Here is a 72,089-nt window from a genome sequence, read left to right as displayed (position 1 = left end):
TGGCAGAATGATATCAACGATCTGCATGACAATAAAAAAGCAAATATTTTGTTCACATCTAACAGATGAAACATGAGTCATATTGCCTGGAGTGGCAGGAGTAGAAAATGCGATTAAAAACATAAAAGTGAAAGGGAAAGAGAACAGCAAGAGTAGATTCTAGTTTACAGCTATTAAAGTGCATGAATATTACTAGAGTTACTGCACTTCAGAAAGTCTGGTTTGTGCCTCTGAGATTCCAAAGCCCTCAAACAGCAGTAAACTCAATATTGGATATAAAAACAAATGCATAATATTCCCACCCCAAACAGAACAAGCAAGAGAAAATTTTCATAATACCTGGGAGAAATTATATTTAAAAACTTGGTACTTACCTACTTCAACAAAAAAATATAAAAGTTGTGTGTTTGTGTTTGTTTGGGGCTTTTTTTCTTGCTTTTGTGAATAGCAAAACAAGCTAACGGCTCCTAAAATTATGATCTATCTGTTTTTTAGATAGTGGTGAGTTCAGCCTTGCATAGATCAATGGTTTGATGCATTACAAGAGCGCAGTCTTTCTGGGGAACATAGATACATGTTTGAATTTCCAAATGGACAGAAAAAATCAGAATTATTCAATTTATGTACTTGTCTAATTGCAAATATCACCAAGGCTAGCTGATTCCCCTGTGTCAATATTCTTATTTTACCTAGAAATATACCTACATTTATCTCCACCCTTTCTTTCTCTTTCAGCAAATGAATCTCCCAAAACCTCTTATTTGCCATTTCTGCTCAGCAAAAGAGGACAAAATTCTCTTGCTATCTCCTGCTGGTGAAGAGTCAGTAGCAGCTCATTAACATCTGTCTTAGTTTAAAGCAGAGCCCAGGCTGCAGGAATGTGTTCAAGTAAACCACCAGTACGATGACCCCCAGATGACCACGTAGACAGAGACAAGTGCTGTATGGCGCAGTATATACAAGGCAAGATGTTTTCCTTAGATATACTAACAGAAGACCAGAGTTCCTTCACAGACAGCTTGAAAATTGCCTTCTGTATTACAAATATTACCTTTCCCTGAAAGGAAAATACATCAATTTTATGCAGCTGGAAAAGCAGTTAAGTAAACCAAGGAATCTAGTAAAAAAAATATTGGGTTTAGGTCCTTGTTTCTTACTCCCTCTTTCCTCTCCAGTACTAAAGCTTTTTTTTTTTTTCTTTTTTTTTTTTTGCTATAGTCCACAATAATATGTGTTTGTCAAATAGTCATTAAATGCAATTAAGCAATTAAGCAATTCAAATCTTATAAAAATTCATTATTGCTACTGATCTGATGACTCAGCTAAAATTACTGTAACACTCTGTGGTTTGCTCTGAAAACATATTATTGATTGGATGCTTATCTTGCTATTTAGGTACAAAACCCCACCACAGTCAATATCCCAGACTCAGTGAGGTCAGTTTGTAGACTCATTGTCTTGTCAAGGAAGAGAAATATGAGTTAAATGCAGTCCTCTGTGCTGTGGGCCACTTAAATAACAGTATGGGACTGCAACCCAAGAAACGTTAGTTCTTTCCAAAAATAAAAATATGTTGTCCCTGACCAGTGTTTTTGACCTTGGGAAGGCACACCCATACCCATGATGTTCCTATATAAGACAAAATAACACTTTTTCAAATATTTTAAGATCTACTCATGAGCAAGGAAAATACAGGACTTCAGGAAGAAAAACCCAAACCCGAGTATTCTGATAGTATTACTGCTGCAGCATGATGTGAAGTGTGAGTTGCAGCAATCTAAGTGTACTACCTGTAAGCTGGGCAGTGGTGACCCTCCGTGGGTAGGTTTCCAGCCAGCTCCAAATTTGAGATTAAATTTGATTTTTTTACATGGCTGCAAAAGCTGATTTGTGGATACCTTGTCTACTTGACATATCCTAGCTGCTAGTAAAAGCAATTTGGCTTATTCTGCACATTGTCTGCAAAGTTTTGATTAAAGGTAGATGATTTTTTTAAACCAAATATTTTTTACTCTTTTAATACCACAAGCTTACATATGTGGCTATAGCAAACGCAGGTGTTTTGTTGCTATGAGGAGTTATTTACTTTCATAAAGAAGATCTACTCTGCTTTAATAAAAAGACAGTACCAGTTGCACTAAACAAAGCAGGGACATTATCTGTTAAATACATTACTATACATGAATGCTTCTCAAATTTTGCTTATTAAAAAAAACAACAAAAAAACAGACCCAGAAAAAAAATATTCTCCGCTTCTCATTAAGCATCATAAACAATATTGAGGGGGGACGATGTCCCCACCCTTGCTGTTTTCAGGCAGAGTAAGTCAGAAACTATTATTTGGTTAGTGTAATTTTTCATACTCCATTGAACAACTTACATGACCTTTAGTGTAGGTTCTAAAGCTCAGTTGCCTATTCATTAGGTTGACAAACTTGTCAAAACCCTGCAGAACTATGTCAATTATGTCAAAAATACTTATAAGTGCCACAATATGTGTCAGCACTCAAATGACTCCTGTCAGCCATTGCTGAAATTACAAGAAACCGTTCTGGGGACAAAAGGAAGTAGAGGGAAAGGAGAGAATCCCATTTATTTTATTGACACTGGTCATTCTTTCACAATAGGGGGGGTTGTTGCAATTCCTTCTTTATTTGCAGCATTGCTCTTTAATGAAATGAGTAATTGGTTGCCTCTCAGAAAAGAACCTCAGGGTGGTGATCAACAGCTACTTGAACATGAACAGCAGTGTGCCCAGATGGCCAAGAAGGCAAATGGCATCCTGACCTGTATCAGCAAGAGTGTGGCCAGCAGGAGCAGGGCAGTGATTGCTCCCCTGTACTCAGCACTGCTGAGGCTGCACCTTGAATCCTGTGTCCAACTCTGGGCCCCTCACTACAAGAAGGACATTGAGGTGCTGGAGCAAGTCCAGAGAAAGGCAATGGAGCTGGGGAAGGGTCTGGAGCACAAGTCTGATGAGGAGCAGCTAAGGGAGCTGGGGGTGTTTAGCCTGGAAAGAAAGAGGTTCAGGGGAGATCACATCACTCTCTACCATAACCTGAAAGGAGATTGTAGTGAGGTGAGGGACAGTCTCCTCTCCCTGGTAACAAGCGATAGAGTGAGAGGAATTGGCCTCAAGTAGTTCCAGGGGAGGTTCAGATTGGAAATTAGGAAAATATTCTGCACTGAAAAGGTGGCCAAGCATTGAAACAGGCTGCCAGGGAAGTGGTAGGATCACTACCCTTGGAAGTGTTCAGGAAGTGTGTGAATATGACACTCGGAGACATGGATTAATGAGGAAAATGACAGTGCTTGATTAAGTTAAACTCACTTTCCAGTCTTCACAATTCTATGTCAAGAAACTAATATTTCATGATTTTTTTACTGTAGCTTTCTGAGCATTGTATTAAAAAAACCAAAACCAAAACCAAAAACAAAACAAAACAACAAACCAACCAACCAACCAAAACAAATCTGTGGCTAAGATAAAAATTGATTAAAAGTACTAATATAAGTAGAAATTTTCTTAAAAACTCTTTTCCTGCTTTGTAGCAAGTAGCATTCTTCAGTGTTCCCGAAAATCATCAAATACATCTATATTTCCATGTTGATAGGAATCTGCAAACTGTAAAAGTTCCTCTCTGCTCTCATTCATTTGCTGATTAGTTGTTTCTCTCCATTTAAACCATCCATAAAGAATGCAGGGAAATAAACAGTATCTCAAGGAGAGAGAGCAGATGCAAACAAAACAGTTTATATTGGACAGTAGGTAGCAGTAGTAATTCTCCTTGCCTATTTAGATTGCCCTGAACTACTACCTAACTAAACATTCCTGTTTCCTTTCTCCGTAAAACCTTTCCAGTAAATGACAGAGCATGCTTTAAGAGGCCAATCTGGTGACAGCAGAGAGTTTATAATGTCACTGGCAGAAGAAAGCAACTAGATGAATTGCCCTAGATATTTTAGATTAAATAAAAACCAGAAGCTGCTATGTATTAACCTTTTTTTCTTTTTCCTTCCTATAACCTTCTCTCCAGAAGGTGGCTTGTTCCTCTCTATCTCATTTGGCTCACTAGAACACCTAGTAGGGATGAGGGCTCCACTGGGCTTGATATACAATGAATATGATACACAACATTGAGCAGCAAAGTATATTCAGAGACTTAAGACTTAAAAACTAATTATATAGCAGGGACAAGAAGAGATAGGGAGCACAGCAGGAAACAAGCAGTTTGCCAAAGTTTCCTTGGCATGCTGTTCCTTTCCATCTTTTACAACAGGAAAAAAAAAAGGGAAAAAAAAGAAAAAAAAAATTCAGCATACTGTTAGCATTTTTCACCCACGAGGAGCTTTTACAGGCCTCATTGCTATTCCCAGCTTTTGTATGTTGGGAAAAGAAAGTACGTGTCTTGTCTGAGAGCTCACAGTGACGTGATGGCAGACACAGGAGCACTGAATATGGCACCAAGTATCCTTCATATTGCTTTTCCTTTGTTGTGTTTTGGTGGTTTAGGTGCTTTTCATAAATAAGAAACTGTTACTTTCACCTTCTCTCACTCAGCTGTTGCCATTACTCTGAGGAGCAGAGCAAAGGACAGTAGATCCTACCCCCAGTTCTACTGCAAAAAGGGGCTCTAAACTTATAATAAGCACACAAGAGAGACTCCTTCCACATAGCAGTGCTATAAATATACATGGACCTGTCTGTATCTCTCTGCTCTTGAGAAAAGGAGCTGGCTTATGTCCTAAATTTCCTCATGAGGGCCAAGTACTATTGTCACAATAAGTTCATAGATCAGACTAGTAGCTTTTCATGGAAAAGATAAGAAAACTGTGCCTGGAAAGCCTAGCAGCTATACACACTTCTGGATCCCACATGCAACTAGATTAACATCATACTTAAGCAGAGCTGCAAGCACCCTGTAAAATACTTCCCATTCACCTCAGTATAGGACTTTGAATATAAAAATAAAAGCCAACTGGGTTCAGAGGGAGATGTCTTACAGCTCCAGTTTTTAAAGAGAAAATGGATTGGCTCCACATATTTGCAAAAGGAATCTCAAGAAGGGCTCTTAATCTAGTCTCTCCCCAGTTTTTGAAATATTTGTAGCAGAGTTTTGATTCATTTATATCTACATAGTGTAAAATACAGAGATATGAATGTGCAGCACTTATAAATTTATCACTAACTGAAGCAGGAACCTCATATACACTGGGTGCCCTGAGGTTTTACCCCTCTGATCATGCAAAGGCATACAAAGGCAGGCAAGAAGCCACCCTTTCAAAGTATCAGAGCTGGGCATTTACAGGAACACGAGCGTCTGCAGTAGCACTGTGTGCACTGCAAATGACAAATGCTGACAGTTCAATGAATGGCATCGGGAACAAGGAGCTAAATGATGCACTCGGCAGCTGAAGGGTAGTCATGACAGTCATTAAAAATGAAAAATTACTACCTTAATACCTTGTGTCTTCACAAGCAAGTACTTGCCTTTGTCTCTGTTGAGACTTAAAAAATCTGCTGAAACAAACAGCTAAGAGTAGAAGGCACACAACACTGAGCAGTGGTATCTTGTTAGGTTCAATCATAACTGAGCAGTGATGCATGCCCAAATGAGTGACTAAAAACTAGACAGAGATTTATTTTTTTTTTTACTAGGAAGTCTTCCATCTCATTTTCGCAAAAAAGTTTACTTGGAGCTCGCCAACTCCATATTTTGATTTTCAGTCACAATGGGGTTTGTGTGGAGGATCACTCCATTCCTGCAGCAACCCCACAACACCCTGTACTTCAAATATCTTATAGTAACTGCTTGGACTGAAGAAGCAATGAATTCCAAAACTTCCTACTGACTCTTCTTCATGTGTATACATCTTTCTTCTGAATAGTTGGAACTCTCAGATGTGTTGGTATGGGTCTTTCTCAATCCTACAGTTCTTGCTTTGAGCAAGTTTAAAGGATTATGTCAAACACAACAGCTAACCGAAAGACTGAACAAGCTATAGGTCAGAGCACTCATGGGGCTGATGACTGGAGCACTTTGTTCTGCTCCAGATATTTTTGGGATACAGTTTCACTCATCAGTTCAGATGCAAGGAACATACAGATTATAGCAGAATAATAGTAGTTGGTGAAATAAAGGAAAGTAGACACATGTATGTTCCATATTATCAAATCTTCTGACCACTCAGAAGCAAAATTCTATGTTACTGTGAAATCAAACTGTAGATAGATAGTTTGAAAGCTTAATTTTTCATGTCTCCAAGTATGTCAGAGAACAAACAAGGATTCAAAGAATTTAAATGTGTGGATTTAGGCTGTACTGATAAGTACATTTTGGAGGATATGTGGTACCAAAGTCCTTTTATGTATCTAACCTTATTTCTTCTGTAGTGCTATTGATTTACCTAGACATACCTCTGAGTAAAAGTGCTACTTGGGTAAGATTATTATAATTTGACCTTTAAAGACAATTTCAGAACATCCTAGTTAATTCAATTTTATAAGTGACTTTAACACCTATCACATATTACAAATGCTCTTAGAAAATATTAAAATGAACAGTAGATCTGTAAAAAGAGGCAACAGAGCACCTAATGCACCTTAAAATGTAACTACCTCACAAAAATGTCTTCAGTCATATTAACATCCATAAAAGAAAAAAACAGTGCTATGAAGTCCTTTTCTTCTAATGCATATGCTTCCCATACTGTTGTGAGGGAAGGCCTGGGAGCAGATCCTCTTAAGGTTCTTGGCAGGTTTTGTAGACCAGTAAAACAAATGTGTTCCAGAAACCAGTGCCTTCCTATGTCCATCTGTAGGGCAAAGTCCAGATAGGAATAAAAGGTCAGCAGAGGCCTCCCTTTCTTGTTAGTCTTTATAAAGCCCAATCAAAACACAAAATATTTTGTCCTTTACAAATGAGGCTCCAATGAATTTATGAATTTCACCTGTAATATGAAGCCCGGTTAACAAGCCTATTTGAAACTCACATGAAGAAAGCAAGGAAGCAGAGTTGCAGGTAATCCAAGTTTTAGGGAATCAAAGTTTTTACAAAGTAATATAAAAAATTCTGAATCTCAGACACAACACACAGCATTTTCAATACAATAGTGCCAGTTCTGGGCAGATCTCCTAAAAGGTAGTATTTTCATTTGAAGTTTTCCAAGTTCATCTGCTTCCGATAAGATCTATGTTTGACTCTTGCTATCTGCTTATCAGGTTTCAGAGTTTCTTTATTAAAACTTGTATATACGTACTGCCAAACTTTGCCTCTTGAGTTAGAATTTTTCCATGTTTTATCACATTTGAAAATATTAGTATGGACTCACTGTACACATTTATTTGAAAGTAAAAACTTTTAGATGTTTTTATTATAAGAATCAGAGGAGGAAGGAAACAAACATTTTCAGGAACAATAATCTAATCCAAATAAAAGGCTAACATGTCTTCACCTGAGCTTGACAAATGTATTTTAAGACCACAGTCTCCTACAAATTATAGACAAATTTTAGAAAACAATTGTCTTAGTTCCTTCCTTCCAAGGTGCAACAACTAGAAAGTGTTGTTTCACTAGCAATAAGTATTGTTGCACTAGCAGTGAATTTTTTTTTTCCAATATAAATGATTAAATAAGTCTTCATTTGAAGTCAGCTTTGTCAGGTCATTTCTGTAAGACAAATGAGAAGAAATTCAGTATACCTTAATGTTAATTCAGAATTTGGGTCCTCTTCCAAAGCTCACCCAAACATATGCAAATTCATTTCTTTGGTGAACCATCAGATAGATGTGAGAGAGATCATGCTGATGTGTCATTACAACTGCAGATGGGTTTTCTCTTCTTTTCTTTCTTTCACCTCCTCTTCATCATCAGTTCTGAATGATGCTAAATTAAGTTCAACCTGGATATATGGATATGCAACCCTTCTACATTCAAACAAGCTGTGTATGGATGAAAAATAATTGATTTGAGCCATGGCTGTTCTGGCTTATCACATTCTTTTATAATAGCGCTTACCACCATTAACCTGCCATTAATATATTTTCATTACAAGTTTCTCATTTCTCTTACTCTGTAACCAATGTCATTATTTCCTTTGCTTTCTAGGCAAATGCACTGTATTCAGAAGTCTGACACTCTTGCATATGTTTGGAGGTTTCTCTCCCCCCACAAACAATCACCAACCTTGTAGTTCTTACACACATTTCCTGTGATTTGTTTTATTTTGTCAAACTTCTTTCAAGCAGTAAGCACTCTTTTAAATTCAGTTATTCTTATCAAATTTGCATCAGGGACAATCTACTAGCCCTTTGACTACCTTTATATACTACTCGCTACAGATTTAAGATTTGAGAAATTCACCTTTACTTCTCTGCCTGGAAGAAAGTCCATATGTGTTCCAGGAGATGTGAGGTAAATGCTACCCTACCTGTCTCTTGATTCTGGACTGTCAGGGACTGATTATTTCATCCTTACAAAAGAATACTCTGTGGGAGTTTGTGCCGCTTAAGCGCAGCAGGAGGAGACCTATAAAGACATAATGACAGAGAAGAATATTTGTCCTTTGCATTATCAATCCCACTGTGTGACAAAGGCAGGTAGATCCCTCTACCTCAGGGATAAGAAGAAGGCATGGCAAAAGATGACCATTTTCTTCTTTTGCTTGTAGTTATCCTTTCACTGTATGGCTCTCCTACCTACTGAGATTTTTATCTTCCCTCACATTCAAAGTTTGTTCGGTCCAAGTATTTATGCACTTTTCCATTCCACAAAATCTTCTTTGTCCACATTTGGAAAAAGCACACACGAGAGGACTAAGCTTGCAAAATGCAAAGCAAGAGTTCCACTCAGCAAACTTCTTTGTTTTTCACTAAAATTAACTTCCCTTAAGAAAATGTATTGTTCTTTATAGACAAGGTGAATACATGCTTTCTTATCAAGATTGAAATAAATACACCAGAGAAGCTGATAAAAAAAATTTCAACTTTGTAACAGGAAATATTGCAGCAATATGAAACAACTTTCAAAAACTTCATGTGACTTTAGGAAAAAGGAAATTAGAAAAATAGGACAGAATTTACAAAACATAGTGTAAATATATTTTTTTTAAGTGGTAAAAAGGCTCAAATATTGGAAAAATATTTTCACAGAAACTTTTAAAAATTCTAGTTTTGACTAATCCAGAAGAAAAGAAAACTCCAAGCAGAATGGAATGTCACTTAGAAGAGAATCAACCAGTCCCATTAGTTACAAAAAAAAAGGAAGTGAAATCCTTTGGAATTCTATCAACACTTTAAATGGCTCTCATGTGATGATCAAATTCACTAGTACACATCTTTCATTGAATCTGAGAGAATGGTGATGACAGAATTGCTGATGTTCAAAAGCAGAGGATTTAACCCCAAATATATTTGCATTAGAGTCCCATTATGAATATGACAGTAATGTTTTAACAACAAATGGGGTTTTTTAATTGAGAAAGTTCTATATTTTTTACCACAACAGAGGTTCTCTGGGAGGCTATATACAGTAATTAAATGTCACAGAGAAGGGTAATCCATTCTGCCTCTGTTGGCAGTGAAATGGTCTACCAATGCCACAATATAATTTGCATCACTATCATTATTGCTTGTAAGCAAGTTCTGTGATCTTGAGATATAATTAATGTAGATGGAGTTGCATACACATAAAACAAGATTAGTTCTTTTCAAGATGTCTTTGATCCTACTCATAATTAAACCCCACACACCCAAATATAGGATAGAGCAGGTTTTCAGGAACATTTACATAAAGGTCTGTAACTCTGCTGTACATTTCCCCCACAGCCTCCAGAAGACTAACTGTCTTGTTTCTCACATTTTGAAATCAATGATTTTTGTGAACAGGTTATGCTAAAATCTTGGGCATTGCTTCACAAAGCAAATTAGAATAGTAAAATAAGATTTCATATTCATTTTAGGTCACTGCAGTGATTTTTCACTCATTTCAGCATCTCACACATCTGTGGTAGCTCTTAGTCAATCTTCAGTGTAATTTTTTGACAGTTTGCTGCAAATGTTTCATTCTGACTCCTTTGTTGTCTGCTTTCACCCTCACCGATTGCTCGGCTGTGACAGCAATGACTACCGATCGTGTCTGATATGGGTGAGAGTGGCTGAAATGTGTCTCAAGTCATTGCTAGGGAAGCTTTCACATGTGCCTAAAAGTTTCTTCATTTTTCTTGAAAAGCATATGTTTTTATCATATTTTGATATCCCTGATCTTGTTAAACTCTTTTCATTATGCTACAGAATGGAAAGAAGTCATGTAGGTAAAAGTACTTCACTTACAAATTAATAACATATCCCATTGCTACAATACACATGTTCTTAATGGAAAATAACTAGGTGATGTTCCTAGGGTGACCTGGAGAGTCAAAAACCTACACAATGAAGAGGGTATGACCACATAGGCAGCTTTTGAGAGCTGCTTTGCCTGTACATTAGTAGGTGTAATTCACCTGAGATGGGCTTCCTTGAAATGTAAATCTGGAATTACAGCAAAAGAGATGCTCATTATTACAAATAATATGCACAAAATCTGTGCCTACCAGAGCATTCTGACATTAACATCCCCCACACAGGCAGAAACAGCATTTTTCGTTGTTTGGGGGTTTTTTTGTGGATTAAATGCAGTCCATAGAGATACTATGACTGTATCTGCATCTCATATCTAGCACAGAGCCTCAAATATGGGCTTATGTGGGCTTAAAAAATGTGGCAGCCTTTTGCTAGTCTATTTAGGAAGAATATACCCTCTGCTATGGAACAATACTTTATTTTCATAGGCATTTCTATTAACTTTTATTATAGATGTTATCAAAGTTACCAAATTAAAGAGCCTTGCTACAGCTGTCGCTTTAGCCCTATTCTGCCTGGTGATTCATCAGAAGGATCTTTACACTCTCAGGTAACCTTTGTTTGTTGTCTTATTGCTCATATTGCAAAGTGCACAGGTTCCTCTGTGCCAGACTAAACGGTCCTTGCTTGATAACTTGAGTGAGCATAAACCACCAGGAGCACATAGCACTTGACAGATGCACAGAACAAACTGCTGGGTCTGACACAGTGTAGTTATCCAGCTTGCTGGCAGGAAGTGTTCCTTTGCAAATATAAGAGAGCTGATCACAGCTCTGGTAGCGTGGGGGTCACTTCGTGTTGTGCCACAGCCTTTTGTCACTTCTGGCACTGCGGCAAGAAATGCCACTGAGACAAGAACAGTTATGCTAAAGCCAGTTGTTGCTGTTAGCTAATTAGATCCTCATTCTGCCTGTTAAATTCCAGTAATGCTTCTGTTTGTTTTCATTAAATTAGATATTTTCTTCTGTACAGCATTCACTAAATTATATAGAAGTGTTTATGCACCCACAGAGGAGGATCAGAACACATCATCTGCTCTGAATAAGAAGGCAGCAAGGTGGGTGGAACTGACTGGTCCCTCCCTCTCCCACATCTACAGTCCTACTAAAACCACAGCAATGTCCCACATATGACAGGTCAATACAGCTGTAGCCCTCAATATTCCCTCTACTCCAGAACAGACTGAGATCTATCAGCCACCAATTTATTCCTCTCTCATCCTACAGCCTGGCCATAAAATGCAACTGACAGTAATACAATATCTGCAGCCTTCTCTTGGCAAAATTATTTTATTCTGGCTTTGATACAAGTTTTAAGATTTAGTGTGTTTTACCATTATAACAGAGTTTTGAGAATTCCTAACATATGTTAGATATTGTCTAATAAATTGTCTGAAAAATCATAGAACTGAATCCATATTTAAAACCTACAGCAAATTAGATTCAGAGAAATGCATGCAAATAATTCATGTAGATTTCTAGTGGTGTTATAATACAACAACGCTTATTTATTCAAACAATTACATTTTCTGGACACTGTGATTAATGTAGGTGATTTCAAACTATACAACTTTAATTTTCAACAAATAAAAAACCATGGAAAAACCCCAAAACAAAGCAATCAACAACTACCAATTAAGGACAGATTTTAAAACTGCATAAAAGAAATAGAAAGTGAGAGAAAGTCTTTTGATTTCTTAGGATTATTCAACTTTAAGGTACCTTATGCTCAAAACCAACAAACTATTTTTCCTTTGAAAGTGAAAAAGTTACTGGTCATTTTGTCTCTATTTTACCTTGTCAGGAGGTACAATCTGATTATTGTCATGCCCTAGTTTGAGTCAATAACTGTGCTGACAGTAAAGTCTTTAGAAACAGCAGAGTTACAAGGGGGCACACTCAGTACTATTTTTACTGACTAAGAACAACCCTGAAGAAGCTTTCAGAAAGGGAAAACTGTTGGGGAGAACTTCAGTTTATTTTTTAATTCTGTAAAATTCACTGTGACTTTTGTATTAATTACACAAAGAATTTCTAATCTAAGTAAAAGAAATGCAATAGAATTCATAGAAGCTTTAAACCAAGGAGTACACTTAAAACCATGTATATTTGTTTGTATAATGAAAAATGTTTTTCACTGGAGGCAGTGGCTGAAAAAAACCTAGAAACTGGTTTCTTGTGGTGCCTGTGGAGTCTGACAATTCTCATATAATTTTTAAAATTATAGATCATGATACCTGCTAAGAGAGAGGTTTCCAAATGCATCTTCCTACTCCTATTTTTAAACTTAAAACTTTTTTTAAGTAATTACCAGTTTGACTGCATGAAAAATTAACATAAATGGCAATTATTAGTATTTTCAAATTACTCATTGTTGTCTGCACAGTGTATTATATAAACAGTTTTAGTTATCTCATGTTTTCCTGTGTTTCTGCACTCTTTCCTCTATGGCTTTATCCTCTAAGTAGGTGACAGATGGATTTTCACCAAAACAAGACAAGAAGCAGCCATCAGAGACAGCTTATCTTAAGCAAACTGCAAGAAAATCTGCTGCTGTAGGACTGAGAGATGCACAGCTGCTGTGACAGAAGAGCCATACTGCTTCACATGACTGAGCTCTGAGGGTGAATCCTGACTCTCTACTGCTTGGTGTCTTGCTCTGCTATTAAAAAATGTCCGCAGTAGTGCAAACGATGCAAAGTGCCACCTGCTCTGGAAAACCCCCCTCAAGGCTGGGGTTGACCACGGCCACCTTAAAAATAGTGCTTAACACCATAACAATCTGCTTTGCGTAGATAGGCACGGCACTACTGTAAAGAGGTATCACAGGGGAGGGTACGGCAACCCATGAATATGCCAAACTCTTTCTCCTAGCATCTCAGATGTATGGTAGCTTCTGTTTTCCTAAACAATACTGCTGGTTAGGTTGCAAGAAGCGATAATAAAAGGGTTTGCATTTTCTTTGTGATTTTATGTATTTATTTGTATAATTTTGGACATTGCTTTTTCTCCATATGTCACTAGTTTAATTTAAGAGTACAGTACCTATTCCACTGGAATCTGCTGAGATAAAGCAATTATGTAATGTGGAAGTTCTGCAAACCTGATCCATATATTGCAGATCCATAATTTGTGCTCTGCTTGCCTGAGTTGGTTTTCACACTCCAAGATCCAGCTCATTTTATTTGGCTTCTGGTTAACACATTTAACAGGGATAACTGAAAGCTAGAAGTGCATGCATTTCAACTTCTTTCAAGTTTCATGAACATAAAAATAGGAATATGCCCAAAAGAGCTGCATATATCACTTTTATGTCACAACAGTGCTGTTTTCAAAGCAAATTTGCTCTTTAGTAAAATGTGAACGTGATGACATAGAATTAGACTGCTGTAAATGCTTCACAAATATACTGGGTCACCAGAAATAAATATGACCACTTTTTTATAAATTGCTCAGCTGAATACAGGCTGCTCAGATTTTTCACCCTGCAAAGTGGCTTATTTTCAGATATTTCACCTCTGAGCCAAACCCAGACAGGAAGGGAGGAGGTCCAGAAGAACCAAGATTGTGAGATCTATCCATCTCCAAAGGAGAGGATCAAGAGCAGATCGCTTTGCAACTGGAAGGAGAAAGGATGCTGTAAGCTGGGTTTGGATACACAATGTTGTGACAGCTTAAAGATGCGGAGGGAGGTGAGCAAGGCAACTGTGGGCAACCAGAAATAGATACCAGCTAAAAGAATAACTGGCTTGAGACAAAATAGCTGCAGAAATAGATCTTCTGGCTAATCAGTCAAGGCAAAACACTAGTCTTCATCAGTATGGGATGTCATATAGTAGTCATGGAGGAAGTACTGGGAGCTCTGTGAACTCCAAAATTCTGCTGATGGCTTGACAATCTGTCACTCCTATAAACAAACTACTCCAGCTGAAGATACACTGTGACTGCCATCTCTTATAATATTAAAAGTGCTTTTCACTTCCAGTTTAAGGAAGATCTTGATTGATGTTATTACCAAAGCCCTGAAATAATAGCCGTGCAAAACCTAGGGAAATTTCACAATCAACTCTTGATGTTTCCAATATGCTGTTTTCTTAACTTCATCTGAACGATTCCTGAAATTATAGCTGAAAATTTACAGATTTCCCTAGTTATCCTAAATGTTGTCCTGCTGCACTGATCAGCAAAGAGATATTTGGACTGAACATTTTATAAATATTGCATTAAATTATACATCTTTACATTTCACCAACAGAGGAAAGTACCTTTTAAAGCAATATATTTTTCATGCACCAAAACTGCATTTAATAGTTTTCTGCTGTATTGTTTTTGGTTCATTAACATTCATACTGTTGTCTACCACCTCATTTGTTTCAGTGTTTGCTTTAAATTTGCCTTGCTGAAATGGTTTCACACTGTGCTTGCTCCGCTCATCTGTTCTTTTTATCTGACTAATGTTTTTACTGCATGATCATATTTTATATATTTATGTAGATTCTGTTCTGACTTATGCACACCTCTACACATAGTTATCACTTGGGGCAAAATCACACAGCCCAAATTCATTCTTGTGGGTGGTCTTTCACAAGAATAACAGTTGAGTATTCTTTTGTCACAAGAACTGCTTGTTAATAATATGTTATTCTTCTTTCCCAGAAGTAAGTTTAATTGCTTAGTTCTAAACTTCCCATGCAGAGCTTGATGCAAAGCTAAAATTGGATTCATCCTTCACTTCAGTGCCTATCAGAGGAGTTCTGGAGATTCAGGCCCTTGAGATACAAAGATCTGATTTCCAAGAAATTTTTTTTGAGACTTACACAAAGCAGAGTATTTGAACTTGTTTAGCCCAAATGGAACAGTCACTGGACTGCACAGTTTCAATCAGATGTTATCTTGCAATGTCCAGCAATGCCATAGATAAAAACTTATGCTGTATACACCTGAAATACATGCTCATTTCTCTAGCAAAAGATGTTTACTTTGCACAGTTCAGAGGTATCAGGATATTCTTACCACTTCACTGATACTCTTTCTTGCTCTTCATGGATCAAAGTGTTGAAAGAAAGAAAGAGATAAAACTCTCCTAATTTATACAAAAACCTAGATCCTTCCATTTATTTACAGCTGGTTTGTGTTGCTTTGCAGGAAAAATGTGGAAGAGAAAAAGGCTTATGTGATGAATATTCTCCAAGCTCATAGAAATCCCTCAGTAGGACTGGCAGAGTATATTGGCTTCTTCATCACCCTTTGGCTACCTATTTGTGCAATGACAGAAGGGTATTGATGATGCAAGAGTCTAGATCGAGACATGAGATTCAATTCCTTTAGCTCAGACTCTTAAATAACAAGCAAGAACTTAAATTTCCAGTCTTCACAATAAGAGTTTTTATATCAACTGGGGAAAACAATCATAAAATCTTTCAGATAGTCAGCCTTGATAGAACAAATGTATTGAAAATTTAAAAAGTAGTCTGTCCGTCTGCATCCCACTGTTCTGAACTGGTTCAAAGGAAAGCATTGGATGAGAGTCTAAGTCTCCAGAAGGACATTTAAGATAGCTATCAGTTACTGCTAGTAAGGAAATTAGTCAAATGTTAATTTAGCCTAAAGGAAGAACTAACATTAGGAATCGTTGAGCAAATCAGTTATTTCCAAATAAACTGAATTCTGTCCTAGAATACTTTGAGCATAATAATTTCAGGACATTTCATAGTGTCCTGCCCTCCCTTGCCCAGGCTTTCCCTGGGGCTCAGTCATGCCCTGTGCTAGGGCTGCTGGAGCTGTCAGGAACCAGCACCTGCCTCAACACAGAGGCATGAAATAAGTTCTAAAACTGTGATGGATAACAAGGGAACAGGTGATAGCCAACATGCATTTATCAAGGATGTATCACATCAAACAAATCTCATTTTGTTATATAATGGACAACTATGCTTGCAAATAAAGGAGAAGCAGTAAGTGTCATTTGTTGTCATCATTTAGGCTTTTGACATAACCTTCTGTGACATCCCCAGAGCCAGAAAACATGGGAGACTTACTGGATAAAGCCTATTTGAACAGCTGTTGGAGAACCCTAGTTGCTAGGGAATTGTCAAAATGCAAGGATATATCTGGCAGGATGGAGAAGGAGGTCTACCCTTATTCTGGTTCTGGTTCAGCCAGCATGAGGGAATAGAGAGAATGCCTGTTTCACTTACAGGTGACACAAGCCCAGCAGGAGCAGTGAGTGTAGTAGAGATCAAAATTATAATTCTAAATTATTGTCCTAAACTTAAGAGATTACCTTAAAAAAGAAAAGTTTAAACTAAGTGGGGGAACCACCACAGAAATACAAGGTGGAGAAAAGATAGCTGGGAATTTTTCCTACCAATAATTATTCAGGGATTGCAGGGGACCATGCCAGTCAAAAAGTCCTTGCAGAACAAGAACCTTTCCTGCAACCAAAGTGCAGGTTAGTATAATTTTCTAGTATATGGATATTTACCTAACCCTGTAGTCCTTTCATTCACTTCAGTCAATAAACTCTGTCCTCTCTGGGACTATGCAGCTAGAAAGAGGCAGATTATTCAAAAAACAGTCAAGAAGATTGAAACAATAACAGTCTAGAAAGCATTACTGAAGGTAGGCTGAAAGAATTGACACTGTGAGGCAAAAGAAAACAAATTGAAAGTCTTATACGGATGAGAAGATAAGCAGAAGACATCAGAATAGGCTTCAACTGTGCAAAAGCCAAAAGCAAAGAGGAAAGGTATCAATTGCTTTTTATGTTTATTGCTGGCATAAGAGCTACAAAGCCTGAAGAGCAATAAGGAAGAGGTTTTTGATCCACTGGAAGAACCAATAGGACAAAGAAGGAATAGCATGCCCGTGAGAGCTAAGGAACATCCATCACTGTAGAACTTTGTAAGCCACTTCCACAATCACTCCCTGCAAAAGACATAGTTATAGCTGATTTCAGTCTAAAGTAAACAAATAGACTACATATGACATTCTGGAAGCTACCATTTGTTTGTTTGTTTGTTTGTTTCATTAAGATCAACTGGTAGTAGATCAACTATCTACTTTACTCCTTCTCTTCTTCTAATAAATAGACAAGAAAAGACATTAAAGGCTCTGCTGCACCACTGAGTATGCAGTACCTTTTATCCAGTGTTCACACTAACAACCTGCAAAATGAGGCAAGAATAAAGAAGTGCTTTCTGAGTTGAATCGAATAATGAATTAAAGAGTCGGGAACTGAAAGAGCAGCAAACATAATCATATAGGAGAATCCTGATCCTACATTTTGGTCTGCTTTCAAGCACATGTCTTCTCTTTCAGCTGAATTTTTTTAAGAACTTGGTTCACCTAAACATCACAGAATTACAGAATAAGCAGAGTTAGAAGGGACCCACAAGGATCATTGAACCCAACTCCCAGCCTGCACAGGACCATTCCCAGGAGTCACAACATGTGTCTGAGAGCATTGTGCAAACACTTCTTGAATTCCGTCAGGCTGGTGCCATGGCCACTTCTCTGGGGAGCTTGTAAAACTAAGACAATCCAAATCTTTTATGCCATTTTCTGTAATGAAATCCTCTCACAATAAGAAATGAAAGAAACAGATAACAGTGATAAGCAGTCTACTTAATCTAGGCCAGTTTTTTATGTAGTTGGAAGCAAATCCTGACAAAATCCTCCTCTGAACCAATGGGGTAAGGTGGACTTCACTCTTCTGAGCACAAGAAATACAAAGGGGCATATAGAAAAATTAATTGGAATCTCTAATTAAACAGCAGAAACTAAGAGATAATTTTGTGTCATCCAGAAACATTCTTAGGAAGTGGCATTGTCTCAAATAAAAGTCCAGATGTCGATTCATTGAAATTCAGACAACCTTGAAACTAAACAGAAAGTGACCTGGAGGTGTGAAGTTTCTGCAAAATGTCCCTGTAGGATTAAAAGGGTAAAATGTTTTGAATTAAGATAAGTAGGACAAGAATTTTGCCACATCACATGTTTTCCCATCTAGGAACTGGCAGGACAAACCACAAGCAGTGGCCTTCAGCATTACTTTATATTCAAGGTGTGAAATTAAGTAAGGAAAAGGAAGTACAAGGAGAGACATAGTTTAATGGTGGAAATTATCTAGGCTATCTGAGGTGAGTCAATACATCAGACAGAAAACTAGGAACACTGGGGTAGAAAGCTGGGTATCAAACTGTATTTTCTCTTTTATTAAACAAAAGGAATATTAAGGTAAAAGCTTTAAATTTTACTTTATGTTCAACATATAGCAATTTCACGATTATAAGCCGCACCATTTTGACTAAAATTTTGGTCCAAACCCAAAGTGCGGCTTATAATCAGGTGTGGCTTATATACGGACAAAGAACAAAAAGTTACTGTTTTAGTTTGGAGGACAGGTGTCTGCTGAGAAAGGCAGGAACTTCTCTTTGAAATGGAGAATGTAAACCCCCTCTCTCCAAATTATTATAATTTGGAAATCAAGGGGCTTTCAGGAAAAAATATGGAAATTAGGAATAACAGTTCTTTTCTAGGGAAATCAAAATAGAAATACAGTATTACAAAGAAACAAACTCCAAATCCTGACAGAGTCAGAGTACAACCTGACACCCCGTCAGGCAGGGTGTTGGTAACAGTCCCATTAAATGGTGGCTGCATCCTCCTGCAGTGACAGATGTGGCTCAGTTGGAGCAGTGCTCCTGTAGAAGGTGCAGTTTCCCTCTAAAGGTCCAGTGGTGATGTGGAGAAGTCCGGTTTTCCTCTGGAGTCCAGTGGAGAAAGGGGCTCCCTTAGTGTCCCAAAACCTCTGTTTTTATCTTGGTAAGAAATGTTGGGCTCTTCCCCCTGGCTGGAGCAACTCCCAATGGGATGCAGTAATTTTATCAGTCACACAGTGGGACTCAATGGGCCATTAGCAGAAAATGACTCGCTGGAGGTGTGAAAAGATAAAGAACAATGCCCAACCTGGTTTTAATGGATGACCCATTAGCAGATTATCTGCCATTGAGATAAGGATCACTGTCCCCACCCTCAACAGATGGTGATAGAATAGATACCTTTTATCACACTCTGTATTGTAATGTGCGTCTTATAATCAGGTGCGGCTTATGTATGGACAAAAAAACAAAAAGTTGCTGAAACCCAGAAGTGTGGCTTATACTCAGTGTGGCTTATAATCGTGAAATTACTGTAATCAAGATCAGAGATATTGGATACTTTCTGTGAAGGTTTATGCTCAGAAACAGTATGTTTGAGCAAAAGAATTGTCATGCTTAGTTATATCATTGTTCCATGTAATTTGGTACCTTTTCTTCAAGACTTAGTAGTACCTCAAAATGTGTAACAACAAAGAATGAGCAGCATCGTATAAGATTACTCTGCCCTTAGGGGCCATGTTTTACCAACCCCTGTTATTTAATAGGTGGTTTATGTCCTGAATCATGAGAGTTTATACCCCACATAAATTACCTATATAGCCTAATATTACTGTTCTCCTTATTCACAGAAATGTTTATTTCTGATACTGTATCTTGTGGTAATGATTTAACTATGCCAGTTAGACACTGTACTAAAGGGAAAATCATTTTATTGGTTTTAAATTTGTTTCCTACAAAATTCATTGAATGTCCTTTTTTCGTCTATGATATAATGACACAGCATGTGTTAAAATTAGTTATTATTTCGTGAATATCATCAGCAGTCTTTTGAATGTCATTTCATGAAACTCTCTTCTATGTCTCGTGTGAAAATAAAAAATCATGGATTCCAGCTTTAAAAGGCATACTTTTAACTTGTACCCATGTTTTTACACATATGAACCTTTCGTTCCAAATAAATAGACCCTCTGTTCCTCAAGCAAATTAGGATTCCTGGTTACTTGTAATTAAAAAAAAAATTTAAAGTTGTATATTTTATTTCTCGTGCACCTAGAATTGGGACACAAGTATAAAGATTGTGTTGTAAATGTGGATATTTCATTCAGGTAAAATTCACTTGAAAAGGGAATTTGTTTTCATGGCATGCATTTTCATTTGGCCTTTTCACAATTTATTAAGTAATTGTACTGCATTCTATAGACTTAGAGCGTGAATAGGGAAAGATGTGCACTAGATTTACCTGTGTGTGCACCACTGGTAGCATTCATCACAGACAAACAATGTAATAGAAATTGCAAAAATGGACAAATGTTCACAAAGAAGTACGGGGAAAAGGAAACTAAGTCAGATAGCAGCTGTTTGGGTTGAGTATTGGGAAATTAAGGATGTCCTGGGTATAGCTAGCTATCTTGAAAAAAAAAAAAGCTAGAAAGGTATGGGAACAGACAGTAAAGCTAACCAAAACAGAAAAACCCTGGGAAAACAACTGCAATGGAGGTATGTTGTCACAGAGCCTAAACACTGACAGCAGGACCAAAAACCACAGGGTAAACACATTGAAAAAATTTGAAAGTTCTTATGAACCTCGATGCTCCCTAGAAGTAGTCGTCAACCCTGGGACTTTGGGCATGTCTAATGCAAATTTTGATATCTCAACAGGAAAACACGAGAGAGATCATATTATTATAGGGTATTCCCAATCACCATGCCTCAAGCCACACTAATAGGGGCAGAGCTGGGTTGACACTCCAGAGTGCTGACTAGCAACCTCTGCCTTCTGCCTTTAGGAGCAGCATTAATGCTAGTGGTCAAGTCTTGCATTTTGATCGGTGTCTCCTGAAGACATACAGTGGATAGGCCTCATTTTGGTACATTCAGGGCAAAAAAGTTGTAAAATATGTAGTGATGTATGACTCCTAGATGAACTTATTGTCAAATGTTTCTCATTCTTAAAATGCTATAATTAAATAGTAGTAAAATAACCCACATAGTGATCTGACCAATTACTGATTAAATATACAGCAAATAGTCACTTTGTCCTTACCCTTCACTATAAAATCTGTCTGATTTAGAAAACTTTTATGATTGTCCAGCTGTTTGGAGTCACCTCCCTTGCATGCTGATGCAACAGTAGGTCAAACTACTCCCTTCAGACAATATTCAGCTGTTTCTAGTACATTTGCTTCAGAAAAAATGCATCACGAGGACCTGATTTTAGTTTGTACCATGCCCTTCTACTGTCCTCTGTAAGAGCAAGGTACCCTGAGACTGGACCTTGACTTTATTCACATCAACTACATAGTCTGGTTACAAAATCTGATTAACATCAATAGGCCATAATGTCAATGGAAGCCAGGTCCAGCAACATAAGCCCTATATTTTGCTTAGTCCTTGATTTCAAATTCAAAAAAAAGAATCCAATGTTCTGTGTAAAAGCTGAATCAAAATGAAATTATTATTTAAAGGAGTGAAGCAGCTTTGCAGGCAAAGGAAATTGAACATGTGGAAATCAAGTTTACTTGATCAAATGGCAAGCAGAAAAAAAATCAAGTTATGCACTCTACTAAAACATTCTTTTAATAACAACAGAATAAATCCAAACCTTCCAAGTTTCCCATGGGTTTTATTAAAGTGACATATTCAGCAGCTAGTTTCCCAGACCCAGGAAGAAGCTAGACATGTACTTTCCTGTGCCTTGCTTTTCAGTTGTAATGGATTGGTAATTGAAGCAAGAAAAGTGTCTAAAAGGGGGTTGAAATTATCAAGAGTTTTGTGATTTGATTATGGATGACCAGATTATTCCATCTGAAGGTCAAGGAGGCCACTAAGGCTTTAATTCACCAATTCACCACGTTTGGCATAAGACTAAGCCCATGATTATGTTCTACAGCTTCATTAATATGCAGTTGCTAAAATTCTTCCTAAAGTTGAAGGCACAAGGTCTTCATTCTTTCACAGTTGGTATAAAATACATCATGTGTCTCACTCTATTTCCTATTGCATACAGCCCTGCAACCAAAAATGACCATCAAAATGGATAAGCCATGGTGTTGTTATCGTATTGGGCAATGATTAGATTACACAGAACAGTTTGCTAGACCTTTAACACCAACTTAGAGTTCAGCACTGACAGAAGAAGAGATTATATCAGACATTCAAAAATACATAAACAAAAAGAAGTGTGGATTGAAAATGACACCTTGCTCAGACTCCAGAAAAAAAAATAGTCTTTACCACTTCAGTTAAATTTAGAGGGAAGTTATGAACTGAGAATTGATTAGATAATCTAGATCCTGTCAATTTGTGTCAGTTATGATTTTCATGTATAGAATACCTTCAAAATACCTAATCTGATTCTCTGCTTCCCATAAACAATTAAAAAATCAGTGAGGTTTGGTCTTCAAATCTTATGTAGCACTTTATGTGTGGAAAAAAAAGAATATTAATCATGTTAAAAGGACTATATATAACAACATATATATGGTTTCTCACTCTAGGTAAATGAGAGCTAAGAGGGACTTGAATGTTATCCTTTGGTGACATGGAAATCTTTTCTGCTAAAAACATATGGGTTTAGAACAATTTAACAATCAATGCATTAGGAACCAAGGTTTAAATTAAGAAAGAACCAGTTATTTCGTGTAACTTTAAAAAGGCCATTTATCCTGCTAAATTTTCAGATTTTTCACAGTTCTCATTTACCATATTTAAGACACATTGTACATTGTCACTTTATCTATCATATAATATTGCAGATAAAGTTACACATGGCTTCTAATGCATAAAGCTTCTGTGCTGTCACCAGTCTTCGAAAGCACCTCCAGAAGCAGAAAAAATGTGCAAGGAAATGACTGAAAAGGATAATACAGAAGCAGAGGAAAGAAGAAGAAATGAGAACACAGGGGGGCTTCAAGCAGTTTACTTCTCCTTAATGAGATTAATCCTTGTGTTTGTTTCTGATTTGCCGTGTTTCCTTTTGTTAATATATTGTGAGGTAGATTTGGAGGGTTCTTGGGGTTAGGGGGGGCAGGGAGTTGTTTTGGGGTTTTTTGTTTGTTTGTTTGAGGTTGTTTTGTTTGCTTGCTTTTTGTTTTTTTAATCAATCTACATAATCCTTCTATTATTTCTTTTTCTGTTGCAGTGCTGGAAACATCACTGTGTTATTTCACTGGTGGTTGGATAAAGTGGCAAAAGTTGCAGCCTGTTCCAGTGCCCTTTTTATGCACCAATCCTGATGGGACACAACCACTTATATTCAGTTTTCTTGACACAGACTGCACTTCTATTGTCTTTGGAGGGAATATATCTACCCCAAGAACTTTTAAGTTTCTTTAAATTAAGTTCAAGATTGAAATCAAGTTGACAAGAACAAGTGCTACTTTATCCACTTATCTGATTACTGCAAGATGAAAACTCTCACAAGACTGTTTTCCCACTATTCTGGGTAGATATATGGGCTCCAGCAACTTCTAAAAGCCATTATGCCATATTTTATATTTTATAAGCAAAACAGATACAAGGATTGTTTTTTAGGCTGCAGGAATTTTTTTTTTTTTTTTTTTTTTTTATTAAGGCCAAATGATCCTTTGGGAGTCATATATATTCATAATTAACTGGGAACCATTTCAATGTAAACATTATCTTATTTAGCAGGAGTAAAGTTTCTGCACAAAGCAGTCTTCTGTGCAATTGATATTTCTCCAACACACTGTTCCCCGAGGAACACAGTTCAAGAAAGTGGCTTGGAGGAAATAAAAAGGTAAAAAAAAAATTATTTCTCTGCCAGTGATAAGTTGGCATAATGAATGCAATAATAATTTAAAAAAAAAAGGTGTTCTAGACTTTCAAGGCATCATTTCAGTTATTGATGTGCTGTGAACAATAGCTGCTAATGGATGAAGATGTTTCAGAGTTCTTATGCACCTGCTTATTCTTCTGTTAATTAAATTCTGTGATTGCCTGAGTAATTTTTGCATTGCATATATAAGCAGCTTCAGAAGTAAGTGACACATTTGCAAAGAAATATGCAAACTAAAAACCTTCAAAACCTTCATTCATAGAAACATACTTATTTTTGGGTTTCTAGGTGAACAGAGCACTTATAAGGATGTCACTTGAATTAAGACCAGTTTTCAAGCTTTAACCAGTTGAATGATGTGCAATGCAAACACTCTAGAATTAGGATTCTATTTTGCTTCCGAACCAGTGAGACTTTTGTATTGAATACAAAACATTGGAAAAACAAACTGAAATTCATATTAGTTCAGGCTTTGCCCTCTCCTCTTGGGCTTCGACCAAAAGGAACCATTAATACAAGAATGTACAAGGAGCAGAATTCCAAGTGCAGAGAAAACTATATAAGAGTTTGGTCTAGAAACGCCATGAAGATTTTGAGAGACTTTCAACTGAATTCAGAGGATTCTGCAGAAAATTTCTCTGTGTTTCCTTCAGAGGAATAAAAGCCGTAGGATTTATTTTGAAGAGGATGTATGTGGATTGTAAGGTATCTGAACCAGAAGGGAAGCTGAAACTGGAGAAATGTAGTAAATCATAATCTGTTCAAGGATGTGAGCAGTATACACAAAACCAAGGCTGTGGGATACAGGAAACGCCCCTCAGACATTCAAGCAAAGTCCAAAGCTTTTATGACTAAATTACATCTATTTGGTAGACACAAACAAGACTTATGTCATGAAAAACATTACAGTCAGTGGTATCTAACAACTCTAAAGCTTTTCTTTTTCAAAAAATAGGAGATCACCATATGCCATGTGCTGGCAAGAACTGACACTTACTACAATGTGTGGCAGACAACAACTTTTTATTTAACTCTGTTGGAACAGACCTCTTAGATTTCTTAGACTCATAGATTCAGGACCCTGTTCCTGAATGCAACTTTGTCAACTAATCCATTTCATAAACTGTAGATTAAAGTGCTTTGCATACACTCATTAATTAAGCCCCACAGTAACAGCTGTCAGATAATATCACTGAATAATTTATTTGACAAAATTCACATTTTACGATAAATTATTCAATGTTCTTAATTCTTATTATTTTCTCCACAATTTATACAGCTGGGCAAGCAATTTGTAAATTATGTGCATTCATTCAAGAGCCTACCAGGTATATTCTAAAAAGATTAAGAAAAAAAACAGCTAAATAAAAATGAAGGGCAAGTTACATCTTCACCCCTGATTTTTCCCAGCTTTAGTTGCTATCCTTTATTTTAGTGATGGGATTACACTTCTATAAGAATCCCTGCAGTAATATCCAAGACACAAGTGAATGTCCATACCCAAACAAATTATTTCCTTACCTTCTGTCTAACAAAATTAAGAATCATGAAAAAAACTCACAAAATGTACATACATTGTGCCTTGAAAATTGCTGCATTTGGGTCACCAGATGAGAGAGAAAGTGTGAACTCCATTGAAATGCGGCGAATTCAATTACATTGAATTCAACTCCATTGAAATGTTGTTTGCCTGCCTGCAAGAGCAGGTATTTGATCCTGTTGCTCAAGGAACAGCCAGAGACTGCAATAATTTCACATAATGCCATCCAAATAGCTCTTTGATGAAAGCCATAAAAATCGTTTAAAAAGCAAAGATAAGAAAATGCATACATGGCATGACACATCAATCTGAAGCAAATTTTAAAAACTGGTTTTGAGTGTTCTGGGACCTGCAGGAATCACACAGTTCAAAAATCTGAAAGTAGTGAGCTAACATTTTTATAAAGTGAAATTAATGAATGAATGAATGAAAATTGCAGACTACAAGTTTCAGTTTTTCCTTGAAACTACAAGAGGGGAGAAAATCTAGTGTACTCCAATGTCAAAATGTCTTGACAGTCTTAACCAACTTCAGCCTCTCTGAATTCCCAACAATTTTTCAAGAGAGAGTTTCTTTGCAGTCTAGTGTAAATGAGAAAAAATACAAAAAGTCCTTTTTACAGGTTGTGCTTGTAAAGATAGCATAGATTAAGACAAACCTTGGCTTTGCCTTATTACCTCTGTATGTCCAGGTGAAAAATCCAAACTGCAATACATGCCTTTCCTTGTGAATCAACAGTCTGTCTCCTTGACCCTTACTGCTCTCGGATACATTTGTTTGAGGTCCATTAGTGCACGTGTGCTGCCATCCTAACAGTCTGCACAGGAAGACATGAAGTGACAGGAAATCTCAGACCAGGTCTATCCAGACCTTGTCCCATCTCACCTGGGGACCAGAGGAACAAGAGATATCCAGAAATTGTTCCTCTGGCCAACTGATGATCAGGCATAGGTAGTCTCAGCAAGGGAACAGTGAAAGCCTTAGCTAATTGAATTTATCACAGTTGGATAAGAAAACAAAATGCACAGATATAAGTGTTTCTTGTAAAGAGCACTGCATGATATATGTCAGTCTAAGAAAGCAAGGTATGGATTAATTGCCAGGGAATTGACTAAACATTTCAGAGATGAAGTCCAAGACTTACAGTACATCCTTTTATTTTTCAGGAAAACCTAAGTAAATTGGCCTAATCAGTCAAATTAAGGAGCTCTTCCCCCTGCACACTGAATCTTCTTCAATGCTAGTGAATTTTTCTAAGGAAAAATTAATAAAAATGTCTTATCATAGATCAATAGTTGAAAGTGATGGACTTACAGTAGTGAATTTAAATGAGCCTGTGACTCTAGGATCAAACATTCCTTTCTGGTCTGGGGAGATGCTTGATTTTTTTTCTGTTATCTCTAGTGATTATTTAAAAGTATTACGTTTAAGTTCATTAACATCCAAAATTATCTTTAAAGTGAAGGAGGGTAAATGGCACATGCTGCTAGGGTGTTTCAGAATTTAATAGGCTGTTTTGATGCTCCGTTTCTGAGATAGTCCTATGTCTTTCTTAGGAATAGAAAAAGTGGAGAGGAGTAAGAGACGGATTTTGAGTCAAGAATGGGTTTAAATTTATGTGGTCTCCTGAAGTTACATTCTGTTACATTCTGTTAATACAGAAAAGGATATGAGATGTCCTAAATTTCCACAAAAACAAATGTAAGAGACAATAGAAGCATTTCACAGAAGATTCTTGATTCTACCTGCTGTAGGCACCTCAATGGAGAGTGGTGCTCCAGCCTCCATCAGAGGTGCTCATGTGAGACATGGCACACCACCAAGGTTTGGTCCTTCCACAAGTCCCATTTGTGAAAACAGACATTTAAACAGTTCCTCTGTCTCTTTCTTCTCTTCTAACACGTTTTTTAAAGAAAAAATGTCAAGATAAGAAATTCTTCAGCACTCAAAATTCTTTCTGGAGACCTCCTTGGCCTCTTCTGTATACTCCCTATATCTTTGTATATCATGAAAACCTATAACTACCGTAATCTCTGAAAATTATTTAGACCTGTAGATGCAAGAACATGCAAGTGACTGATTTCATTAAAGTGATTTGGTTTAGCTATATATCCTCCATAGGTCTAAATCAGTACAGCTTTACTGACTTCATCTGCTCTTCGTCATTTTTCATCCAGCTGAGCTCATAGCTCTTAATTTCTTGCCATGGGCAGCAACCTTTTATTCACCAGGACTAACATTAAGAAATAAAGGGAAAGTATCTACTTTACACAAATATCTACTTTACACATGAGAAAGGCTACTCTCCAATTGATTTGTGGTAATTACTCCTAGTAACAATCTTTTCACTGCCAGTCACCCGCTTGTAAGGTTTCCATCTGCACAATTTTTTCAGTTACTGGCCAAAGTATTTTTTTCATCACAACAGAAATTAAAGTGGCTAACAGTTAACCCCTTCAAAAATATATTTACAATTTTTAAAACAATATTTACATTATGAATATTTACTTAGTGTACTCTGGTAGACATCCAGATGTAGGTCTTGTCTTGCAGGACCATTTGAAATATTAATACATTTAGTGCAGCTGCCCTGAAATGTAAAATGATAGGTTGCCTTATGCAAACCCTTGCCCACTAGCTCTGCACTAGACAGCATATTTCCTAATGTTCTAAAATTCTGAGCAGCTCTGAAGAACCATCAGTCTCTGTACAGCCTTCCAAAGAAATACGTATTGTGTCTTGAACATACAATTGCTAGTAAATTAGCAGAGGGTTCAGGAAAGAAAACAGGTTTCACAGACTGGCTTCCCATTTTTAGCAAGCAAAAAATGAGCTTTATAGTACTAGGAAAGGGAAACTCAAATTTCTCCAATGGATTGTTTTCTTTCCTTCAAAATATGACAATTTCAGAGTCATATGCTGCAGGACAGTAGTTTCTGTAAAAGGAAAAGATCATCCCTTGAAGAGAAATATAATCTGTTTCTGCTCCTGCACCAGGAGGAAAAAAAAAAAAGACAAGAAAAGAAAAAAAATAAAAAGAGAAAATAAGCAAAGGATTGGTAAAAGTCTTGGAGAGATGAAAGAAGGAACGAAAACCATACTGTTTTAGTTTTAATAGATACATCTGTGCAATGCTACCACTTCTGAATACAAATCATAGAGGGTTAAATGACAACAATTACATTTAGAAATAAAATAAAATTTATTGCGCTCTGTGGCACTTTAATTAATTTATACCTTTATTCATAGACTGTGTTTTCAGCTTCCAAGATAACAATGGAATGCCATAATCTGCGCAGTAGTCACCCTTCTCCACTGGATAAAACTCCTACAAAAAGTGTTGAGCTTGACTGAAAAAAATTAAACACATTCCCTGACTTATATTTTCAGCACTACTCCCTTTTGATTCAAGAGCAAATATGGGCAGAGCAGAAACTATTTAAAACATTTTACCAATAGCAGTGGAAAAAAGCAACCATGAGAAATAGCAAGAAAGAAGTGAATGTTCAGGTATGCTATCAATGATTAAAACCCTACACAAACACTGGCACAGTGCAACCAGACATCAGGAACACTGTTTGCAATGACAAAAGTTGTCCTTAAAGGGCACATGGCTAATGTATTCAGGAGTTGTGGGAATGAAAAGTAGCATGGGCATCAGATTTTTTGAACCCAGCATTTGAAGTGTCAGCATTTCTGTCCCCCTCTTGGATTTTTCAGATGAGTTTTATTCTGCCCTGACTGGAATAAAAAGGAGATTCTAACTGAAGAAATATGCTGAAACACTTTCATTGTAAGTGTCCCAATGCCTTGCTGATGCAACCAGTAGAATGTGGCAAAATGACGTCTCAGCATCAGCATTCCCGAACAATAAATAAATAATTTATTTTTAAAAACATTTGGAGGCTAATGGTTAGTTCTCCTCTCTACCCATGTCTATATTATTTGCCTCCTACAAGGTATTTCCCAACACTTTCACTCCTATCACAAGGTTTTTTTAAATGTTACTAATTTCAAACTTTCGATGAACACCAGCCTGTTCCAGGTTTGTGTTCCCAAAGTCAGTACAGTTCAAACTCGCAGAAGAATTCGCAGTTCACAAGTTCCTATCTCCCAGGTTTCCTTATGAATATTCTTACCATGTACTGAAAGGGGATTTTTGCAAGCCAGCCCACTCAAAGCTCTGTGATTGCGTTTTATTTCAGTCTTTCATTGGTGTGTGAGCATTGTAGGCAAGGGTTCACATGCTATCAGTATTTTTAGAAATTCACTTAAAGTAGAATTAACCATAAAGACACTATTAATAAATTCTAGGTATCGCACACAGGAAATTAGCATGGACTTTTTGTGATATATCTTGTACACTGGACCATGTTTTCTACACTAACATGTTGCATTCATCATCTGTGTCTATTCAAGAATGAAAGCATTTGAAACTTTTTGACAGAGACTTGAAGAGTACAGAGCTTACAGGCTCCTCAATGAGAAAAAAAGAAGACGGGGATCTTCTTTGGTGTTGTAACCCCAGAAGAAACAAAGGGGTTTTTTTAGGTTTGTTTGTTTGTGTTTGGTTTTAGTTGGTTTTTTTACATAAAGCTAATATGTTAATGATGTTTTCATACCAGAGTCCTTATTAACAGATGAAAGTCCTAAAAGTGCCTCTAACTATAATGTTGATAGGAAAGCTTTTAGATTATATTGATAAATGAGCAGTAGCAAATTACAGAGAGATATTTGCTCAGGATTTCTAAAGAACATGGTTAATATCTGAAATTGATGAACTACTAAGAGTAGCGTGGGATCAGCTTTGGTATCACAGGAATGAAATATGCCAAACATAGCACCATCTCGTTATGTAATCTCAGAGGATCCAGTTTTGGCTTTCATTCAGGACAAACTGATAGAGTGGGAAAAACACTCCAAACAAGAAACAACCAAACAACAAATAACAGTATTTATGAACTGAAGAAAAGATGAAATATTGGAGAACTATAAAATGAGAAAAGATACAGAGAAGATGAGTTGAAACCCTCTGCATCTCTTAATATCAAAGTGGCTTCAGTTGGAAGGGACATTAAGATCATCTAGTTCCAACACTGTGCCATGGGCAGACACCTTCCACTAGACCCGGTTGCTCAAAGCCCCACCCAGCCTGGCCTGGAACACCTCCAGGGATGGGGCATCCACAAGTACCCTGGGCAACCTGTTCCACTACCCCCACAGTAAAGAATTGCTTCCTAATATCTTAGTCTAAACATACCCTCTTTCAGTTTAAAACCATTCCCCCTTTTCCATTATTACATGAGCTTGTAAAAGGAGATTCTTCAGCTTTCTTGCAGGTCCCCTTTATGTACTGAAAGGTAGTAATAAAGTCACCCCAGAGCCTGCTCTTCACAGGCTGCTAGGCTGAACAATACCAGTTCTCTCAACCTTTCCTCATAAGAGGTGCTCCAGCCCTCTAATAAAATCTAATATCTGTTATCAAGCTAGTTCTTACTACAAAAAAAGTATTGCAAATAATTCGTCCAAATGTTTATCCTTGAAATTTTATGAAATTTGTTTCTTCACAACTTTATTAATCTATGGAGAAAAAAAACCCAACAAAATCAAATCAACTAATGGGAGGGAAAAAAAAAATCCTACTCACAGCTCCTAGGAAAAATAGACATGGTTTACCTCTTAGTGTCTCTTCTGCCTCTGTCCCCATTCCCACTTCCTTCCATGACACAGCATCCCCTACAGCTCTGTGCTTACCAAGATGTGGAGATGTCTGCCTTCTCCACAAAACCAAAGCTTTACAAAACTGCAAGGTAGTCAAGGCACAAGGTGTAACATGGATAACTGCTGTGAATTGATACAGGAGGAGAGAGCTGACTTAAGTCTCACCTCACTCACCACACTTGTATCACTGCAGTGATTGGCCATTGAGCTGAACAGAGAGCTAAATCCAATGGCTTATTCTCTTCTTAGCATTCACCAGACTTCAGATTTCCTCTGAGATCCTGTTTATTGCTGAGAGTGGCTTGTATTGTGGGTATTGTCAGCCCTGTCAGCCTGATTTACTTGTGAAACCAGACAAAAATAACTAAGCCACTTGTGAAAATGTTGAATACTATATTGTTTGCAATGGTTTCCAGTCCATTACCTGGAAGCCACACTACTGAAAGATTGGTGTTTGAGAGCTGCTTGATGTTAGCTCTAAAATATTATATAGGAAATGAAAAAAAATAGAGCAGGATCATTGTAAATGTAACATCTATCCCAAATTAGGATCTCATTCCTAGAACTACTGATAGAATAGTGTTATTTGTCCAACAGATTTGTCCCACAATCATAGTTTCTTTGTGGTCCAGAGTCATTACCTTTTCTTTGTATAAATCAACTCCTCATCCATGCTAGCTCATTCCTTCAGCCAAATCAGCAGTGTCATTAGACAGAGCTTCTCCAACTCTGTGCTCTGACCACTGCATTATCTGCTCACCTAAATGGGCACCTCCTTATGGAGGTCTTTTCCTTAGGCTATGGGACTCCTTGTGAAAGAGACCCTTAAGTTCAAACAGATATTACAAGGCTCTACTGCAGAATTTTCCAAGAAAATTACATGAATTATGCTAACATGTGGCTGTCAAGACTGTCCCTTGTAGAATTACTGTATATCCAGACACCAATTTACATGCCCTATATATTATATAAAATACCTTAAATGGGTAACATGCATAATTTGATAATTAATACATTCAGATGTACTCACATGTGGCCATATTTCCAAGACACAAATGTACATAGAAATTAATAATAATGATGATAGAGTAACCTTTTTTCAGAAAAGTAAAGACCTTGAAGTTCTAGATTTCATAAACTGTTGCTATCACTTGGAAGGAATTAATGGGGTTACTAGAGAATTGCCAAGGTCTTTAGTTAAGGAATCATGTCCTTAGCATAATCAAAATAAGGTCTTTACCTGCTATTCATTTTCTTTTTGGCTACAAAAGCTAGCATTTCTCCGAATCAGTATTGAAAAGAAACCGTTAGAAGTTCTTTACAAAGAAAAGGACAAGGACAAGGTCTCGGTGAAAAGAAGCATATTTAATACTATCATAAAATTGTTATATTTTGAGCACAGGCTTACTGCCTAATTCAGAAGTACATTGATACAGGCATCTGGTGGCTTCTCATTTGGAATAGCACTGCTGTTCCCAAATATTTTAAGAACATGAGTTTTCTTATTCCTGAAGCCTCAAGAGAGTTCACTTTCAGCTTATCTCTGCAGCTTTTGGGACTAGAAACTCTCTTTTTTTTTTTTTTCTTAGTTAAAACTGAAGGTCAAAATGAACCTATGACTTTGAACTCCAAGACTTTAACTCCAAAAGATGAAGAGATGAGCAGGAAGACAGAACAAGACAGAAATGCCAGGAAACTACAACAGAAGTCTAACAGAAAACACTGTAAATGACCCCCACAACTTTCATTTTTCTTTTGTACAAGTCACCTGATGTTCTCCTAATTATAGGTTTACCACACTTCGTTTTGAGCAGAGGTCAGCACTAAAATGATGCATTTGAAAGAAAAAGAGAGAGGTGTCAATTTTCTACCAATGTAAAATGACACTGCTTCATTGGACCAAACCGTTGCTCTGCAATTCTCAGTTTTTGCAGAAGAAACATGCTGACTCTTGTACTCTCTAAGAGCACACACCATTCCTGCACACAGCCACAGCTCATGGCCCTGCAGCAGAGACAGCCCTTCAGATGGAAGGAGCACTCAAACTTCATTAGTTGCTCTTGGCTTTGCAAAGAAGAGATTTTTCAAGGTGTCCTCAACCCATGCACACAAACTGCGTGAGACAACACACTGCAGCTGGGGTACCCCATGATCTTGGTCCTCTGCCACAGGGATGGACAACTCGAGATTCTCATAGGGCCAGTTGGCTAAAGACTTAAGTAAACAGTATTTTATATGTGTGTGTCTGTGTTTGTCATGGCCACTTAGTTTGTCCACTGTACTATTTCGAGTCAATGGGGTTTTCCCTGTTGCTGTGAGGGTTCGGCGATATATTTGAGCGAGGAAGGGAACAAAATGCCCCAAACTCTGCTCTTCTTAACTGACAAACTTGTGAGTTTCTATATGCATCCTGACCTTTTGGGAATATAAGTTTCTGCTTGAAGAAACCTAAGTGTTTAAATTCTGTTTAAGTTTGCAGTGTGGTTTGGTCAATTTTAATCTAATATATTTCCTGTTTCCAGCAGGAATTTCACAAAGTACCAAGCAGGAAAAAATATGGTCCGATAATCTGAATCCATTTTTTATTGTGGTAATTACTGAATTTACTTAATGTGCTAAGTGAATTTAGTGATTTCACAAAGATGCCAACTTCACATCGCACAACTTTGATCCTTTTGCATGATATTTTTAACCATGGAATAAGCTTCCAGACTTTTCTATTCAATATAAATTATAATTCTTCCAATAGTCTCCAATTAAACTCCCTCAAATATATAGTGGTAAAAATCCCCTTTGTTAACCTTACTATTGTCAATGACCAAATGAGACATAATAAATAGTTCAACATGTAATAATAACTCAGAAGAAGTTCTTCCACAGATGACAGTAGCCTCCCAACCTTTTTATTTTACTGGTTAGAACTGAACTTAACCTTTCCCTTCCCTGGAGTGGCCTCTTCACAGTCATGGTTCCCGACCTACTTCTTAGCTGTTTCCCTAAAGAAGATAAAATCCCCTCCTGAATTTTGAAAGTGGTGAAAAAACTAATGTCGATAATGTTTAATAAATAACCTTTGTTAAAACAGTCTAAATCTATGTAGAGTAAGCCCCAACAGCCCTCTCACATCCCACAGCTGATTTGCATATTGGGTCATGGAAAGTGTTGTAAGATATTTGACTGTAGACCTCACTGAAATATTCATCAGACTGTGTTCCAAGTAACATTCAGTGTAAATTGTCATTAGACAATGACTACTCATTGTGAATATACAAAACACTTCTGAATTTGTACTTTTTAAAAGCCAAATCTGAAATATGTTTACTACTTGAGATCAACTTTTAGTAGTCGTAATTATATTAAACACAAATTTCCCAAAGGAGTTGTGCAGCCCTGCACACATCCATGCACACGCTGCTTAATGGAGAGAGGCCATAGACACCAACCTGGAACAGCAAACTCTGCCGTCTGCAGGGGAAAAGAGCACAGGAAGTGTGTATTCTGACACAGCGCAGAAAGGGTATGTGCTACAAAAAACATGGTTTGCAAACCTCCTGACTGCTGACAATCCTGTTTTATGTGTGTGTGTTACGGAGAGCATCTTAACTGAACCAATAACACTTTCAGAAATTATCAATGCAATGAAATGCAAATATAATTCAGTTCTATAGTGTGATGACTCACTTACGACATTTGAGTTTTATCTGTTGTCTGTGTTGTTTCCAAGATGTCAATCTCTCATCTTTCTATCTTTAAAGATAAGGCCTTGCACAAGTATTTTCAGTTTCTTTGTATTAGGAAGATTAAAAATACCACATTTTACAAGAGTCTTAAGTGCTATAATATATTATTTTACAGGAGATAGTGAAATTTAATGGCCTTTGAGCTCAGTAAACCATTTTATTTCATTTTATTTTGTTTGTTTGTTTCTAAAAAGCATTCTTATAATCTGAGGTCTCAACACAATGGGACCAACAGAAAGCATAGGAAGTTTCTACTTATGAAACAAGCATCTCCAACTCCAATGTTTTCATAGTTTACTGGACATTACTCCTGGTTCAGTGCTAGGCAACAGACTAAGACACAATTTTGTGAGGGAGCATTCCACTTAGAAGAATAAATGCAAAATATTTGTAGATGATGATTCCTTTTTATTAAAGGCATTTGCCATCAGTGCTCAAAGGTTAGAAGAAGACCTGGTGGAAATGTAGAAGTCACAAAGAGAGGAGAAAAATATTTCCATCCCCATATATTTGCTTCAAAGCTCTTCTGGTTTTCACTGTTCAGAAAGTCTGGTCCCAGCTCCATCCAATGCAATAAGGATCATGTAGAAAGCTTCCCCATGAGAAATCTCCACTGAAAATGGCTGAGTCAGGAAGAACCTCTGCAGAAGTTCCTGCTGTTCAGCTTCCCTGCTTCAGAGATGGAGAATGAGTAATACTTTCACAAACTTGAGTTTAAGATAGCTCTGTAACACGAGTGGAAAAACCACAATCTCATTAAGCAAATTATTTCATGCAGTTTAGGTAAAAGCTTTATGTCTTGCCAGAGCACATTTCTGTGCAATGAAAGACCACACATCACAGGCACATTCTTGTAGCAAGAAATTGTGAAAGCTGAGAAATGTTATTGGGACTGCATGTTATACACTGCTCACAAAGAAACAGGTTTCTCTTAACACTCTAAGTCCCATTGTAAAAACCTCAGGAGAGATGAAAGTTTATGCATTTTGGAAAGGTCTACCAATTATCAGAAATAATCTTTCCATATTGAGTAATACTTCAGGATTAACATTAATGTCACAGGACATATCATGTCTAGAAACAGAAGCCTTTTGCTATTGGGCAGTGGAAAAAGTAGTCTTTGCAGCTTTCTAACAGCATGAAGCACCTGCCTCTAATACTGATGAGTATACTGATACCTTAATCCTTTTACTAATATGGAAAAATTTCCAGAATACCAACACTTTCAACACAAAACCAAGTGAAACTTGGCAACTCCAGTGAACATCACTTTGGAGACTTTAAATAAACCGAAGTCCAGAATGCAAAACAAAACTCAACAAATGTGAAGCCATGCAAATCAAACCACTCAACCAAAACCCTTCCCATGAGTCACAAGGAAAGGAAGCTCTGTTAATGCAGGGAGCTTGCTCAACATCAGCAGCTAGCTGGCTGTCAGGAAAATCCCGAGTGGCAGTGAGAGAAACCACAGTTTGCATTTTGTGCATCAGGTCCATTTTATCTTTCCTTTACGCTCTAAGTATAATGCTAAAAGCCCTCCAGGGGTCTGAACTTGCTGGAAAGACAACATATATTGCATCTTTACACAGTACACTCAATAACGGGGTGAGAGAAGTCTCTTACCATTAATTGATTTGCGCTCCTTTGTCCAGGTCAGCCCCAGACAGAGTTTAGCTGTTCAGTGGATTAAGTACTAGTACCAACAACTTCAGGGTCTACACCTTTTCTGGGAGCTGATATAACCTTCCTATTACAGGAGATATGTGAGCTTGGCCACAGCAATGCTGGAGTCAGAGAGAGGCAAAGCACAGAATTATCCCTTGAAATGGTATCTAAATCTTCATAAATTTATTTAGCTCCTGAAAATCAAAACGTGACTCTCCTGTTCACCATACCAACATAGCATCTGATAGGATCCACAAGGCAAACCACTGTATCTTTTACACAAATTTAAAAATAAGTATTGTATTTAAAACAAATTGATGCATAAGAAAATGTATTTTCATGTTTTGAAGGATGAATTTTTAATAACTTAATTAAAACTTCACAACAGAAAGAATCATTACTTGTTACACACTCCAAAACCATCTATATCAAACATGTGTCTCCAAAACTGCCCTCTATATGTATATTAATGATGCCATCAGATGCTTAAGACATGCCCTGAATAATACATACAATTTAAATTAACTCCCATTCTTAACATTCTCAAAGAAAAGTAAAATCACTCAAATGCTAAGTCAAGTTCACTCTCAATTATTATAATTTCAGTATTGTTATTTATTATTAATAGAGAATTCAGTGATCAGTATGTATTTACAAGCAATCTCAGTCAATCTACTCAGAACCCAGAAACTGCAAGTCACATCAACACTGCAGAACAATTCAAGGCTCAATGAGCAGAAAGAAATCTCTGGCGGGTTGACAAAAAACTGGCTCAGACAACTTACAAAACCAATGACCTCTCATGGTTAGAGAATTATCATTCTCTCTTACTGATGGTAAAAAGATCTTTCCAAAAGAAACAAGAAGTTTTTCCTGTGTCCTTGGGGATGAAAAGGCCAGGGAATAGATCAGGCCATCATGGTCCTGCTACTTGTAGAAAGAGTGTAGGAGCTGATCAACAGGTACTTGGACCTCACACATTGGAGACAGCCATCTTCGGTGCCACACAGCTACACTTGGTCGTTTTCAGATGTAAAAAAACTTCAGTCATGATTGAGACAAAATGTCTTGTGGGAGCAGCAAGTCTGATACCTAAAGAGTTGTCCACAGCTAGTTACCTGAAGATGCAGATGGAGGTAGTTGCTTTTATATCAGTGCATGTGGCTAGTTAAGTGTGGTAGGCAGAGAAGGGACTAGAGGAAAATTGCAGAAGGGACATAAAAATAGATACAATCAAAACAGAGAATTCCTTTAGGGAACAGGATGCAAGGAACTAACAGAACTCAGGGGCAGATGATTTTGTAGCAAATCTAAAGAAAATTATCATCACTTTCTTCTTCTCACCCACACAGTCCAAATCTGCAGAATTTTTCAGAAGAAGATCACATGATTTGATGGGGAAGTAGATGTTCCAACTAGTAACATAATTCATCTAGAGGCAGGAGACTTTGCTTATGATTTATGGAATCAATGCCTGGGAGAAGTATCATACTAAGAGGAAGGCTGGGTTTGTTCAGTTACCCAAAGAGGTTGAAAGCCTGGTTTTATTTGGCAAAGAGAAGGTTTAGTGTGCCTTCAGGGATCTCTCTCTCTCTTACACCTAATGTAAGGCCATAAGTGAGCCTTGCAGGAGCAAGGAATTAGAAAAAACTCTTTGGAGTAGTGAACTCCACTCCCTGTTGTCATAGACAAAAAGACTGGGTGAAACACTGCAAAAAGAGCCTCTCTCAAAAGTTCTCCTTCTCACTTCAGGAGATAAAACCAGGAAGAGCTTCTAGGTTTCCCTTGTGAGAGGTAAATGACAATTATCAACCTCATGAAGTCACAGATGCTAGTGTTTGTTATGGGGAGCTGCCAGGAAAGAACAGTGTGAAAACTAACAACTAAAAATATTAAATAGCCAGGAGAGTCCCTGGTACGAAGGTTGGCACTAACCTCCCTGAGATTCCACAAGATTCATTTCAGTTTCATATGTGCCATATATAGTATAATTTCTGTTTATTTAGGAGTGTGATTTTTAAAATTCAAGTTCAGTCCTGTCCAACTCCTGGCTACTGAAGCTTTACAATTGAATTCCGTGAGAGAGAGACTGAGCACCCAATCTTCAATATACTGAAATTGATTTCTATTAAATTTGACTTCTACTAAATTTCCAGTACTTTGACTCTGTAGACACATTGGCAATTTTGGTAGTCTTTTGCATAATGCTTCTCCATGTAAATTTTTTACAAAGTGCTTACAGAGAGAAATGCAGTTCAGATTTCTATCAAACCCTCTTCTTTCAGTTTTATCTGTGGCAAATATATTTTTTTCCTCTTTTTTCTCTTTAACAGTGAACTGGAAGTGATGACTCAGGACACAAGGGTTAAATAGATATCCAACCAGGCTTTTCACACCATTTAAAACAGAAGCACATCTATTCACATAGTTCACTGCTGGCAAGAAAGTACATCTAGACCAGGGGCCAAATTGTAGCTGCAATATTAAAGTAAGTAGAAAAGACAGAGGCTGACATTTAAACCCCAGCCTCAGACTGAAGCCTACCACACATTTCCCACTTTAGGAGCAGTAGGCAGAGGCATTTTACCTGACATTGTGCTCAGGAGAATCACCAGGATTTTCATTTCTTCTTTAAGGATGCATTCCTGCTCCTCTCTAACAAGAACCATCCTCACTGATGGCTTTTTCCATCAGAGCCCTTGGAGGAAAAAACACTGCAGTAGCTGCTGGCTGCAAAGTTCTGGCTCTGCAGCAGTGAGCAACCAGGAGAAGAAGATGGAGTGATCTGCACACTGCACAGAATTTCCAGTCCAAAAGGAGAGCATGTTGCAAGTGTGAAATGAATTTCAATAAAAAAGCTTCTTGGAATCCAAACTAAAAGAAGAAAGGTTAATGGCATTTACCTCCTAAAAAGGCCCGCATGCATACACTACAGGGGATGTCTGTAAGGAATGACTGATGGGCAACTACTTTCTGTATTGCTTCTTCTGAATCACCGGCTTGATAATGCAGAGAACTGCATTGTAAATGACTCCACAGAGGGGAAAAATACAACCTGGAAATCCCACCATTCTAGAGGAGTAACCAACCAAGCATCCATCTCATACCTTTTGACAGGTCTAGCCCTAACCACACTAGTTAAAGATATGAGACTTTAATGTCCTGAGAGAACTGTTTCCCCTGGTACTGGCTCTGTTCACTACTGATTATTTTTAGGACACAGAGGTTGCCAGCTCCAAAGGAAAGTCCCTAAAGGACTGCCCTAACAAGCAGTGTCAGCCAAATAAATTATGACTACAGCTAGCATTACCATTTACCTGACTGTATAACTTAACCATCCTGACTATCTTGTTTTTGCTTGGCAAAAACAATTTCTTGGCCTTCCAGGTGTGCTGTAAGGTCAGTCTATTTTCACAGCCTCCCCAGTGAAGATCATGACAACTGTAAATAGGGGCACTGATCCAAACTGAGAGCAACTATCATTTGGCAATGTATTCAACTGAGTGCTTTTCACTCTGTATTTTTCAAGTGTCTGAAAAATACAGGCATTAAAAACTTGCAACTAGTAAATATCGTACATTAAATTAAGGTCCCAGAGTTTTACTCAGCAAAAGAACAGCTTGTCCAGGCTGGCAGCTATAAATTGGCAGCCCTCAAGCAAGGTGGGGAGAAGAGATAATTTTGACCTTGGGCATAGAGCACCTCTCACCAAACTGAAGCTTTCACCTTTGAAGTCCCTCATCACCAGATACTACAAAAACAGGATAGGGTACATCTTACTTTGGAATGTCCCTCCTTTGAGAGTCAAAAGTCTGCTTGCAGCTTGTTGGATGAACTCAGGATAATATTACACTGGAATTAAGCAACAGCACAATGGTAGAGACATCAGGCTTCATTGTCATAATAATTACTCATGACTTACAAAGACTGAAGTAAAATTTCTGGGTTTATGACTGTATATCCCTGCTGAAATCTATGTTAGCCACTTGAAATCTGGCTCAGTTACACCTACCTGTGCTGCAGATCCAGCTGCACTGCAGTGCAGACAGCTCAGCTACTGGCCAAATTACCACTGGGGAGAGTCAATAATTAGACTATGCATGAGATTACACAAAGGTAACATGAAGGAGGATCCTTTGAAAGCTAATGCCATGCTATCATATGAAGGACAAAAGAAAAAAAAAAAAGAAAAAGAGGCAGCAATCTTGCTGCTTATACCTCTGGGAATGTAATTCCTTCCTTTCAGCACAGTAAAGCTCAAAAATATAGGACACTGTGTGGCACAGAGGGTCAGTGGGTTACACTTATTTATACACTATCTGTATTTGGTTCAAGGACACTCAAGATAGAAAATAGAAAGAAAAAAGCTTTTCCCTGATGGAGCTTTTAGCCAGTAGAAACTGAAGATAATGTTGCACTTTTACAACATGCAGTAGATCACCAAATTCATTTTTACTGGGGTCATAAGAAAAGATTTTAGCTCCAGACTTCAGAGTTAAGGAGCTGGTGCACTAACCATAAGGATTTGTCATATGAGGTGCCTGATGGTTATTGTGGTTTGGGGGGTGACAGGGGGGTGGCAAGGGGAGCAAGATATGTTTTGTTTTTTATACTGAGCTAGTATTGGTCTTGAGTTTGCGAGTAATTATATCATTGCTGTGTCTGAAAATGATACATATCAAAGGAAACTAAACTTTCTCATAAGCCAAAGGAAAGCAGTTTGAAAAGTTAAATAAAGCAAGTCTATTCTACTCTATAGTCCTTATTTTACTATCATTGTTAGTGCTTTTTATGACTTTTAATTTTTTTTTCTGTCTAAACATTTCTGTACTTGTGCTCTCTCCTCATGTGCATGATTGGTTTCAAGATGTAGCTCATAAAAAAGCTGTTACAGATCTACCACATCTTCCTGTTTCCAGGTCAGCTTTCAGATTGTGGGTGTTGCCAAGGGTCTCTGTGTGTTTGCTCTGAACTTCTGGGCTCATCCTTCTATTCTACCAGGATAAATTACAAGGTTTGCTGTTACAGCATTGGGTCCATGACCTGGACATTTTGCTGCATCGCTGGCGAATTACAGAATTTAAAAAAAAAAAAAAAAAAAAAAAAAAAGATGACAAATAATAATATTAAAAACAACCCACCAGCACCTTTACTTTTATTCAGTTTCACATGCACAGAAAACAACAACAAAAAATCTTACCACAATCAAGAGTGGTGGAATAAGTGTAGTTGGCATACAGACAAAAATCAAGAGAAATCTTGTATCTCCTCCTTAAAATCCTCCTCTATTCAAAAGTCTTTCAATGCACCTTGTTAAAAGTTAAAACATTTTCACATACTGTGCAATTATATGAATATGGGTTTCTTCCTCCTTTGCCTAGAATTTTAAAGGACAGAACCCTAGAATTCTCTTTTCTTTTGTCTTTTTTTTTGTCTCTCATGACCCTTTGCCTGTTCCTGGCAGTCATATATATATAATACCTGGTTGAAAAATAAAAAAGCAAATCTAAGAAAATGTACATTCAGAGGAAATAAAACTTAAAGTGCTCTACACTTAAACTTCCTAATAGCCTTTCATAGAAGCAAGAAGCATTACCTCTATTTATTAAAAAAATGGAATTAACTAGCACAAATTATACAGTATATTTGATCTATACTTTTAAAGTATATTGGCTTATGCTAGTGAAAAAGAGGGTTAGAATTATGTACCTGATCTGTAAGGACTTTTAGACAAATGTAAAGTTTCTTTCACACAAACACAAGACTCTTCCTCTCAGTTTTCCCATTCTTGCTCAAAAGTAAACATTGGACTTTAACTATGTAATCCATGTAACAGATTTTTCACACTGGGAGACCAGTTCCCTGGAGGCAGTTCTGCAAAAGGACAGAGGTCAGTCAGTGAGTTTAGGAGTTGTATGCTCAGTATGTGTCTCTCTGGTAAATCAGGTCTTTTGATTATTTGCAGTCTGGGGCAGCATTTCATGGATACGCCTATTTTTACAGTGTTCACTCCTGAGCTCATGCTCTTCTTATTAAAGGGATGAAAATCCAGACTCTGAATAGCAAGTCTTTGGGTTTAATCAAGTAGCTTTTAAAAGTTCAGGCCACTAGCCTAACTACAAAATTTTATCATCTTAAATATACAGTAAAATGTGACAGTCTCTTCTCTGCTAGTTATCTTTCACATCTCTTATTCACTGCCAGAAACTTGACAAGTGCCTTCAATCAAACCATGATGTGAATTTTCATCCTTTCACTATTTTACTTTAAAAACAAGTATCAGTAAATATCTGCAAAACTATCCCAATATTTTACTTCATAGATGTCTTAAAAATGCTTCTAAAGAATAGCACTGGCTCATACATAAGTATTTATTTTGGGTTTTTTTCAAGCCTATGCTCACTCGTTCTTTCCTTGTTTTCCATTTCTGTCAACCACCTCCTGCCCTAGCTGCTTCAAGGCAGAGACCACCTTTCTCTTCTGTATTTGAACAAACTTTTTAAAAAATCTACTTGGTCATGATTAGAGCTCTTATAAATGCAGCAATTTCTGCTCTGTCAGCAATAAATAAATGCAGCATTGATTCCTTTCACCAAACTGAACAATGTGTTCTTAAAAATCACAGGTCATCTGATTTTGATGATTCACTATAGGTTATCCAGCCAGCAAGGCTCCAATAAACATTTTCTGACTCTTGCACTGCTGTTCCAAACACCACCTTTAGTATCCTCTCATATACAAGCTCTTTAGTAGAGGAAGTTTAATTTAGCTCTTATGCATATTTATAATGGTCCTCCAATCATCATTGTAAACAATACACTGAAGATGACAAACTCTGTTACAAGAGCAATTCCAGTAAAATCAGTGGGATGTGCACCTGATTTAAGACTTTTTCAAACACTGAGTACTTGCTAACTTCATTCATGCCATATATTGTAAATGTTTATTGCCTCATTACTTACAGCTGTAATAAAAAAGCTCAGTTACACCATACTCAAAAAGTAAAATAAAATAAATTGTATCTTCAAAACCCACGAGATTGGCTTTAAATCATGTACTATCTTTAACATAAGAGAAAAAGTTTCTAGCGTCTTTTTTTCCCCTTAATTTATGTAATCTGGGTATTTCTTATAGGCTTTTATGGCTAAAAACTCACTAATTATTTTTCATTCAAAGGCGAGGGTCTTGTGTAAATACAGGAACTGGGGATTTAAGAAAAACCTGAATGCCATGGGACTGAATAATGTCATTTTTATACGTTAGACAAATAACTAGAAACAAATTCACTTCTTTTTCCATAAAATGTATACTATCATTTTCTGAACTAGAATATTTGATATGATTATTGTTTTAATCTAATTTGAAGAAGAAAGACATTCCAGAAGAAGAAAATCTTTACTCACACACAGAAAATTGACAGATGCCTTTTTTATGGGTTGGTTGCATTTCAATGCTTATCAAGTGATGACTCAGGTTTTCCTTTTGTTCATCCAGACATAATTCCCTTCTAGCTAGCTTATTTTATTTTTTTAATGGAACATGTTAATTAAGTAGTATATTTTGTTATAAAAACCTCAATTTTTCCCTCTCTCTTCCACAGTTAAAAAGCAAACACTTCCCCAGAACATCACTGTTTATTGAAATTGAAAGTCTTTAGGGTGTTTTGGAAGCAGAAGTCTTCAAAGTTTGAATGAGCAACTCCACTGGCAAGCTTTCAAACTTATTTGCAGATCAGGACCTCTTTTGTAGAAGTCTCCCCAGGAGGAAGGCAGTTAGACACCTGCCAGTAGCCTGCAGTGGCACCATCCCACTGTGATGTTAATGAGATGAATGAGAGCACTACAGAGAGCTGCAATAATTACAGGGTGAAGAGCTTGTCTTTTCCTGACCCTCCTCTCTGGGCTGCCTGTTCCATAAAGCAGGGTCTTTTGTAATACTAATTACAAATGTTAATTAAACATTTCTTTGGAATTTTGCCCTCCATTAATAGGTCAGATAAACAGGGAATAGCAATAATAGGCACAAGTCATTATCAGCCACATGAAAAAAAATGCCATTTATTTGTTCCCTTCCTTTGGTCCCTCCTAAGACTAAACATCTGGTTTTGTTTTATTGGAGACAATAAAACCACTGAAATATAGCCTTTCTGCACAGAAATAAAATAAAAATAATTCTTACTATAATGAAGTTAAACCTAGTTCTAAGACCCCTTCCACTACAACTCACTCTAGTTTGTGTTGGTGCAACAAATTTTAACCATAATCATGACTCTAAGGCTACATAAATGCCCTTCCAAACCCAGACTTAAAGAAACAGCCATGACAGCTGTTGATGACAGCACAAAATCTAGTTTGACAGCTTCCTCTGGCACGAGTAGCACACGGCATTTCAAATCGTTGCACTAATCCCATTTCTAACCCAGTCCCTAGAATTACAGGAGTGACCCCTGCCCAGATCAGAATTGAGCACAAGCACTTGGCAGATATTGCCAGAAAAATAAAAGCTCTACCCCTTGCCTACCAGTCTGCCACAGCCAGATGCTCCCATCCAGGCTCACATGGAGCAGTAATTTAATACATGGCAATACTATCTATTTCAGTGAAATAACTTCTGCTGGGCCAGCTCATCTTACCTTTCCTTACAGCTCACATTGCTAGGGCACAGGAGGGGACCAAACTAATTCCAAATTTCATCCTTTAATATCTTTCTCAAATATGTACATGTGATTTTAAAAATCATTTGATGGCACCAAACAGAAACAATTCCTTTTGAAAGAAATTAAGTCAGAAGATGCACTTCTAAAGTACAACTAATGCATTCCAACAAAAATACAAAGGAACCTCACTGCAAACATCAGAATGATGAGAAGAGTTTCACTCTAAAGATTCATTTCTACCAGGCCATGTCAGTAGTGAAGGCAGACACAGTTTTTCTCTAATTTAATCCTATTTTTATTAACCTAAAATAAGCATTTTCCATTTTTTCTTTTTTGTCAAGTTCTTCTGTTCTAATAAGAAACAGGGATTGGTGCAAGGCTCAAGAATCCACTGCTTTCCCACACAGCCCCACTGCTTTGACAGCAGCCCACCATATGGGAAATATCACCAAGATAAAGCCTCTGGTACGTCAATTTAGGAAACTTCTGAAGGCTTATGACTTTAAAGGTATCTTTATGTTTACTACTGGTAACCATGGCATCACTGGCTGTGGCCATCAGACTGTGTTCTTACTCACACACGCCTTCATGCAATGAACTTCAAAAAAAGTCTGGTCTATGAATCACCTAAGCATGTCAGGGTTTGCACCATTACAGGGCAGGATGGGCATATACGCAAAAACTGACCCAGAGTAATTTACAGGCTCATGGAATTTAACAGAGTTTTGATTCATCAGAGCTGATCGAGTGAGTTGTTACCACTGCTACTCAGACAGTTTTTATTTCACAAAATGTGATGGTGGGGAGCTCTGAGTACTCCCATCATTTCCAAAGAGCCCCAAGACACACCACGAGCCTGTCTCCTCAGCAGCCTCCTGTCACCCACTTCTAGGGCACAAAAGGCAGAACTAGGAGAACCCAGCCTCCCCAAGTCCACACCACTTAAAACAGCTCTTTTGCACTGCCACAACCTATGTGACAATGCAGCCTCATGGGCTTGGTTGAGTCAAACAACTGTTTTCTCCTCCATTTGCTAATTCAGGTGTACATTGCCTGTTCCAGTGACAGAATTGCAAGGAAGCTACATGGTGTAACCCTGAAAGCATGGTTGTGATCACTGAGACAGCTCAGAGCTCTTCTACTCTGCTGAATTTCACAATAATTAGCAAAGTATATTTTATATCTCAGGTGATCCATCTATCCTTGCTTATCATACCCACCTATATGTCCTAGTTTAGGGCAAATTTAGGGAAAACCTCCGGGAGGAGCCCCCAGAATAAAAAACAAACCCCCCAAGACTCTTACGCCACCACCGGGTTCGGGAAGAATTTCCTCAGAGGAAAAAGTGGAAAAAACCTGTTTATTAATCAAACAAAACACTCCCTAACACAAGAGAAGAAAATGAACAACCTCAGATGACAAAAAAATCTCTTTCACCGCTCTGAGAGGATGACAAACTCAGAAAATCTCTCCTGCGAGTGGTATCAGTCTCTGGTGCTGGGAATGACTGCTGCAGATCTCAAATTGCAGAGTCCTGGTGTTCCTCGGTGTTCCAGGTCCAGTCCAAAACAGGTTCAGATGGTATACAGAAAGGGAAAGAAGGCAAAAACAAAAAAACAGTCCAGGGAAAGAGATTGGACTGCCTAAACTAACGAATAAGCAAAAGCCAGCAAAACTAAAGTTAGCAAGCCAAGCAAAGCAAACCAGCTAGCAAGCGAGCGAGTGAGAGCCAGCCAGAGCGAGCAAAACCCAGCCTCCCCAGCACAGACGATGGGGGAGGGGAGCCAACTGATAAGTAGACAAAACAAACCTTCACTTGAACAGAACACACGATTGGGGATACAAGCACCATAACATCACCCCAGGACACCACCATTTCTGTTGTGTTTGCAGTTGTTCTATAATGACTGTCAAGATCCTAAAACCAGCTTGAAGGAACAATGTGGAATTTAAACAGAAAAAGCCACCAATAAGAGTATACACAACACCAATGAACGTAAGAAATGCTTCTGGTTATCCACACTGATTTACTAGCATAAACCATTGATTTTTAGTGCAGAAATCAGTACATCAGTCCATAACTTCTGAATTAAAGTACATAGTTTTCAAAAGACAACTATTTTTTAAGTTAAATACTTCATTTGATATATTATTCAAAGTATCTTTCAATAAATTGCTATAATGGTTAAATATATAAATTATTAAAATTTTCCTTTTAAAAATCTGAATTTATCTGATTTCAGCTTCTGGACACTTGATATTGTTCCACCTTTTTCTGCCAAGTCTAAAGAACCATGGTTTTCTTCACATGGATATTCTGAGATCATGGACACAGTCACCTGCTAATGTGAGCAGATAAGGTAAGCAGATAAATTTTCTCAAAATCCAACACTGGAAATGCATAGTTTTCTCAAGAAGAGAGAAGACAGTATTTCACAAGGAACTTCTCTAAAACACTGTAATACAGCTAGATAGTTTTGAAGAAAAGGTATCACACTTCTTTGTTTTTAAACAACACTATAAATATTGCTACTAATATAATAGGAGGTTGGACATCAAGAGCACTCTCTCAATCTGAACTATCCCATTATCCTCTAATTCCTCAATTCTTCAAGAGAGCAAGCAAAGAAAAAAGTGAGTTTAAAAGCAAGATAATTTGTATGTTTCGGCAGAAGGTATTTCATTAGGTTGTCCTCATGTTACAGAGCTGAGGCTACAGTTCCAAGAGCAATGGAAAAAATATAAATCATCATGGTCTAAGCATAAGTATGACTTAATAGGAAGATACAACAACTAAAAGAAAAAAAAAACAAAATAAATATATTTTGCTATTATAGTAGCCAGTCTTCCAAAGTACGTTAAAAACACTACAGCTGATATACAAATTGCCCTACACAATATATGGAAGTTCCCATAATTCTGCAGAAAACATTTCATTCTCTGTAAAAAGCTGAATGTTTCAGAAGTAGTTTTATAGACCAGTTATTTAGGTTCATTTCCATTACATTTTGCAAGATGCCATAATAACTTTGTACTAAATGTATGGCAATTTCTTCCATTTCATTTTTCAAGACACCATAATAAGACTGAGCTAAAATTACGGCAATTTCCTGGGCAATCACTTTTCATTGGACAAGACCCAAACCATGCCAAGAAATGCAACAGCACATTGCAGCAAAGCCATGTCAAACATTTACCAGATACAAATCACATCAACTACTTTAACCTAACTCATCTATCTTGCAAGTCCTTCCCAGAAGGCCATGTCATATAATTGTCAATCCTAACTTTTGTCAACATCATTCTAAGGAGTCCTAATTTTTAAAATAATTATGACGCTGGATTACGGCTTTGAATGCAGGTCGTTGGATTTTTTCAACTCCAAAACCTGCAGTCTGGTTAAGTCTGCACTACTGATTGTGTGTGGCCCAGGGTGTACTTTTGAAGCCGAGGTCTTAATCCTTCTCTGCCTCACTTTTGATGACAGTCTCAGAGCTGATGATCTGTATCCCCTTTAGGATGAAATTAAGCCCGAAGACATATTTCAGAGATGGTATGAGGGAACTTGTGCACCTTCCCCACAAACAGAGGGTGGCCACAGGGTTTTGCTCGGCAGATTCACTTGCTTATATAGACACAGACTTTCTCTAATTTAATCCTATTTTGATCACTCTCATCTGTCAAAATAAGCTGAGAGAAAAACATGCTGGAACCAGCTGTTGGTAACTGCTTTATATGGTTCTCTCTTCCCAGCATGGTCATAAGGTAGTTTAAATATATTCAGCCCAGTGTGTGTAAGTGCCTTTGGGTATAGAAGGCTGAGGAAGCAGGAATTGTTGTTTAAAGAAAGAAACACTTTATGCACATGCTCAATTTTTCATAGAATATCTAGTATGATACTTACTGTGAATGCATGGTTTATTCTGTCAGTGGTCTGTGGTTAATACACCCTATATACCTATTGGCATGATAAACTGTAATGACTTCATAATAAAGTTAAAAGCCTAGCAAAAATGCAGAAAAGTGAGGAACTCCAGAGGTAAGATTTGGATTTCATCCCTCACCCTTCCTTTTATTTGAATGCTATGAAACAGCTATATACTTTCTTTAGGCACAGAAATAAAAAATGTCATTACAGGAATATAAACAGTGAAAATGGTGTGTGTTCTGACAGGTTCCCATATTACTTCAGAATTTACATATTTTCTATCATTTTGCAATTTTCCAAACAGTTTTTGTTAAAACTTGTTTGTCCTTTATCTCTATGATAACTGCATCATTTCATACTGAGCCAGTGCAGAAGTAATTTGATACATTTTGGAAAAAAAAAAAATAAAGTCTACTTGATGGTTTACATTATTGAAGAACATGCTAATAAAAGAAGGAAGTCAGACAACATAGCAGCATTTAATACTGAGTTGTGATGCCTGTGACATAAATGCTGTGAAAGAGCTCTGGAGTTTTGGTTATTTATTTATTTATTTATTTGAGGGGAGGTAGATTTGCTTGTTTGCTTTTGGTATGATTTAGGTTTCTTTTAGCTGGAGAAACAGCGGCATACTCTAAGGAAAGCCTCACTTAGGATTTTTCCATTTTGCATTCCCTTTTCACCTATACACCAAATGCTCCAGCATTGTGTCATGTTATGCAAAACATAGGCTTATTTATTGGCTGTTGGCATAAAAAGAGGATCAGGATTCCAACATCTACCAGTGAACACTCCTGAAATCATGACCTTACAAATTGATCTTAGGTACCTTGCTTTCTATTTGCATGACCTAACAGGCCTTCTGCAGTTTTCAAAAGCAAGGAGCAAAATGCCAGCTGAAATTCAACAGCTCTGCAGATGCTCAGCATTTTCCAAAATCAGCCCCAAATCACATTACTTATATTGAGTTAGGATCTTAGTGCGTGATCTTTTATGTAACTTTCCAGCTCTGGAAAGTCTGATTCCCCACCATATAACTTTCCTACTGAAAGCAAAAGACAAGGGTCTTTCTACCTTTTTAGTAGATCTGATGTTGCTGCAGAAGATTCTTCTGACCTGTTATGAAAAGCTTCCAAATTGCTGGAAGGGGATTTGTCTAAAAGACTCCAAGTAAGTGCTAATGCAATAATATAAAATTTTGCGTATGAATTGTTAGAATTGATTACATGAATAAAAGAACATTTGAATATAAGGATGTGGGGGATTTGGGCTCCCTAGAAAATACTATTTATCTATAATACTACTTAATACTATATTGTATTGTATTCAAGTCATTCTTATTTCTTTGGTGAAAACTTTTTTTTTTTTTCTGCTGATATAATAGAGAATATTCTATTCTTACTACAGTAACACAGAATTCTAGAATCAGTTATTTGGAAACATAATTTCTGGAACAATCTATAAATCTTTTAAAAAGTGTTTTCATGGGAAAAAGATTCAATTAGCATATAATGTCTCATAATTTTGTTTGAGATGGAGATTTCCAACTTAAAAGTCTGAAAATTTTCAAGATTTAGACCAAGTTCTTTTTAGATTTTAAAAAATTGAATTCTTTTAGGAAAAATGCATTTAGCATACTGCAAAACAAATGAGGGGAAGAGAGACTCGTGTTATTGCTACTTCATGCAGGATATCACAATTTTTAAGACACACCAAACTGCATGTTCATTTCGGAGTATTTCATATATCATCAGAACCATTCAGAATTGTGATGGTGTGTTCCATCCCACTGCCTAACCTGACCTTTATTTCCCATAACTGTGCTCAACCCATTACCATCAGTAGTGATGGCAATAAATGTGTCTGGCTTTGATGACTGCATCTTACTCATAGTGGATTCAGGGGAGACAGGTAACAAAACAACAACCTCACACACATACGCTCCTTCCCCAAACCATAATGCTGGTCAAAGTCTGACTCGGGTCAAGTTTGGAAGAAACTAATTTCTGTAGTCAGTCTGCAAATATGTCTGTAACTCTTTTACTCCATAACAGTAGACAATCCAGGACCCTTTGAGCTCTCCTGCACAGAAGGATCCACCCTTGAGTACAGATGCCCCTCATGGTTACTCTTTGAGGCTGAGAGATTCCTTGCTGCAAGATTCTCAGTGATTGCCAGCATGGTACACTTGGAAATCTTAGCTAACTATTACAAAGGACTGATTGTGCACATTTAGACACAAAGCATTGACCAAGTCTGGGACTAAGTCTGGATCCAGATACTTATAAACTCCCCTCTGAGAAGGAGTTTAAAATGCAAGGGGCTCCTTTCTGAACCTTATAACTTAGTCAGAGGGTGTCCCTGATACTTTTGTCTGACCTTGTACTCTATGCAGTAAATAACCAAATGTACCTTGTCAGCGAATTTTGCTAGCCACTCACATTTACTATCAAGCCTTGAGAAATCCCCGTGTTTATCGATAAACATATTGTTGCTTCTTTCTCACAAAAAAGTGCATCACTTCTTCCAGAACAAGAATTACCTATGCTTGACATTAATTCAGTCCATGAAACACTGGTCTCAGATGGAATAATGAAGAATTGCTTCAGTCCACTCAGAAATTCGAAGATAAAATCACGCAGAGGAAGGGTACAATAGAAAGATACCTGTATCTTCAGCAGAGCTGTTCAAGGCTTTTTCCACAGCTAAACAATTCCTTTAGTTGGTGCGGTGAGAACATTTGCCTTAAATTTATCCTTCCACAGAATATTTGGGGAAGAAGCAAAAAGCCTTTGTTCTCAGGGAAACGCAAGAGCTGCAATTACACCAAGCCCCTTGTGGAGTATTCTGGTGGGAAGAAGCCCCTTGTGCAATGTCCTTTTCTGCACATCCAAACAGAAGTCAGGCATAATACATTTCAGAATCAGGATGCTGAAATCCCCTGGTACTTGAGCAGAACAAATCAGGATGCATACTTTCATCCTGCATATCAGGATGAAAGAGATCAGTGCTGGAGACAAAGAAGGAATAAACCAAACTCTGCAGTGAGAAAAATGAGATGAGGAAACTTTGCTGTCTGCTGAAGAAAATTCAGTGTTCTTTTTGCCACAAGTTAAATTTTATCAGTGGCACATATACTTGATAAACAATCTTATGGCTAGGAACTTTACTTCTTTCTCCTATGTGCTGGACTCCCATCCATTTGAAGACAAATCAGGGTGCAATGAAATACTTCAGACTGCTACGTAGAATGACAAAGCCATACAGAGGAAACAGAAATTAACCATTTGACTTTAATTGCTGAACCAAGTAGTACAGTTTGAATACCTACAGGTGTTCAACCTGGATATATGGGAAAAGGAGATAGATAAGTAAAAACATGTTTTAAAGATCTGAATACAAATTGACAAACTCTGGTTCCAGGGTGGAAATGCCTTTAACATCATTGCAAGGCAGGAGTGAGTGGCTTTGCACCATGCTGGAATGGTGTCATTTCAGTGCCCTGATGGTGGCCTTTGGGTGGAACCCTGACTTTGAGCCTGTTTGAAGGTCTATCAGGGGATGAGTTGCAACCTCTAAAAAGGAAAGAGGCTAAGCCACAGACTTTTGCCTTATGCTGACTATGTAGCAAGTTGAATCATGGTACAACAGATATGGTGTGTCCCCAAAAGTTCATTTTTCCTACTTCCTCAGAGTCTGAGATGTAAAGCAGTTCTGAACATTCCGTTATTATTACACCAACACAAAAGCCATTGCTTTTACTGGCCCTAATTCTCACTCACTACAGGTCCTGGTCTCCACATACAGACCAAAATTTAAGATGACTAAGCTCTGCCTTCACCTTTCAGGAAACAAATCTCAGGATGACCATCAAGGTAAACTGACAAATGACAAGGAAATCTGGCCTGCCAGGGTCACCACTAAATACATCCCAGGGATAAACAGAAGACTCTCTCTGCTTTTCAGAGTTATTTCCTGTAGCAGTCTAGGTAATCACAAGCAGACTTAGGAAAGTCCTCTCATACAGGCCCCAGGAGGCAGGAGTCAGGCAAGACATTTCTGTGCTAGTGTTCCTCTAGAAGATGTGTTTAAATATAATGCTATAGTTACACCCCAATATGGATTTCAATTCTCATTAAAGGTGGAAAATTATCCAAAATATGTTTTTGCTGTTTTCTAGTATGTCAGTTGGATACTCTGTAATACATATCAGAAGCAGCTGTAGTTTTTACACAGTGATGTGGGAAGCTTGGGTCACCATCCTGCTGGTCCCTTGTCAGACAGAAAAACTCAGAATCTGTTCTCTTCCCTCTCCTTTTTTTCCTTATTTTTTTTCTCTGAACAGCTTGAATGACAGACTAAAGAATAATCCTGTTCACAGCTAATGTGCAAAAACAGGATTGAGCAAAAAAACTGACTTAAGCAGCTTTCATCTGGGTCAGGACATATTGATACCATATTCAAAGATATATGCTCAGCACACTTGTGCAGAGATAAATGCTTCAACAGTAGGCTTAAGAAAAAAAAAAAGAAAACACAAAATACCCCACAACCACACACCAGTGACACAACTACTGAAATATTAAACTAAGTGAAACAATTTCCACCCACGTTTGCTTTCATCACAGATTATGCAGTACTGCAAACTACTCAAAACAAAATGTTTCCTTCCTAGGCAAAACCAGCTGTGCAATAAGGTTTATTTTCACTGTTTCTGAGTGCCCAAAGTACAAGATAAAGTCACTACAACAAACTGTGCCTGTCATAATGTCAGAAAAAGGAACCACACATTTTGTTCATAGCCTCTCAGACAGTCAATGATCCACCATCTCTTTGGCACAAGACAACTTTCATGTCCCTCAAGGTCTTTTCTATAGCAGATCTCTAAACCTTTTTCATTAGGAGGTATCAACACCATGGATTTTATCTCTCACCAGTGTCTTCCTTCCAATAATGACAACATGGGTCTTTCATACAGTGGCATGAAGAGAATCCAACAAGATCAAATCTCACACAATTTCCTGTAGAATATTGGATATGATTGATTATTTATTACTTCTTATTACAGTTCCAAGTATCATTAATGATAAAAAAATAGTAAGAAAATAGTAGCAGTTAAGCTGGCTGTTATGAAGCAGATAACTTTACCAGCCCAACTTATAAATGGCCTGAGCCAGCTTTTGAGAAGTCTTAATATCAGTCTTGCCTAGCTTGCACAATAACCTACCCGCATTATGCATTTACTTTGACTGTAATCCCAGTCTTAAAACAGTTTTTGACTGTGTATATGTGTGTGCACAATTCATCTAGTTTTGGTGATGCTGAAACTTCTCATATGTGGTTTAAATTCATCTGATCCAACCTTGTGTTGAAATCAGCACCTTGTATCAGGTTATGCAGGTACCTGTGAATCAGGGTCTAATATTTCCAGGGAACAGGATCCTACAATTTCTCTGTCAACACAAGGGTTCTCATGGTTCTCTGTCTTGCCATAATCAGAAGGAGGACCCTTGACATTGTTCATGCCTGTAGCCTTTATCTTATCACTGCATTGTTATGAGAGAGTTCTTCCATTTTATCTATAACTACCTTTTAGAGACTGGAAAACTGATTCATGCCAGACAAAGCCTTCACTCCCCTAGGTTGAATAAACAAAATTTCTTCATACTTCCTTTATATATCAAGCTCTCTAACACATTCACCAAACCTTCTTTCATTTTTCAATCTCTCCTGAACCGATGAATCAAAATTTCACATTCATCTTTTCTAAAACCTTGTTGAGCCAGGTTTCAAACTCAGTGCCTCAGTATGGCACCTTTTCCTTTTACGTTCCATTTCTCTTCCCAGACTTGAATAATCAGCAAACCTAGCACAAGTGTATTCAAGCCTTTCACAGTGATTGTTTATGAAGATTTTTAACAGTATCTAATTCAGTGTCCGTCTCTGAGGAACTCCTCACGGGGCCAGTTCCACATTTGACTTTCAGCCATTAGCCAACAACAACTTTGAGCTCAGTAGCCTGGTCAGTTCTTGATACAGCTTGTGGCACTTATCTGAAGTGTGTCATGTGTCACCAGGCTGTCTCAAAGGTATTGTGGGAGACCTTAGCAAATGACTTGCTAAAATTATGGTAGGTGCTGTTCAAAATACTCCCATCCTTTATTGACTAAGTTGTTTCATAATATAAGACAATGGAGCACAGTTTAACCTTGGTTAAACTGTTAATCTGTTCTGGTTGCTCTGGTTAAATCTGTTCTGGCTTTTTCCAGTCATTTATTCTGTCACATTTTACCAACTTATATGTGTCCAGTTTGCACAAGAGGTTTGTAATGTGACCCTACTCTACTGTTAGTGGCTTGCCATTTGTTTTGCCGCTGCTTCCTGCCAAAGGAACTTGCAGCTAACTTTAGCTGTTAAGACAAAAGCAAAGAAGACATCAGGCATGTGAACCTTTTCTGTGCCGTTTTTGACCAAACTTGCCAAAGCCATTCAGCAGGGGACATGAATCTTCCTCGCATTTCTGCTTGCTACTACCATGCCTATAAAATCCTTTGACATATCTTCAAGGTTGCCTCAAAGTCTTCCAACACTTCCGAAATCCTTTGGTCTCCAAAGCAGATACTTGTGGGATCCATCCTAACAGCTGAGGAGTCAAAATGAAATCTGTTCTTATGAAGTTCTGGGTTTTTATTGATACTTACCTTTCTCTGTCTCTTAAGATATTAAACTCTATTACTGTATGGTCCCTACAGCCCTGCCTGCTGTTAAAGGTCATAGTAATGGGTATTATACCTGTCTATAGGCCATATAGGGTAATAAGAGGATATAGACCTACAAAATAACAGTACCTATCTACAGACCATAAAACCAGATGCAAATTGTCCTGCTACCTTTGTAAGGCAAGTTTAATAGCATCATTAGATACTGAAAAATATGGGCCTCACCTCTCTCCTATAAGCTCATTAGGAGTCTCCAGTTAAATTTCATTCTGCAGGGTAACTTGCAACTAGTCACATAATCCACACGACTGCGTCAAGCTTACCTTTCACAAACTCCATATTTTGAGCTACAAATTATTTCTCTGCAAAAATCAGACAAAAGGCAAACAGCAAAATTCTATATCAAATACACTCAGTATCGGTAACAAACAAGAGGAGCTGGAAGCCATGGTGCAATAGGAAAGGTGTGATATTGTCCTAATCATGGAAACGTGGTGGGAATGGCTAATATGTCTGGTGCAATGGATGGATACCAGCTCTTCAGAAGGGACAGGGAGGAAGGAGATACATGAAGAGGGAAACTTTAAGGATGCAGGAACAGGCTGACCCTGTATGCCCAAAGATAAGCCTGTAAGGAAGAAAGCTGGCCTGGCTGAACACGGGGTTTTCACTTGAACTCAGGCTTAAAAAGGGAGTTTATGACCTTTGGAAAAGGACAAGCAGCTCCAGAAGATTAGAAGAATGTCATTAGGTCATGCAGAGACAGAACTAGAAAGGTGAAAGCTCAGCTAGAACTCAATTTGGCCACTGCTGTGAAAGATAATAAAAAATGTATTTATCAGTACATTAACAACAAAAGGAGACCCAAAGAAAACCTCCATCCTTTATTAGACATGGGGGAAATACTGTCACCAAGGATGAGGAAAAGAGTAGAGTCAGGTTGAACATCAGGAAGAGTTTCTGAAAGGCTGGTTAAGCATTGGAACAGGATGCCCAAGGAAGGGGTGGAATTATAATCCCTGGCAATGTTCAAGCAACAGTAGGAAATTGCACTTGGCTTTGTAGTTTCCTTGACATGATGATATTTGGTCAAAGGTTTGACTAGAAAAGATTTGGAAATCTTTTCCAAACTTAATGATTCTATGATACATTTTTAACGAGTATAAACTAATTGAGGGTGGGTGGATATAGAAGGATATTGAGATTTTTCAGAAATTCTTTAGAAAAATCTTGATTTTTCTGCAGCCAAAAATAAAACTCTCATGAACCTTTCTGGAGACAGAATTTTTAGCCTCTCCCCTGCTAGCCTGACAATTCTACAATTTTCAAAAAGTTGTGTAAGTCTAAAGGCTACATTCTGTCACACATATAAAATTTATTGTAGCTGAAGAATCCCCTGGAACTCCTTTACATTATTTATAAACAGAGATAATATGTATGATAAACAATGGTAACACACAAGATCCCCAGTGAAACTTTGTGTTTCACCGGGGAATGCCTGAATACATCTTTGGACTGCATCTCACTGTATCTAGGTTTATTTTTAAGAGTAATTATTTGCTATGAAGAAACTACAATGACACCAAATTAGTTAAAACAAACAAACATAGATACAAACCAGTATCTTTAGCCAATATTTTCCCAAATTATCTGCCTTGGATTTAACAGGAACTCCTGCAAGACTGAAAATTTAAAAATAGGAAGCCAGACACTTTCATATACTAAGAACTTTTTTTTTCTTTTTTGGTCAATTTTGCTGTCACAACTCATTCCAAAGCCTGGAGTTTAAAGCAATCTCAACATTGTACAATAACAGTTAGAAATTAAACAGTTACTGTACTTTGCAGAGTCCTTTAATTGAGTTCTGCAGGTGGAATTTGAGGACTGCTGCCAAGTAGAATCTGTGGTTTCTAAATGTCAAAAATCAAAACTGTTTTATCTCAGACTTTCTTTCCAGACTAATGCACTTTTTCTCTTCCAGAGGGTGGAAATAGGATTTCTAGTCCTAATCCTTTCTCTGTCTGCATTTTGCCTTGTAATACTACAGATTTTCAAGATGTTTTAGAAATAAAAGCATTCTGCAATAGTACCTTCCCTTTTTTTTGCTTTTGACCTAACAGAATAGTTAAGCCCAAGTAAAGGAAAACCAACCAAACTTATTTAACTACACTGACTGCTGTTTGATTACAAACAACTCTACCAGTTCCCACAAGAATATTTGTTTTTTTATCTTGGTGTCTCTCCTAAAGTCTCAGATCCCACAGTCAAGTCGAAACTTTAAGTAGAAAAGAAGTGTTAAGAACAGAGCATGTGTGAAATTTTAAAAAAACTGAAAATACTTGAACAAGTGTCAGGATTTTATGATGCTTGGCTTGTGCTTTTTGAAGCTCAAGGTTGGCAATACACACATTCACACTGCCATAACTTGGAGCAATATTGCTTTCCTCGTCCTGCTCTCAGCAAAACACTCAGAAAAGTTCCTTTCCTGATGCCAATTTTATTACAAAAATGGTTTTCTAGAAAGAACCACATGAAATTCAAACCTAATGCTATGTCTACAAGTTTAAACATTCTTAGCCCATCTTATCTCAGGGCTTGCTGTTCTTGGACTCTAGCTTCATTTTACCCATGGTTAGCTCCAGCTTTCCACTTATTGGTAATAAGACAGCTACATCTTTAAACAGCAGCATGACACCTTTAAGGCAGCAAGATACTAGAGACAAACGCTGCCTAGCTTCTAAAACTCCCTTTCCATAGTGCACACATTTTTCACTGGAACTGTTTTCTTAAAACCAAACTAAAACACATTTTTCTATCTACAATTTCTTTGTATTTCATGCAAACTGTTGGAATAAAATGTGGGTACAACATCCTGTGAAAATCAGTTCAAAAGTTGCCACATAAAGAAGTGAAAAAGGCATCTTTCTCTAGTATCCAAGGAGGAGGAGCTCTAAAAAAAATGGCACCACAGCAACTGCTTTATTAAGATAAGGTCATCCATTTTTGCAAGTTTGATATCTTCTGAACACACATAGGTTTTCAACAAGACAGTGATCTGGCTTTAGTGTCTTTGGGGTTTGCAGTACAGGCCTTTGATATCATTGATGTAATTAAATTACACCAGTTAAACCAGAAGATTAACTTTGTAATGCTTTTTACTAAATTTACATAATGATCCTGAAGTAATTGAGACCCACCTAAACCTTTGTTATTCTGTTTGCTGATGAGTAGCAACATAGACAGCAAATCAAGGGTGGGGCAGGTTTATCCTAAATGTTTGGACAGCAGGTGAAACAATTGAGCTATTCAAATGCTGTAAATATTCAAATTCGTCTTCATGAATTTCAGATCTACACATTTCAGGACAGAGAAAAAATGCTGTTAATTGAAACGCACAATAATTCAACTTCATATGACAAAACCTCTTCGTCTCATTTTGCTTTTCCACACAGCATCATTCATCAGAGAACTATGCTGCAGGAGGACTCTGTCTCTTGAGATAGCACAGGACTCAAAACTGAAACAAATTCTTACACTGGTAAGAAAGGGTATTTCTGAATCATACATAGGGAAAGATAATGCTTTGCCACTGATTCCTTATTGAGCAGACCATAGCACTAAAGCATTATTCATAAAGCCATGCATAATGCTAAAAACAATCTACCTGATGATATGATAGGTAAGTAAATGTGGAGATAAAGTGGGAGAAAGTATTTCAAGGCTACTCTAACACTCCTTTTGCCTAGATAAGTGTGATTGCTCCCACATGTTGGATAGGCACAACCAAAAAGAGAATGTTAGCAAGAGAAATGGGCAAAAGACGATGCTGGCATTTCTAGGATAAAAGTTGCTTTTTTTGCTTTCAGTTTTCAGTCCTGCTTTCACATACCACAGCTGATGTTACTAAGGAATTCCAAGAGAGAATACCTGGGACAGCCTTAAGATAAAAAGAAGCTGAGGGAATTGATTTTCTATGCCTAATTCCTATCAAGCCTAATGAACAGAAATGATCTATTGTCCTTTTAGGAATAAGAAAGAGAGAAATAACAAAACATTGCCAATGTCTGCTGAGCAGGGTTCATTTTCATCTAGTATGAATATCTGTCATTTAAACATACAAGGAGCTGCCAACCTGACAATGCTTTCCAATTATAAGAAAAGCCATGTCTGAAGTTTCTCTTTTCGTGAAGGGTGACATCTGTCTGAGTGGCAGACTCTGCTCTGTAACTTAAAGCATCTGCACCATCTCTTTTGCAATGTAAGAGATCCGTTGTGTCAGTTAGAACAAGACAAGCAGATGCTCCTTACACCTCCTGTTAACTTGTGCAAGTTATGTTGCCAGGGCTAATTAAGACTCACCATTTACACACTTGACTTGTGCAGAAACAGACACCATCTTCTCTTGTGTTTTAACATTATTTCTTGGTGGCTTCCTTTCAAATGTTACGGGTCATTATTATTGAGCACAGTTTATCACTGTTCTCAGCTGCAGCATGCAGTTCATAACAGGTATTATAAGCGCTGCAGCAGACAAAATGCTTCTTGCTTTCAGTATAAGTCATCTCCTCTCTGGCAAAATGAAAAGGTTGCTGTGATTGTCCCCTCATGGAGATGTGCACTCCAGAATGTAGTGGAGGACCCTGTCTAGGTTCTGAGAGAGCTACTGAACGTAGCTTCCACCATGACACTGTCCAACCTTCAAAAATTTCATGGACAAAAATCTGTCCATTCTGCTTAGCCTAGATTTCCAAGAGAGTCACAAATCCCATTTTTATTGTAGCTGAGCTCCTTGGTCTAGTCATATTTTGCCCCTTGTAGGCAGGGCTTCACTGAAAATATAATACTGGACCACTTATTGCCTTCACAATTTCCTTCTCTCAGAAAGTGGCATAGCATTCATCCTCCTCCACCTATCTGGTTGTCTCCTTCTCTACATACCCAGAGTTCTGTCACCAGCAGTAGGTGAAGGACAGAGCCACAGAAATTTCAGGATTTCACAGTAATTTCACGATTATAAGCCGCACTGATTATAAGCCGCACTTCTGGGTGCCAGCAACTTTTCATTCTTTGTCCATACATAAGCCGCACCTGATTATAAGCCGCACATTACAATACAGAGTGTGATAAAAGGTATCTATTCTATCACCATCTGTTGAGAGTGGGGGCAGTGATCCTTATCTCAATGGCAGGTATTCTGCTAATGGGCCATCCATTGAAGCCAGGCAGGGCATTGTTCTTTATCTTTTCACAACCCATCCTTCCTCCAGCAGTGAGTCATTTTCTGCTAATGGCCCACTGAGTCCCAGTGTGTGACTGATAAAATTACTGCATCCCATTGGAAGTTGCTCCAGCCAGGGGGAAGGGCCCAACATTTCTTACCAAGATAAAACAGAGGTGTGGGGGACACTAAAGTAGCCCCTTTCTCCACTGGACTCCAGAGGAAAACCGGATTTCTCCATATCACCACTGGACCTCCAGAGGGAAACTGCACCTTCTGCAGGAGCACTGCTCCAACTGAATCACATCTATCACTGCAGGAGGATGCAGCCACCATTTAATGGGACTGCTACCAACACCCTGCCTGACGGGGTGTCAGGCTCTACTCTGACATTGTCAGAGTTTGGGGTTTGTTCCTTTGTAGTACTGTATTTCTATTTTAATTTCCCTAGAAAAGAACTGTTATTCCTAATTCCCATATTTTTGCCTGAGAGCCGTTTGATTTCAAAATTATAATAATTTGGAGGGAGGGGGTTTACATTCTCCATTTCAAAGAGAAGTTCCTGCCTTTCTCAGCAGACACCTGTCCTCCAAACTAAAACAGCAACCTTTTCCTTCTTTGTCCGTATATAAGCTGCACCTGATTATAAGCCACACTTTGGATTCAGACCAAAATTTTAGTCAAAATGATGCGGCTTATAATTGTGAAATTACTGTAACTGAATTTCTCTTCCACATAACGGAGGGGAACATGTGGAAGGTCTGCTTTTTCTCCATAAATTATGAGAGTCCTCCCACTTGCTCACTGTTTTCATGCTGCCATCATTAGCACCTAACTGACATGAAACTCAGCACTTTCCAGACTGGTACAAGATAGGGGTTTTAGTTTTATTTTATTGATTTGGCAATAGCAATCTTAAAAGGAGTGCGGTCATATGGAAACCAAATTGCAGCCAGTTTACCTGCTTAATTTGTAATTTTAGTTCATTTCTCATTAGTAATTGCATGAAATCCCAATGAACATGAAAATACATAGTAAGCTATTTTTCACTCCTTTTCCATGTGAAAGATGCAGGTCTCTGAATTATTTCTTCTCATTAAGTAAAAAATCATCCATTTGGTTGTCTTGACAGTGACACAGGATCTCTCCACAGCTGTTTCAAAGGGTGCTGTGTGTTGCAGAGCTTTCTGTGTAGGAAACGAGAGTCTGTACCTCTACATTATGGAGAGTTATGTGGTAAATCTCGACTCATTGAGATGAGAACATATCTCATTCAACATCAAGTTAATAGCCAGCATTTTCCTAATTCACCATAGCAACAATGATATAATGGCAAAGGGTGAGAACAGCCTGATACAGCAGACTGTGTTGTTGGATGGCAGACAAAGCAGATAACACCTTACATTTTACCTTTATTGACACAAAGCTTTGTTAATGGCCAGTGTAAAATTAGCAAAGGATAAAAGACAAGAAGATGTGGTGTTTAATAGCATCCCCTAACTTTCTATGAGAAGTATATAGCACATTCCTGCAACTCTCATGAACCCCACAGCTGCCCTCCAGGTGAAACACTGAGCCTTTCAACACAACTGGAAACAATACTGCAGTCTGTTATGGGATCAATGAATTGTGGAATCACATATTTTTTTAAGATGTAAAAAAGGGAATCAAGCAAAATAAAATATTTTATTACCTCCAAAATTCAAAAACCAGCCAGAGACCTATGTAACACAGCTTATAGTAAATTTGTGAATTTGTGAAGATAATAAACCATAAAAAGTATATTATCTTACAGTTGAAAACAAAGCTATGGAAAAGTTGATTTCATAATAATATGCAGGATGGCAGCACACAATATAAGCTGGCTAAAATCTAGCCCTCTATGCAATATCTCAGAAGATGGTATGCTTCGTTACATTCAGCTGCATGCTCCATTTTGCACAATGTACATCTGTCTCTGAGGTTTTGTGCTGTCACATGGACATAATTATGGAACCCTGTTTACATCAGTTGGACAAAATGAATATAAAATCTGGAAGAAATTCCAGATTGCAAAACCATACACTTAAATTCTACCAGGTTACCACTTTAAATATTTATTGCTCAGAAAATTCTACCCTCTCTGGTTTACCAGCCCCTCACAAAAAAAAAAAAAAAAATTTTTACAAATCTTTTTTTCCTCTAGAACCAAGTACTAATATTTTATAAAATTGTATTCCTCAAAATAGCCTCCTTGGGAAAACTACAACTGGTGCAAGAAGATAGCATTAAGTAAAAATAGGAGTGATAAGACTGTAACGCAAACTAATATATAATGTCAAGTCACTGAAGTCACTGAACAGATCAAATAATTTTCATTACAGTGGTATGAGATCCCATTATGTTCAAAAATCTGGTGAAAACAGGCAGCTATATGATGACCAAAACAAATCTCTAAAATTTTAAGGCACCTGGTGAGGGGCAGTGTTGTATATCAAACTCAGTACAACTATAAGTATAGTAATATGTAAGACACTTAGAAGTGGAAAAACTTGAGATTTTTGCTTCTTGGCAAAAATTCAATTTACACTGAATTCCACTGACCTCACATAGAATCAAGAGAGCACAATAACTACTTTATGGTCTGTGATAGCGCAGTCAATAGTAGCTGCTTACACTTGTTCACCTGTAACTATTCTGTATCAATAGAACATCATGTCTTGAATGGTATGTGGTTTTAAATACTTTTTAAAGTTTGTATGAGTATGCACACTAAGCTAGCAGCCAATATGCACTTACTCTATTGATACAGAAATAAAAGATGTCCTTGCATATTCTTAACAAAAGAAGTATGAAGGATTCATAATAAAAATAATTCCTAGTCACCCTCTCAGTCTCAGAAAATAGATAAAAAATTCAGAACTCTTAGTGAAGGAGATTTTTTTTTTTTTTAAAGGTACCTGCACCTTTTAGACCTCATGTACAATTGCAAATGCAATTACAATTTTCCTCCTTTGTGTTTTAAACTCAAGTATGAGCAATATGTGATGATGGGTTAAATTCAGTGCTTGGGCTTTTTTTTTGTACTTCATCTTTAATTTCATATGATTCCTCTTTGTATTACTCAAAGACAGCACAACAGTGGATAGAAGATTAGAAATTCTGCACTTCATAAATATCTATGACACATTCTGTGTGGCTTTGTTTAAACTATCTTAATCTCATAGAAGCAGGTGGTACATGTGTCCTATTGTCAATCTAACCATATTCACAGCAGGTAAATTTGGCTTTTTTAGAGTGAACTGAAAATCTCTGCAATAATAATAAGTACAAATCTTTTCCTTCTTGCAACACTTGTAAAATTTCATCATCCTCTTCTCAAGATGTATCCTAAGAATTCAGGGAAGGAGAAAAAAAACCACCAAATACTTAGAGGAGCAGAACTGATTTAATAGCTCCCTCTTTCCAGCCTGAACCTTTCTAAGCAGTCTTTTGAACAAATGCCCTTTCGGATTCAAATAGTATGACTAATAATTGCCACATATGTCTCAGAATCTGCTATGCCCATTAAACCAGTTACTTTTTCCTCTGCCTCTTACTACATCAAACACAACAGTCACCTTTTCTTAATGATCTCTCCCTCTCCAGGCAAACCTATTTACCTTATCTTTCATTCCTTATGTAGCCTTTAAATGACTTACAGTAAGCAACCCAGTAGTGTGGCGGTCAGCAGAACGGGCATGTTTGTTCCTCCGTTCATTTAAGCCTATTGAGTCTTGTATTAGAGGGATAATTGAGAATCTCAACCTTTTTGTTTACTCAAGCCCTTGAAAATCCCATCTTCCTTTGACTTTAATCTGGTAAACCTTTGATGTTGGTTGTTAACCTGCTTGTATTTATCAACAACTCAAAATTCACATTACTACAGAAAGGCAGCAAGCTTCTGCTTAGTCTATGCATGTGCTGGTGGGGAGGGGGACAAGGGTGGAAAGGGAAGCTTTATCGAACCAATTTCCATTAACAAATCCTTCACACTTGAAGGGTTTTCTCTTACTACAGGATGTGTGGACAAGTAACTGCCTAAAAAGTGTGTTGCAAACACGAAGTTGTTTATAGACCAGGAAATATTTAATTGCTGGGAGAAGAACAGATAAAAAGATACAGTTCCAAGGAAAATGAAGATGCTGCGAACTTTACAACTCTCTGTTTCTTGAAGGTATTTGTATCTTGGATATTTGTATAATAGAGATTCCCTTAGTGAGGTAGCTTATAGGAACCTTTCTTTCCCACAGGTATTTTCAGAAGTCACAGGGCACTGCAATAACATGGCACACTCTAGTCCCATTTACACTGGCTGATTTCATCATTCCTACTTACATCAAAAACAGCACTCATTCCCTCTGCTGTAACAATGGTTCAGGGTCTAAGTCTCCTACAGGACACACATGTGGAATCATCTCAGTAGTGGTTTCCCCACAAAAAAACCCACCCCAACCACTTGCTGCGTTCTGCAGGGTTCTCCTCATGTTTAGGCACTGCAAAGGCGTCTCTGTGGGCTGAGACCCCCAACCACCAAGTATTTAAAATTAAAATAACTATAGCCTTTGATTTTACCTGCAACATGTTCCACATCTCACATGGAGGGGACATAGATGAATATCTAGAACAAAAGGAGTAAAAAGAGTGGTCTTAGGAGTTCTCAGTGGTGTTCCACAAATCAGCTGGAAATGTTGATGCCTAACAGCCGAAATTTGTACTGATGACCTGGCTATTTATAGTCAGAGGAAAAGCAGCAGCACACTTCCTCTGCTTTCCACTCAAGCACTTACCCCTGTTAAGGCCTTATCTAGGAACTATCCAGATTACAGCCTTTGATCCCTTGCTGTCAAATCACCTGGGGCAAAGTGCAAGTACAGAGCAGGAAGCAACTGTGGAGCTCAACTTTGCTTGAATTCACATGGTGTCTTGCTGGCATTCAGAGTTCGCACTGCCGCAGCCAAGGTGGGCCACCAACAACAAAGGCCACCAAGGTGCTGGCTGTATAGCGAGCAAGATCAATATGACTTGTGGCTCCTTCCTTTGACATTCACCAAATCTTTTGACTCTGTGCAGAATAAAGTCACACCTGAGAGGAAACCAAAGTCAATTCACGCTTGCCCCACACAGAGCCAGCAACCTGTGAAAAGTTTCATAGATACCAAACCTCTGGGTAAATGTCCAGCTAGCAGGATGCAAAAAAAACCCAGAAAGTATGAACAAAGGGCATCTCTGCTGAACCCAAGGGAACCACACATGGGTAAATATGTTTATTATTATTTGGTTTACTTCTGCACAAGTCAAGAAAGATGCATTGGGGTGAAAAGAAAATGCTAATTACAGCTCTCTCAAAAAGTCCTTCTCAAGGTTCCAAAAAAGGGAGCTAGATTCTCTCCTCAGGTTCAAAGCACTCTTGCTGTGCTGGACCAACAGAGCAGCACAGTTTGAAGTTGAAAAGAGGGATAGCGTTGCTGCTGCTCTTTGAAGAGTGAAATAAGAAAGAGTAGCATTTAAGAAGCTTGGAAAGGACTTTTAGAAAAATATACCTTTTTCTGGGAAAAATAATGTATATTTTAAAATGGCAGTAGTTTAATGAAAAGTGAGGAAAAAAACATTTCATGAAACTTTGTTTCGGTGATCCATTTTCTATGAATAGCACCTTTTTCTCCCTCATTATTCCACCCACCCAGGAAATAGGTTCTGTGGCAGGACTGATAAAAGAGTTAAATACCTGTATTGATGAAGGTGTTTTTAAGCATTGTACATACTTGGCAATGATAAACTATCACTTTACACATACATGCATATGTAGAAGGTATATATGTGATTGTAGGAAGGTATATCAACATTTTTCCAGTACAGATTTCCATGCATTTGCACATCTATTTAAGAGACTGTAATATGCATAAATATATACATGTAAGTGCATCAAATTTAGACCCCAGCAGTAGTGCATGTATTTATTTAACCTCACATATGCAAATAAACCACCAATTTAATCCTAGACAGCAGTAAACATGCAGAATTTCTTTCCAGTGGTCAAAACTTTACGGAAGATTTATGTGCAAAATTTCTCCCTAGCCCAAAGCAGCACAAGAGAAATCAGGCCCCATGTATTCCCCTCTACCCTCACAAAGTGGGAGCACCTCCTACAGTTACAAAGTGAAATTGCCTCTGAGATTTTAAGTATCTGCAAACAATAACAAAAAACATTGTCAAGTGTTGACTGCCACAGATAGAAACAGATAGAAACCAAACATATTTTTCTTTGTAATCTAGTATTTTGAACATTAAGAACACTACTGAGGATGGTCAATATTGTATCAGACCAAAAATCCAGCCTGACCAGTAACTTGTCTCTCACAGTGGTAAAAAAAAAAACAAACAAAAAAATCCCTCCCAAAATACCACACAACAAACCCTAAATCCATAAACAACAGAAAAACAACAGTAGTACAAACACATATTTTTTTATTCTTTGCCACGATACTCTTTGTTTTACAGTCTCTTCCATGCAAAATTCCCAAGAATACTGCTCTGCAGTAGAGCAGGATCATGCCTTCTGCCAAGCAGGGAGACAGGGGTGGGGGGCTGAGCACTTCAGATGCCTTCCCCTAATACAAGGGCAGCCCCCAAAAGGGAGCAGTTGCAAAGCAACACAGGTCATGAGAAACAAGAGCGCAGGATAAGGGAGTGCACATGTGATTCTACCTCTGTGCTTTTGATGATCAACCCCTACAACTGAGCCAGCATGGAAGGGAAAGTACTCTGCTGCTGATTTTGACCTAAAGCTGATTACAGTAGTTTCACGAATACAAGCCGCATGGATTATAAGCCGCACCCCCGGTGCCTCGACAATGTTGCTGTCTTTGTCAATAGATAAACCGCACCCCGAATACTAGCCGCACTTTTGTTCGTCGCGAGAATCCGTGCGCAGCTTTCACAAATTGGCCAATTAGTAACAGGATCGCGGCATAGCGGGCTTTACTGGCTCGGGGCGGGGCCAGGCAGGCTCGGCCCGCTCATGGTTGCCGACGGGGCCGGGTGGCCCAGCTCAGCGCCACGGCTCGGTGGGGCTGGCCGGGTGGTGCTGCCTCCGCCGCGTTCGCTCGCTGGCCCCCCTCTCCCGTCAGCACCGCCCCGCTGCCGCGTTCGCTCGCCCGGCTGGCAGGGCTGCCGCCGCCGCCGCCAGGCTCGCCGGCCGCCCCCTCCCGTCTGCACCGCCACCGCGTTTCCTCACCCTGACTGGCACTGCAGGCCCCCGCACCGCCGGGCTCCCCCACGCTGCTGGCCCCGATTCTGCTGGGCTTCCCCCGCTGCCAGGCAGCCCCACCTGCCAGCCTTCCTGCTTCTGCCATGCTCCCCTGCACTGCTAGCCCCAGTTCTCCCGGGCTCCCCCGCCCTGCTGGCCCGGGCTCTGCCGCCCCCCTGCCTCGCCCTGCTGGCTCAGGCTCTGCCGCCCGCCCCCCGCACTGCTTGCCCCGCCTCTGCCAGGCTTTCCCACCTCTGCCGGGGCCGGCCGGGCTCCAGCTTGGCTTGGGGCTGCCGCGGGCTCTCACTTCCGTGTTGGCAGCTTTTAGAATTTTGTTAATGTATTAGCCGCCCCGGAATATTGGCCGCACTTCCGGGTTTCCACCAAAATTTTGGTCAAATTGGTGCGGCTTGTATTCGTGAAATTACTGTACTCTCCCCCACCGGCTATGATGAGATTAGGAAGCAGAGCCAACTTTTCCTATTTTGTCTCTCTTCTACTCCCAGGAGTGTGTGATTAGACAAATACCCCTTGATCAGGATCTGATTTACTGCTAGACCCCATACTAGTACTAGAACAGAGGAGGAAAACATCAGACAGAGAAGCTAAGAGTCCTGGACCTCCCACTCCCCTGCCATGAGTTTTTGGCTTGTGCCTTGCAACTCCATACCCAGAAACTGCTGCTTGTTAGAGCTGTTCCCAATCCTGGCTATTTTTACACCTCTCAGTCCAGTTTTGTGTAAATCACTCATGGTACTTCTCAGCCCCACAGTCAAAACGTATATAAGCTGACATTCTCTGAAAACACAGTGTCATTGTTTTACCAGTATGACTCCCACACAGAAGCTGGCAGAGTAGATGAGATCAGAGGTCAACACAGTCTTCTATCCCAACTCAGAAAGTAAACAGGACTAAGTGCTTCCAAAGCAAGGATAAAAGCCCTTCAGAGGACAGTTTGGCAGAACTATCCCCCCACTGTGAGGGCAATCTCTTGCCAGTTTCAGATATTCGGTGACTGGCTTATGTCCCTGGATCATACAGACTCATCTCCCTTACAAATTGTTGCCCCAACTAGCAAAACTACAGGCAATTTTATTTGTAACATGCAAGGCTGAATCATCAATATGGATTCACTGTCTTAGCTGCAAAGCCCTTCAGACTCTTTCTTTTGGTGCAGTGAACATGTCTTCTTTTAGGTATGAATGGGACAATGCCGAGTGTAAGCAAGTGCTGCTTGGAAAGACAAGGGCATATCTAGTAACACTGTAGTTTATACTGACATGTGAAACATCAAATTTGCTCAAAACAATTTCCCTTCTTATTTCATGCACCACTATAAAACTTTCTAGTGAACTACCCTCTCAATTTGAAATAAAAAGTGAAAAACAGAATGCAGGATAATCTCAAGTATCTTCACATGCATTCCACTCAGGAAACAGAGGGAGTCTCACAAATAATCCAAGAGTGTTAGAAGTCATCTTCTATATTTAACAAGTTATGACAAGAGCAGTGTACCATGATAGGAACAGGCATCCACCTTGCCTTTTTCAAATTATGTTATTTTCAGCATATGTTATTTCAGTAATTGCAGTTGTGATAATCTACTACAGAATTTATTAGCAGATAATATCCCATGCAAATTCATTAGCATTATTTATGTTCAGAACTTCATAAAGTACTAGCAACAACAGACAATAGATTTGATCTCCAGTGAAATTATTAGGTTTCCTCAACCAGAGTAACATGATGTGCACAATCAAAAAGATAAGTTTGCAGCTAAAGCATCTTTCTATCCTTCCCCCTAAAAAGCACTGAAAATAACAAAAACTCATAGACTTCCATAGCAATAGTTTGGACTTCAAAAAGTTATGTAGTTCATATTTCTTTCAAGGTACGATGAATATACATAATTTAGGTCATTTAATCTATACCTCCATTCCTTCAGTGATGTCCCTTATTGTAGCTGTGCTTTATGTATGCACCATGTCCTACATAGACAAGTCACTAGATATCTACAGTTTATCATACATCACTATTAAAACTAATCATCTTGATAGTGAGAGCATCTCTTCACCCAGTTTTCCTTCTAGCAGAAACTCCTTTTTAACCCTAATATAATTGTTCACATTCCTGGTGTTATCTCACCAACATACAGTTTACAGAACTTAAATGTCTGAGGACACTTCATGCAAATTTGCACAGCAGTTTTTTGTGCATTTCCACAACTCTCATATGTTACCCCTCCCTTATGACCTGTATTTGGAAATCACAGGTCAGATTAGCAGCTCTCATCAAGCAGCACCAGGATTCTGGTAAATGGAAATAAAGTGTTCAAGAACAAATGTCAAAGAAAACTATACATAGCTTTTATATGTGTGTGTATGTGTGTGTTTTTAAATACCAAAACATACAATACTTGCAAAACCTCTGTTCAGCATCTACTACATTTCTTTCAAGTTCTGCACTTCCAGCCAAAGAAGAGATGAGGTTAGGTCATGTCTCACAGGAGCATGATTCATTCCTCCTAGGAGCCATAAGGTCAAAACCCATAAAATGTAAATCCTGTTTCAGGTTTCTGTTGAGACTGCTTTTGTTCCATTCAGGTATGGGCTCTGCCTCATCACAACTGAAATCAGTGGTATTAAACTAAACAAAGACATTCCTGAGGAATCCAAGTGAAGTGTGACTAAATTCTTGTCTCCAGTACCTCTCAAGCTCTGTTAAAAATGAGACTTCCTTTAGTTATTCTAGTGACAGAAAAATCTTGTCCCAACAAGGGGTGCTAGGCCCCATACTGGTTTTAACAGATTCCTTAATGATGATTCGCTTTTGTACTTCCCAGCATACAGTTTTGTTTAGCAGAACTCGTTGTAGTAGCTATTTGCCCTAAGAACAAATGTCTATTTTCCTTTCTTAACCAAAAGTCCTGTAGCATGACCAAGAGCCTCCCTGAAAGAATGAGTTTGAACTGTGGGGCATTTTGAATTAAAAAGGGGAAAAAAAATGGCACAAGCTTTGAATCAAGAATTTACTAGGTCTTCAGCCAGTGATAGAATTGTACCAATGCCCCTCAGGATGAACCTAAATAAATATATATCAGAATCCTCAGCACTGCTACTGACATTATATTATAGTGAATAACAGTTCCCTTCCTTAACCCAAGAAAGTCCCAGCACAATGTACATGAAATATAACACTGATTAGGGACCACGAATATCATCACAAATTCCAGAGATTAGTGTCTGCAGATCAGACACTCAGATGGCTGGGAGAACACACTTTATCAGCAACTAGAAAACATATGCATCTTTGATTCCACTGTTTCATGTTGGACTTCTGTTTCTTTTGACACATATTTGCAGTATCAAATGCCACAATACTGATGAGCAGTCAAAGACCATATGATATCACTAATACAGTGCAAACCCAACAAATCCCAGGATGTCCAGCAATGAAGTTCAGACTCAATGTCTTTGTAAACCCATATCCCCAGTTTTTTTGGTTCAATAGAATGTTGATTGAAAAAAATACATGTTACTGGACTTTGAAAGCCTGCC

The 72,089-nt window shown here is 38.0% G+C and overlaps 1 long non-coding RNA gene across 1 annotated transcript; it reads right to left on the bottom strand.

Annotated features, from left to right (window-relative positions):
- Positions 1–35,541: 35,541 nt before the first annotated feature.
- Positions 35,542–39,396, bottom strand: LOC117004311. The gene is made up of 3 exons (XR_004419615.1): positions 39,332–39,396; positions 36,703–36,863; positions 35,542–35,751 (listed from the first exon to the last, which is right to left on the bottom strand). It is a non-coding gene; the product is annotated as an uncharacterized LOC117004311 (long non-coding RNA).
- Between the last annotated feature and the right edge of the window lie 32,693 nt (positions 39,397–72,089).

Source organism: Catharus ustulatus, chromosome 1 (genome assembly GCF_009819885.2).
Source record: "Catharus ustulatus isolate bCatUst1 chromosome 1, bCatUst1.pri.v2, whole genome shotgun sequence".
Lineage (NCBI taxonomy): Eukaryota > Metazoa > Chordata > Aves > Passeriformes > Turdidae > Catharus > Catharus ustulatus.
The sequence above is the reverse complement of the archived record's forward strand: the minus strand, read 5'-3'. Positions and strand labels throughout refer to the sequence as shown.